General features: G+C 38.6%; 5 protein-coding genes and 1 long non-coding RNA gene across 7 annotated transcripts in view; 2 read left to right on the top strand and 4 right to left on the bottom strand.

Annotated features, from left to right (window-relative positions):
- Positions 1 to 1,428, bottom strand: part of LOC134664032 (transcription factor SOX-14-like) — a 21,275-nt gene extending 19,847 nt beyond the window's left edge. For both annotated transcript variants that reach the window (XM_063520595.1, XM_063520596.1), the window contains exon 1: positions 913 to 1,428. In XM_063520595.1, coding sequence (XP_063376665.1) covers positions 913 to 1,115 — 203 coding nt within the window. In that variant the 5' untranslated portion in view covers positions 1,116 to 1,428. The remainder of the gene's footprint in view (positions 1 to 912) is intronic.
- A 17,902-nt stretch (positions 1,429 to 19,330) lies between these two features.
- Positions 19,331 to 21,101, top strand: LOC134664031 (transcription factor sox-3-like). Its single transcript, XM_063520594.1, has one exon. The coding sequence runs from the start codon at positions 19,644 to 19,646 to the stop codon at positions 20,295 to 20,297; it is 654 nt and encodes a 217-aa protein (XP_063376664.1). The 5' UTR covers positions 19,331 to 19,643; the 3' UTR covers positions 20,298 to 21,101.
- Positions 21,102 to 22,182: 1,081 nt separating this feature from the next.
- On the bottom strand, positions 22,183 to 24,005 carry LOC134664053 (macrophage mannose receptor 1-like). The gene is made up of 4 exons (XM_063520623.1): positions 23,894 to 24,005; positions 23,572 to 23,784; positions 22,894 to 23,148; positions 22,183 to 22,363 (listed from the first exon to the last, which is right to left on the bottom strand). The coding sequence occupies exons 1-4, from the start codon at positions 23,988 to 23,990 to the stop codon at positions 22,191 to 22,193; spliced, it is 738 nt and encodes a 245-aa protein (XP_063376693.1). The 5' UTR covers positions 23,991 to 24,005; the 3' UTR covers positions 22,183 to 22,190.
- A 1,525-nt stretch (positions 24,006 to 25,530) lies between these two features.
- Positions 25,531 to 56,501, bottom strand: LOC134664034 (macrophage mannose receptor 1). Its single transcript, XM_063520597.1, has 19 exons — positions 56,430 to 56,501; positions 53,805 to 53,901; positions 52,546 to 52,689; positions 51,451 to 51,552; positions 48,250 to 48,429; positions 47,686 to 47,946; positions 47,079 to 47,318; positions 45,634 to 45,894; positions 40,671 to 40,802; positions 40,282 to 40,422; positions 36,884 to 37,096; positions 36,216 to 36,479; positions 35,056 to 35,202; positions 29,145 to 29,156; positions 28,463 to 28,594; positions 27,687 to 27,827; positions 27,139 to 27,435; positions 26,394 to 26,642; positions 25,531 to 25,999 (listed from the first exon to the last, which is right to left on the bottom strand). The coding sequence occupies exons 1-19, from the start codon at positions 56,499 to 56,501 to the stop codon at positions 25,803 to 25,805; spliced, it is 3,282 nt and encodes a 1,093-aa protein (XP_063376667.1). The 3' UTR covers positions 25,531 to 25,802.
- Positions 51,135 to 51,895, bottom strand: LOC134664192 (uncharacterized). The gene is made up of 2 exons (XR_010098223.1): positions 51,690 to 51,895; positions 51,135 to 51,552 (listed from the first exon to the last, which is right to left on the bottom strand). It is a non-coding gene; the product is annotated as an uncharacterized LOC134664192 (long non-coding RNA).
- A 2,653-nt stretch (positions 56,502 to 59,154) lies between the features above and the next one.
- On the top strand, positions 59,155 to 65,886 carry LOC134664191 (secretory phospholipase A2 receptor-like). Its single transcript, XM_063520780.1, has 5 exons — positions 59,155 to 59,291; positions 59,881 to 60,021; positions 63,329 to 63,523; positions 64,371 to 64,622; positions 65,721 to 65,886. Exons 1-5 carry the CDS (start codon positions 59,156 to 59,158, stop codon positions 65,876 to 65,878), a joined length of 882 nt encoding a protein of 293 aa, XP_063376850.1. The 5' UTR covers position 59,155; the 3' UTR covers positions 65,879 to 65,886.
- The last annotated feature ends 6,203 nt before the right edge of the window (positions 65,887 to 72,089 follow it).

The raw sequence follows: 72,089 nt of genomic DNA, 5'->3' as shown, positions 1-72,089 counted from the left end.
ATTGGTTTAGGAATATTAGCGTAAAATTAAAAAATAATGTCTATTCTGAGAATGCTCTTCTATTTATAACTATGTAGATAATTTTATTTTAGATAATTTTCTAATGTAGATATGTACTTAAGAAGTAGAGTTAGACCTAGAAAAGTCTGCAGCGATTTTGATAGCTTACGCAGTGCAAGTGTTATTTTAAAAGTCAAACTTCTATGAAACTATGAAGTTTAAATAACATTTGCACTCCGTAAGCTATCAAAATCGCTGCAGACTTATCTTGGACTAACTCTAACATTTTAGTTACTTAATTGCAAAATATTACTTTGATTAAAGACGTTAAACATTTAGCACCCCATTTTCATGTTGTGTACTACTTATAATAGTATCTGTATAAACTTTATAATTTATAACATATACCCATACAGTTACCAATTAGGTTACCGGTATAATACACCTACTGGGTATAGGTAGTATTTTTATTACTTATTAGAAAATAATGAATACTTGATTTATTTTATTCTTTTTTTAAAGAAATATTTTTTTTTGTTTTAGTAACGTAACATAAGTTTGGCAATATTTGTGACATTGTTTCTATAGGTTAAAGTGGTTAAGTATATTTTTTGTTTTTAATTCAAAACCTGTATATCTTGAGCCAACACAATAAGTGCGCAATTAATGCTCAACAATTTTAATAAGCACCACTATTATTACAAAATTTAATACAATACGGAAGACTGTAACGAAAAATAAATAAGTAATTTGATCTTTTTTTACTAAAGTGTTTGGAAATATGATTCCAGAGGAAAAAATGTACGTGAAGTGAACGTAGATGTAGGAATTACTTTAATATATTTTTAGTACTTTTAAAACATTTATTAGAAATGAAAAACCGCCACAAAATAGCCACCGTACTTCGCTTACCTCAACCGCTTCGCTTCATCTATGAACGGCCGTTTCTCCATCTCCGTCAGCAGTTTCCATTCAGCCCCAAGCCGCTTCGAGATCTCCGAGTTATGCATCTTCGGGTTGTCCTGGGCCATCTTTCTCCGCTGTCCTCTCGACCACACCATAAAAGCGTTCATCGGCCGCTTTATATGCTCAGCGGGCTGCTTACCCAACGACATTTTCGAGCGTTAAAATTCAAATTTCGAATCACATACACATTATTTCGAATTTTCGAAACTCATTTGTTTTTCGCGGACGCGTGAAAAGCTCCCGAAAGCTCAATGCGGTGCTTTTCTTGCCAGTGTCATGTTTAAAACGACGAGACCTCGGCCTTGCTTCCCCCCCTGCGTTAGCCCCCTCTAACATTGGACCAATGGGAGGGCAGCATGGGCGGCCGCTGGGCGCTGATTGGTTGAGACGCGGCGCGGCTCGGGCGCTTGCAACAGGTAGCCGGTGCGTTCTTGTTTGCATGTTTATTAGCAGATTAAATTTCTTTTTAAGCCGCAACCCGGCGAGATCGCGCGCTGATTTCATTTGGAAAGGTGGTGTGATGAAATGAATTGAGATGAATTTTCGGGTTTACTTTTGGATTGTCCGTTTGATTTAAGCGAAGCTTGTCGCTTAGTTGCAAAAATATGTTTAACAACTAGCAGTGTGTATGACTAGAGATATAGGTAAATTGTGAGTTTTTGTTTTATAATAATATACCTACATAAAATTCAATAAATGTTACACAATACACATAATTTCATACCTGCAAAATATTTTTTGAACAATTAGGAACATATTCTTTAATCAGTTTTAGTCAATATTTTTTTCTTATGAATTCTGTTTTTTTTTTAATTATTTATTAATTATGATTTTTAATAATTATTTTTTATTTAAGTACAATATACAAGTACCCACAATACATTGCGTAGGTACCTAATATAATAACAATAACTATAAAAAATAAAAATAAACTAAAATTAATAATGCCTGATTTTCTCTTCCTACTGATTTTCATATCATATAGATTCTGGTTGATTTCCACTTCCATAGCGCATTTTTTTAATGAAGCTAATTATTAACTCATTCAACCATTGTAATCAAAACAACCATATTGTAGTTTCGGCGGTGGGTGGATCGCCGTGACATAACGTAGTTTTGTGTAACGCGGTTACCCGCCCCGCTCCCCGCGCCCCGCTCCGGGCGGTGGCGAAAATGCCAATTTTGTTACGTGCCTGATGTGTCACGGTAAAAGCGGTGAAATGGGCAATGTGAAAACGGCTGGCTTTTGTTACAAGCTTTTATTAATTTAGTTTCACCTGACCGTTGTCTGTCTGTCTGTAATCAAATCTTGCAAGTTAAATTTGATCCACTTCCCGATTTCCGATTGAGCTGAAATTTTGCATACATACGTAAGTCGGGTGACAATGTAATATTATGGTGTCATCGAGCTGATCTGATGATGGAGACCGGAGGTGGCCATAGGAACTCTGTGATAAAACAACGAAACCTAATTGTGTTTGGGGTTTTTAGAATTGTCTCGATGAGTATTAGTTGCCTGTGGAAAAAAAAGTACAGTCTGCGACAAATGCTTGTACCAAAAATGAAATGTTTGCCAAAAATTTATTTTTCTTTTCATTAATGCATCAATAATGGAGCCAGCTTCAAATATATCTATTATAGCTGCATAAGTGTTAACTTAATTTGTATGTCGTTACATATTAGATATGCATTGATTGCTGTTGCAGCTTTGTTTAGATTCTCCTAGTAAAATAATTTACACCTTCAATGAGATAAGATTAAGGGATAGAGTGATTCAAGGTGAAAAATAATCTTGAAGACGATATACTTACTTATAGGAAACTATTAGGCATGCGAATTTTCATTGTCCATCATTTAAATTTTCTATATCCAACACTCCTGATGAAAAAGTTTGAATAGACACTTTAGATATTCCATTTATTATGCTTTGTATTACAATTTTTTTGTACGAGTCAGGAAAAACACGAGTTTGTGAATAAAAGCGTCTATTTTAGCATCTAGAGGCGACCAGCCTGCGGCGTCAAAATGGCACATAACGTGATATTGTCTACTGTACCCTCACGTCCACAAGTGTCTGCGATGCGATACAAGTTATACCTATTACCTACCTACAACAGTACGGCTACCATCAGTTTGGCATTGACATAAACGCTATCGTGAACGTAATTTACTTTCTATGCTTCTCGCTCGTACTGACAAATTAGTGCGAAAGAGATATATAGAAGGAAAATTATGTTCACGATAGCGTTTATGTCAATGCCAAACTGATGGTAGCCGTACAGGACGGGAAGCATACCTACCTAAAAAAACATGTTACTTAAAAAATGTTGCTCTTCGTACTTACTTTTCGTACGCATGCCTGAATTATATCTCAATTAAGCATGAAACCTTTCGGATCGTTTATTTCTGAATTCCGTGACATAAATATTTCATCTCGTAACATTCAGTGCTGCCTTAGAGCATTTAATAACTGGAGTCGCCTTTAAGAGCTTACCCCTCTGACGAAAAACTTGCACAATTGTGCAAACTTTTGTAGAAATAGCAATACATTTGACGTCCCTCGCAAAAATCGGCAGACTGTTTCGTACAGAAAATGACAGCCATGACGTCTCCAGTTACTAAATGCTCTAAGAGTGCTGCGCTCGACAGTACCCGTCAATAACCGAATCAGCCGCAGCTATGTTCCAGCCTCTGCCTTCCATCGTCCAGACTGTACTACAGACTAAACGTAAGCCTTATTGCCAACACATAAGGTTCACTGAAGGTCGGTTAAGATTATTTCTGTTAATATGGTCGAGTTCAGTTTAAAATACGGTGTCTTACAGGCCAGAGTTTTTCGATCTCTTAGCGATGTGATACCTGGGCATTTTCATTTAAAAGTGTACCATTTTTTTTCGAAAATCCATCACCTTTTGGGTTATTTCTACTCAGAACACGAGCACTATCGGCTTACAAAAAATGTGTCCCAAAAAAATGACAGTTTTGTAACGCATTTTCATTTACATTTTGTATGGACCGTTACAAAACTGACAACCAAAATTTGTATGAAAAACTGGGGACACTTTTTTTCTTTGTCTCATTCAAATGTGTTTTTAAACTCGTGATTATGAGTTTAAATAAAACAGAAGTTGATGGTTTTTCTAAAAAAAGTAAATGGTACCATTTTTTCTGAAAACCCCCACCTACCTGATCTGTCAGTGTCATATCCGAAACAGATCGAATAACTAAAACTCGAATTGACATATTAGAGGCGTGTAAATAATTAAATATATTCTTGGAACTTTTTGTTGCAATTTTTTAATATAAACTAACTTTGTACAACTATGAAGCTCTCATAGTCCTAAACGGTCAGCTTAAAAAATTTCAACTATACCTACCTAATGTCGCACCAAACTAAGTCTGCAGCGGATTTGATAGCCCACGCAGTGTAAGTGTTATGTATACGTCATAATTGCATAGAAGTTTGACTTTTAAAATGACACTTTCACTGCGCGGGCTATCAAAATCGCTGCAGACTTTTTACGGTCTGACTTTGATAAGCATACACGTAACATTTTATTGATTTGACTGCTATTGTCAACTGACCGATTTTACATAATGCGAGACTAATAGCTATTGACTGTGGTTTTAAATTCATTTAGCCTCATAGATAGTTACCGTAATCAGTATTTAACTTAAGTAAGAATGGTCCAAGATCATTCGTCTACACATCTTGAAATTTGGTTTGTATAGGTCTGTAGCTTAGCACAGCAGCGCGTTTTACGAGATAGACTACCCGTCATTCTCTAATTATACAGTTAGAAAAAGACAAGTATTTACTTATAGACTGCGAGCCAGGAACAGATTTCCATGACAATCACCTCCCGGGTGATGATAACTCTATAGCTAACAGCTAGTTGCCGTTCCGTTGGTGGATTGAGGTATGGCAGCCAACGAAACATGTAAAAAAAATTGTCATCGCCTCCCGTTTGATACTTTGTTAGATGATAGCTTAGATATTATTATAAATTCTTTAAAGTTTTTGCAATATCGTATCTTGTGGGTTACATATCTGATAGTGGAAACCTATCTTTAGTAGCTTTACTTTAGTAGCCTGGAAATCGGCAAATTTCTACCATTGACCACCCATTTTTTTATGCAAGCAACATGCACTGTAATATGCCAGCACCATTACCAGTACCTACGGAAAATAATATATTGTAAGAAATAAATTCTATAGATAATATTTTTTTATAGCTCAGGACCGGGATAAGTGGCGTACTCGAAGAAAGGCCTGTGCTCAGCAGTGAGCGATAAAAAGCTGATATGATGATGATGATGAATCATGTTTTGCCCGTTCTTTTAATTCCAGCTAAACTAAATTATGTACTGAAGTCAATAAATTACTTTTAACTAATTTTTTTTTTTAATTTTTGATTAATTTTTTAACGAATAAATAAAGTTTTCGCCGAACTTGGCCGGCAACTGCCGCGCTAATAATTCCGGGCGTGTGGTCGCATTAGCATGAGACTGGTCGCCGCAAACACCCAGTGTGAATGCTCCTTAATGGGCCTTCTGTGTGCTACTATAGGCGCCAATGGGTTTATAGTGCAGTGTAAGAAAATTGTGCTATAGATTGAGTGTAACAGTGTAATAGTCGAAAATATTTTTACTCTTAAATTTCTACTATTTTATGTCGCACTATAACTTTTATATACGATTAATATAATAATTTTGTTACATATTATTGTTGATTTTTTGGTTATAATACAATTGGCCTACAAAATCAATCACCAGTTCTCCAAACCTACTTTTTGGTTTAATGTAGTGCATGTAATTCGGAGGGATCAAAGTCAGCTACGACGAGACGAATGAATGTCTCGGAGGTACGAGGGAAGAAAAATCGAGAAAAAGTTGGATGGACTGGGTGAGTTCATTTTTTTTATATTAAAGTAATAAAGAAGTTACGGTTATGTGCTTTTCAGAAAAACGGGCAATGGTCACATGACAAAATTGTGACACAACATCACAAACTGTCAAAATCCGTGCATAATTGTGCCCCACAATAATGAGATCACGTGGTCACGGCGTAGCGCGCTACGTGCGTAGCCGCCGGGCGCAATAACGTGCTACGGCCGCCATGTTTGCGTCCGGTGTCTACGAGTCTACGAGCTAATAAAGGGGGATGGTGCTTTTGTTTGCTCGTTGAAAAGTGGATAAAATAGAAAAATGTTTGTGACAATGGAGCAGTAAGGTAAACGTACTAGTGCCCGACATGATAAGGAATGAATGAATGAAAATCTTTATTTCAGGCAACTAGTGGTCCATACATAAATACCTTAAAACTAGCATACATATTACCTATATAAAAATATATTTTAAAACTAAACACTACAAAACACATTATGGCTGCGATGCATTACGCAACCCCGCAGTGTCAGGGAGCCGGCCGCGGAACCGCCGAAACTTGACACCCTTCGGCCAAAATTCCTCCTTGGCGAAGGTTGCTAGATGTTCAGTCGGAACGCTCAGCACAAACGAATTAAAATTCGCACTGTGTCGAGATAATTCCCTTGTTGTCACCTCTATTGACAATGACTTAAGTTTCAAGATGACATGTACTGGGATCGCGTCGAGCAACAGTACGTTTACCTTTCCTAAATATAGGTATACTTTAACACTAACTTTGATATTTTTAAGCAAAGAATATGTAAGAGAAATAATGCGTAGAAATCCCTGCACCTCGAGCCGGTATCTTATAACGTCGTTATTCAGAATTTTCTCCCATACAGCGTGACATTGTACGTACAAAGTTATGTAAATAGTGTTACAAAGCGCTTGTGTTGAGCGGGAAATAAAAATATCGTATCAATAGTCGTATAAAAGACCCGCGCGGCACCGATGCGAACGGAAACGGGGTGGGAGATGTAACTTAAGATATGATGGTTTACCATGGGCCCGATTCGGATTTTGAAATAGACATCTATTAGATATCTTTTAGACATCACCAAGATACGATAACGATATGTTTAAGATCTAACCTGTCAAATTTGACATTTGCGCGATTCTGGAGATACTCTTGAACGATTTCCACAAGATATGACTTAGAGATCCAATTCACATCTAATAGATATCTAACACTATCTGACGTAAAAGTGACACTGGTTGCCCGAATTGAGCTGCAAAAGACAACTAGTTGAAATCTAAACTATAACGTATCTAGAATGGATCTAGTACGTGTCGTCTCTTGTGAATATATTGAAGTTCGAATACGGCAGCATGTATCTTAAGTTACAAATTGAAAAAGATATCAGGGACTTCAGTGTGTTTGTCTGTCCGTTCCGTAAATTTGGATTCTCGTCTCATTCACTCGAAGGTTAGCTGGAAGAGATCCCTTACAAGGATAAGTTCACCTTTGTACCTTTATTTCTGTAAATATTATGTAAATATTATGTGTATTTCTGGGCGAGCTCGCTCCATAGTAGGCCACGTCTACGCCTCGGCTAGTCTGTGGCCATGAGTAAGCCCATTCATAATAAAAAAAAAAAAAACCTGTGTTGTGTGCAATAAAGTAATTACTACTACTACTACATACTACTTTTAAGAAACCTCAACCTCATTAAAACAATCAATAGTGGTGATTCTGGCTGGAATAGAGAACTTGTTGAGCGCCCCTTGCATCATTTCACTAACCCGGGGTTAAGCGGTTAAACCGTTAACCCAGTGTCAAATTGTACGGATAACTATGGAAAACTCCACGTTTAACCGGTTAACCCGGCTTATTGTGGTTAAATTTATGATTAATAAGATTTAAACTTGCTTTAAAATTAATGCTTAGGTTATCTTGAATCTTATCATAAAATTTTAATAAGATTGGTTTAAAACTTCAAAAGAACATACAAATACAAATACAAAATACAAAAAATTTATTTCGTTACCAGGCATAGATAACACATAGGCTTAACAAAACAGTTTCACTTAAAATATTACAATTTGGTTAGCAGTAGCCCTCACACTAGGTCAAGCCTGTGTCGTGAGGACTCTAGGAAATTCCAGTAGATATATCAATAAGATGATGCGAAAACAAATACAGATATAAAGCGAGTTTACAAATATGAATGAGCTAATATAAATTAAACTATTTTTAAAAGCTAACAAACAATCTATCTTAGTTATTAACTTATTATTATAAACTTATGGTATAAGCTGTGCGAGCGTAGTATAGTGTGTGTGTGAGTGTGTTTGTGTTTGTGTGCGTGTGTGTTGTATGTGAAAAAGAGATGTTGTGCTTACTGCAAAGGTTGCAATAAATCTTCTGTTGCCTGGTACGAGAGAGATTAACCACATACGAACAATGGTCTGAAATTCTTTGACTGTCATATTTTGTACATTGAAGAGTTTTGATATATGGTTATAAATAAACGGATGGAGGAATTGTGGGAAGCGTCTTGCATAAGGCGTTCTCGTCTTATTTTGAGGGACACGGAAGATCCTTTTACTCCGGTACGTTGCGAAACCGGGCGAATTTAACATGCTTATAATTATCTTAATAAATTGTATTTTTATGTAAATTTGACAATATGAATAGGTATAGTATGCGCCTATAGGCAGACCGTAAAAAGTCTGCAGCGATTTTGATAGCCCACGCAAAACACTTACACTGCGTGGGCTATCAAATCCGCTGCAGACTTTTATTGGTGCGAGTATATGCATTATTATCGTATCTATCTTCAGATTTGTCTCTATAAAATGTCCCCGCTCTCCCCGCCGTCTCCGAAGACATTCTATTCTACGGCGGGAGTAACATTTTCCTTTCTCCCCGCCGCTTGTTTGTGTGGACGCTATGAAGCTCGTGCATACAGTCTCATACACACTGACACATTCCTGTATGTCTTTTTATCTCAGCTATCTAGTAGCCCCCTTATACATAAAATTAAGCAAATCTCTGTATTTTGTCTCTTTCTAAGAAATAAAAATTACAAAATGACGAAAATTGATAAACAATTATCAAGGGATTGTTACTGCCGTATTCGAACTTCAAGATATTCACAAGAGACGACACGTACTAGACCCATTCTAGATACGTTATAGTTTAGATATTAACTAGTTCTCTTTTGCAGCGCAATTCGGGCAACCAATGTCACTTTTACGTTAGATAGAGTAAGATATCTATTAGATGTGAATTGAATCTCTAAGTCATATCCTGTGGAAATCTTTCAAGGTTATCTCCAGAATCGCGCAAATGTCAAATTTGACAGGTTAGATCTTAAACATATCGTTATCCTATCTTGGTGATGTCTAATAGATGTCTATTTCAAAATCCGAATCGGGCCCAAACACACTGACACATTCCTGGATGTCTTTTTATCTCAGCTATCTAGTCTAGTAGCCCCTTTATACATAAAATTAAGAAAAATTTTTTCTCAGTAAAATTTTATCTCTTTTTGAGAAATAAAAATTACAAAATGGGAGCATTCCATGAAATTGTCTACCGTTGTCCCGTACAAACGCGAAGTTTCTGAAGATTTAAAGGTATAGGAGTTTCCTTTTCTATGACAAATGGTCAAAAATATGCACAGAAAAATAATCGCCTGCTTTAAACACCGATAAAAAAATCGCAACACAGGAAATAAAATGCGTTTGTACGGGACAGCCCGTGGAATGCTCCAATGACGAAAATTGATAAACAATTATCAAGGGATTGTTAGACGTTTAAGATCAACTAAGCACCACTTGCACCATCCCACTAACCCGGGGTTGACCGGTTAAACTTAACTGGAGTTACCATGGTTACCATTACAATTTGACACTGGGTTAACGGTTTAACCGGTTAATCCCGGGTTAGTGGGATGGTACAAGTGGCGCTAAGTACCTATAGATATCGTCAGACGAGTCTCTACATAGTTTCCCCGTTGACTACGCCGTCTCCGAAGACATTCTATTATACGGCGGGAGTAACATTTTCCTTTCTCCCTGCCGCTTGTTTGTGTGGACGCTGTACTCATATAGGGTTCACACTGTCCTTGTCTTCTTTGCTATTCCAGGGGGCCTAGCCAACATGACAATGATAGAATACTCCAATCGAAACTTTAATGTATCGAAATTGTCAGAAGACTTTAGCATCTGTCATCCTACATATTGTTTTCGTTTGGCGATGTACGATATCATATTGGCTAGGCAGGTAATTTTAGGCATCGACGCCACATGTGCGCCAGATATGTCAGTGTCAAAAGTGACATTTTTCTTTGAAGAAACGTCACATTTGACACTGACATATCTAATCCATATCGTATCATCATCATCATCTTCATCTCAGCCATAACACGTCCACTGCTGAACATAGGCCTCCCCCTTTTTTGGGGGGTGAATGCCATAATCGCCACGCTTGGTAGGCGGGTTGGCGATCGCAGTCGAGTACACCGAATTTTAGGGACGCTGCTGCCCGTCCACCGGTGGTCTTGGACGTGGTTTACGGACATACCCGGGTCCAATATCGTATCCCGGGTAATCCATATCGTATCTAGCCGAAATATTTGACGTATCTTAAAGTTCGAATAGGGCCGGTGGTCTCTTTTCCCTAGATATCGGCTAGATTGTGGCTAGAATCTTATGGAATGTTAATTGAACTGTTGGAGTGCAAATTTAAAGTGCATTGCGATGTTGACCAACTGTCGCACGTTTGTAAAGGAGTCCACTGATTAACAGTCCGCCGGACGGTATCGGCCTGTCAGAACAAAATTTTGACAGTTCCGAACAACAGGCCGATACCTTCCGGCGGACTGTTAATCAGTGGGCCCCTTTAGCCGCAGTCCAAAGTTGCACTCGTTTATCTTGGGGCACGGCAGTGCCCCCGATAAGTCGAGCAAAACAAAGACGCACGGCCGCACCATCCTTTTCCCGAAGCGATTCAGGCGATTTTCGACGTCCTGTAATTTTGTGCTGGCTAAAGCTAATAGAACCCTGAATTTTCAGTGACCTATCGGGCTTAACATGCTTTAGATATTGATGGCCAAGTCATTATACGTATTAAAAATTAAAGATATCTTATTGATACGGTTTAACACCCCCAGGCACTGACTAAAATAACCGACTTGGTTTCACATAACATCTCTAAACTTTTTTGTGGTAGAAGAATTGCATTGCGAGACTTGCATCTTTTTACATGTAATGTTTTTGATGGGATAAGATATCTGCTGGGCAAAGGCCTCCCCTCTTTCCCGCCACTTGTCTCTGTCTAATGCACACTCCCGCCACTCCACACAGAATGTATCTAGGTTGTCCCGCCATCTCCGTCCCACCCACTTCCACGTCCACGTCCGAGGGGAGGCCTTTGTCCAGCAGAGGGACACACTAATAGGCAAAAAAAAAAAAAGAAAAAAAAAGAAAAAAAAAGGATTTTATCTTTATATATCAAAACTACACGAACACAACCCTTTGAAAGCTGGTTAAAAGCCATAACGAAGACTTATAGCAGCTAGGCGGCACTAATAGCCCTGGACGACGGCCTAATTGCTATCAGCGCCCGCCGAGCGCCGCGGGGCCTGAGGGCCTACCGCGAACCACGCTCAACGTATTTCTTCTCTGTCTCACTTGTAAATTCGTACGTAAGTGTGACAGAGAGGCAACACGTTGAACGTGGTTCGTGGTAGGCCCTGTGTTTTGTTATAACAACACTTTCGTATCGTGTTTTGTGGTTTCTGTCTATTTATATATCTTTCAGGACATCTGGCGCTCTATTACGACGCCTTGTACAGTCACCTGCAATAATATATTACACAACGAAGGCAGCAAAAATATCTGACCCGAACTTATTTGTAGAGCCATAAGAGCATGTCACATATTTTTGCGGCCGTCGAAGAGTAACATATTATTGCAGGTGACTGTACTATAATAAGCACATTAAGTAACTACGTCGAAAATTTAAAGGGCCTATGCTATATGTACTGTAAAACGTTGTAAGACCTTCGATCGTGTTTTAAAATTCGCCATTGCGAACTTAGCACTTTTATCGTAAATTTTACCAGGTTGGTGGCGAAAAAGCATACAGTCCGCCACGTAGAAATCGAATCTCAGACGTGTCACATGCGTGTTGTCGAGCTTTTAGAGGACCGTCACATTTTTTTTATATACAAACGTTAAAGCAAATACGTACGTTAGGTAGATCTGACCTAAGTCGAATCTGCCCCTAAGAATTTCATAATTATTTTTTTAAAAATTGAGTTTTATAATGGCGCTTCCACTCCCGACAGGTCGTTTCAGACACAGGCGTATTTTGATTTTAATAACAGGTTATAAATTGCGGAAAGAAAAGTACAGTCAGCGATAAAAGCTTGTACTTACCAAAAATGAAATTTTTGTCGAAAACTTATTTCTATTCAAGTCTGTCGGCGCGATTCGGGAAATGATTTAGAGATTCACTAGATATGAAATAGTAAAGATATGTGACATTCCACGGCAAAAGGTACCTTATGACGGCCGGCGCTTACGCTATTATTAACGCCGTTCCAGTATTCAGCCGGGTCAAGGGTACCTTTTGCCGTGGAACGTCACATATCTTTTCTATTTCATATCTAGTGAATTCTCTAATCTAAATCATTTCCCGAATCGCGCCGTATGTAACGTTTAACTAAATGCTATAAACGCCGTATGTAAGGTATAATCTGCCGTATTCGAACTTCAAGATATTCACAAGAGACGACACGTACTAGATTCATTCTAGATACGTTATAGTTTAGATATCAACTAGTTCTCTTTTGCAGCGCAATTCGGGCAACCAATGTCACTTTTACGTTAGATAGCGTAAGATATATATTAGATGTGAATTGGATCAAGTCATATCCTGAGGAAATCGTTCAAGAGTATCACCAGAATCGCGCAAATGTCAAATTTGACAGGTTAGATCTTAAACATATCAGCGGCGTGATGTCTAAAAGATATATATATCTATAATAGATGTCTATTTCAAAATCCGAATCGGGCCCAAAGTGAATAAAGTAAATGAGACTGAAACCTCTCAATAGGAATAAGTGGCTCCTCCATTTGCGAATAATTGTGCGGAGATACACAAACAACGGGCACATAAAACTGAGGCTCGGGAGCGCAATAACAATAAGTTACGGCTTAGGGAGCCCTTTACTACACACGATCTTTAGGGGCCTTACCATGATGTCCATATTGCGATTCTGATTAGGACCTAAACTGAATCGCAATAAGGACAACGTGGCAAGGCCCCAGGAAATATTAAGAACGGCTTTTTTTGACATTTTGCACTGTATGGGCATTGAAAACAATGATTAGCCGAACTCATTGGGTAACTCAAAAAACAACTGATCTTATGTGATAAAGATATCAATTTTGATCAATATGAAACGGATTTCGTTGTTACGAACTGACTTGTTGGCCGTGTAACATATATGTATTTTGAAAGTCCTAATTTTTGTTTAAGTAGTTACAAAATGTTAGTTGTACCACTGTATATATATTGTATGTAAATAAATGATTTACTTAAACTGTTACAAAATTTGTTATGTAAACATTTGTTTCAGCGTGTATGCTGAGAAATTAAGTTTTTCATTCAAAACTTGTTTTTGCTCTATTTCTTTTGTTGTATAAACTGGAGCTATACAGGGTGGAAAGATAAGTCGGGCCCTGGAGGGAAACTACCTTAAATCCTTAAGCTGGCTGATTTTACTTAAATGAGACATTCCTTTATATTTAAAAAGTAACAAAACTGCATTCAAAGTATTTTTCGTTTTTTCTATTTTTCGGCTTGTCTAAAAAAATCTTAAGTACTAAATATTAGATTTTATGGATATTTTGTACGACAGACGAGTGTAAGATCTAATGTATCTTGGAGAAATGTTATCATTAACATTAACTGTATCGACTAGTAGAATAAAACTGCGAGTTTTTATTTTTTGGAATTTTTAGCGAGTTTTAGAAAATCTTTGAATGTAGTTTTGTTTCTTTTCAAAAATAAAGGAATGTAAGTAAAATTTAAGTAAAATGAGCCAGCTTAAGGATTTAAGGTAGTTTCCTTCCAGGGCCCGACTTATCTTTCCACCCTGTATAAACTAATTACAGGACTAAATATACCTCATGTCATTGTATGTGCAAAGTTTCATTACAATCCAAGAGGTAGGTAATTTTAAAATGAGAACGAAACTCCCGTTTGTATGGGAAAGTGAAATTCGGCCGAGCTTTCTGGCTTTCTTAAGACGCGTGAATTGCTTGGAGCGACTTGCACCATCCCGCTAACCCGGTGTTAACCGGTTAAACCAGTAACCCAGTGTCAAATTGTACTCTTAACCATGTTAACTCCTGGTTTAACCGGTTAATCCTGGGTTGGTGATTAAATATGTATTTTGTGGCGATACCAGTTGGTGCCATACGTCGTGTCGTGTAAAGAATCCTTCCGCCCCACGACGGGCGGTTTTGTATTTTCTATTATAGCTTTACGGCGTCTTATTTCCATAAAATTATGGCGGCTAAACACTCGCCCTTTATGTCGGCCGTGATTTACAAAGTGTCCGCCATTGCCGAGCCGATTAGGTGACGCGCTTTACGTGTTTCGGTATTTTTCTTTACTTTTAAGAAAAGATTCATTGTATAAGTAAGTGGTGTCTTATAAGTAAGTCTTTTAAGACCTTGTGCTTTGAATATTTTTACGGTTTAGACTAACTTGTTTTTAGTCACTCGCGCGACATGTTTCGGAGAGCCTAGGTCTCCTTTCTCAAGCACTAACAGTGCGAGCAGCGTTATCGACGGCCGTGTATTGCGTACCTATCGCCTGTAGCCTTTTTTTTTTTTTTTTTTTTACGTGGAGTAATGCATTTAGGCATTCCGCCTAGCCGGGGAACTAGGACGGATATGTCGGACTCGTGGCCAAGGGGCCAAATACCGACTAAACCCTCCACGGTATGCCCGTCTCGCAGCAATAGTGACGGTGAACACGGAATCGCAGAGCATTCTACCGCGAACACCGCCTGCTGCCGACAGCCGAGGCTGTCCCCTCCTTGGACCCGAAGGCCCTGGAGCCGAAGCTCCCCCTCTCGAAGGTAGTATGCAGGGCGACACCACACACTGATCCCTCATGACAACCTCCACGCCGGGAGGAGATGGAAAAACCCCGGGTTCCACCTCCTCAGGTTGTCTTAGCGATTTTTTATAGAGGTGGTCATCCTCGTGGCCACCATGCCGGCGCCGGCCAGCAGTGGCAACCCCCCCGGCCGTCATCATAGGCCCTCTGCCTAGACGGTTACGGGGACCGCAGTTTTATACAGGTCAGCGGCATTCCTGTGCCCTCACGCGCCCAAAGGCGCCCGGCCCGAAGGCCCCATCCGCGACCGTAGCCGCCCGGCCCGAAGGCCCCCTCCAGCACACACTCGGGTGAACTCTCCCTAATTGAGAGGACACCCTGTGCGGAACCCCCTCAACCCCCCCACGACAGGACATTGGCAGCACCGGTAAGGAATCACTTGAAAATCAAGAGATTATTTACCGTTGCCCCCGGGGTGCACCGTCCAAGAACCCTTCCCTTACCCCCGGATCAATTAGATCAAGAGGAATGAGAAGGGACCTGGCGCTCTGGGAGGTTTCCTGTCCGTAGCACCCCATCGCCTGTAGCCTGCCTATCGCGTGTGGGACACCTAGGCTTTCCGAAACATGTCGCGCGAGTTACTAAAAACAAGTGAGTCTATACCGTAAAATTATTCAATGTTAGTAAGTATGTCTCACAACAGTTTAAATTCAACCTTGTGCTTTGTGTTTCGAATGGACAGTTGATGTCGATATTGCTGTACCTATAGATGTAGTAGGGCAAACGAAGCCGAGGACGATCTCTAACAAGATGGAGCGATCAATTAAAAGGGGCCCCATCCTCAACCAACTTTTGCTCGGTTGTCAGAGACGCGATGAACAGGCACCGTCGTTGGAGGCAGATCATAAAGACCAGGTGTGGAGCTTCCACATCCACCGATGACCACGATCCTCAGTCATGAGGGAGCGACCACAGAGAGAGATAGATGTAGTGCATAATTGTTTTCCATCGTATTTTCTCGGAAACGTTCGTATTTGTCATGCTACTTCAGTCAAAGTACTTTTTGTGCCGAGACTGCCTGTCCGATTCGAACTTTAAGATACGTCAATTAATAGGTTTAGAAACGATATGGATTAGATAAGTCAGTGTCAAATGTAATTAGTCTAAATTCATTGATTCCATTGTGTTACCACGGTTAAGCCATTTCTTTTTAAGTTAAGATGCATGAAAGTGTGTTAGCGTATGCTATAAACTTAGGTATAAATGTGTGTACAAATTAAGTACAATGAATACAATACAATACAATTTACATAGTTAGTTTTCGTAACACAAATGAATCAATTAAGTTAAGACTAATCACAGCTTCTTAACTGCGCTTAATTACTTACAATTTCTTTTGAAATTTACTCATACTAGTACATATATGTATTAAAAAGACAACTCAAAGCAATGATTAAATGAATATGAATATAAATAGTTTTATTATTCGTTTATTTCGAGTTGTATTCAAGTAATAATTATATATCCCACCTATAACGCCATCTATCTATTTACGACCTTACTTAGACAACAACGCCATCTAGTGACTAAGCGCGCGTTGAAAGAGCAAGTAAGCTAACCAAACGCTCCTCTCAGTTTTAGGACATGCCCGAAGTAGGGAGTAGGGTGAACAGGAGTTGTGAACTTTTATAGTTCGTGAGTTTGCTGCAAGATGGCAGGGAAAAAAGATACCATTAATGCCTGTAGGTTGTCTGGGGTGTACCACCATATCGTCTTAATTACTGAGCTCATGAGCTGAAATGAACACATTGAGTGTTGAACTAGAACCCTCAGCGGGTTCTCTGTTCGTAGTAGCTTTCGAAACAATACAAATCACAATCTTAAACGTAGAGGTACTTACCTTAATCGGCAGTCTTATCGCTAAAGAGTCATCGCTTCCAGACAATCTATCCATCTAAGGCGCACTTGCACCATTCCACTGATCCGGGGTTAACAGGTTAAACCTGGCGTTACCATGGTTACCAGTACAATTTGACACTGAGTTAACGGTTTAACCACTTAACCCCGGGTTAATGGGATGGTGCAAGAAGATTAGGAAGGGGGGGGGAGGAAAATGAGGACTATGAGTGTGTGTGTGGAGGAGCGGTCCTACAGTATTAAAACGCATTTAAAACCCATGTGACGCTTCCACAACTGCTTACCTACAATTAGGACCACCGCGTTATCGTATTCTTGTTTGCCACCGTATACAGCAAAACTGCCTGTAATACGAGCAAAAAAATTTAACCCTGGGCTGTAATCCTCATCCTGACCAACATTTGTTCAGCAACTTTTAAAAATAACTTGTGGTTTGATTTTTAATACACTTTAAAGTTTATACTAAGACGCAATGTATTGCGAATTTTGTTATGTTTAAGGCGTGACAAGCAACGTCAATCACAATGATAAGTATGGCGTGGCGATGGCGTCCATTGAAGATAATATTTATTTTGTATGAAAAATAGGGACTCTAAATACTTTATAATTTTTAAAAGTTGTTGAACAAAAGTGTCATCGTTTGAGGAGTACAATCTATGATTTAATTATTTGCTCGTATTACAGGCCACACCCGGTATAATCTAAGCCATTGGGCCACGGGGCTATTGTGACAGGCCTCGCCTTTCGGCTAAACTAAAGCCCATAGAATTGACCATTTACAAGTAGGTACGTTAGTACACTCACGTCTAAAAATAGTGATACGGTCAAAGTACCAACATATGTATACACTACCTTAATAACATGGGCTATAAGGTCGTGTATACATATTTCTGTCACTTTGTCCGTATCGATATTTTTAGACGTGACTCTACTAACAGAATTAAGTACCTAACCAATGGTAGTCCTTATGTGGTTGCAGTAAGGTTGAGGAATGATCTGTTAAACTGTGTCTATGGGACTAGGTGGCCGCTCCTTCGATTCTAATCCGTGCAATACAATGCACATACATCGAGGATGAATGGATTTAGCGAATGTGTACAGTCAAATAATTTTACGATTTTTATGTTTTTTTTGGGTTATACACGGTGTAACATGAGGAAACCGAATAATTTTAACCACGCATTTCTGAGGTCAAAAGAAGGAAAAAATGTAATATGAGTTTAGGTCAATTTCGCCAAAAAAAAAAATTTTTTTTTTGTTTTGTTTTTTCAATTTGTTGAATGTATTTGTAAATAATCTTAATTATCATAAAAAAATAATCTTATTAGTAAACTTGTTACTTAAAATTGATTTTTACATTATTTTTTCATAAAACCTTCTTTTTGCAAAGTGTTACTTGTCACTTTTTGACATCTCTCAATAAGGATATTTAGACTACGTCCCATAGCAGCAACATTACCATCAAAAAGGCCTTTTACATTATGTAACAACAAAAACTTGTTTATTTTTAAATTAATATTATCTCTGAAACTAGGCGTTTTTAAAAAAAAGTTTATAGGACATTTTTGTCTCTAAATATGATCAGGAATACGCTGTTAAAATTATTCGGTTTACTCATGTTACACCGTATATTTAGGTTAAGGTTAGGAAATATACATGAATTGGTACAAATACATAAATGACAAAAAAACAGGCTAATGGCTCAAATGCATTGTGGTATAAATTTTGAAGAGATTTTGTTTAAGTTTTGTATAAGTCTTACCTTTAAGTTTTATTTGGATACTTTAGACTTACATGACCTGAATATAATTACAGGGTGGCTAAAAAATAAGAGCATTCCCGTTGCCAGGGAGGTTTGGGGATTACCTATACTGAGCAACCTTTACTATAGGACCAACCAACTCGAGTTCGCGAAAAAAAAATTGGCACTTTCATACATTTTGGCTGGTCTATTTTCTATGGAAGGGTAATTTTTTTTCGGGATTTCGGGGTTGGCGCCATAGTAAAAGTTGTTCAGTATAATCCCGAAACCTCCCTGGCAACGAGCATGCACTTATTTTTTTGCCCCCTGTATATTTATTCCTAAAATGAGGCGAAACGGTAACTGACGTTAGGGCCAAATTGATTATAGTTAACATTTACCTACACTACCAAGTGTAGATTCCATCAAGTCGAGATTCATATAATGTTGCATAATGAAGCGTGTGAAATACATGACGTATTCTTATGGCTGTACAAAAAAGACTGTGACAGTTATTTTTGCGCACTGCCTTGTACAATATAAAATAGTGAATAGAATCAGGCGTTACTTTGCGGAAATCCATATTAATCAAAACCAAAATATTACTTTGCTAATCCGCGTAAACGATAACGTGCTAGTCAATCAGTGCTAACCCGCACAAGTGTTGGGTTGTACAGTATATTTTGCAGGTGAGTGTACAGGTCCATCTTTTAATAAACCATCCCGCCGGCGCGCCTCGCACAAAACATACACCAGTATCATTTGACAATTTGTGAGCAATCAGTGCATTGTCGCCGCTCTTTATTCAGCGGCAAATAATACATGGAAAATTGTCATTCCTATTGTATGGCCGCCATTGTTGGTCTAATGACAGCGTTCAGCTCACAGTACGGGCCTGGCCGGCTGAGCGGCGGCAATTTCGGACAACTTAAAATACCAATTTAGTGTAACCCAAATTAGAGCGCGAAATGCCTCAAGCCTCATCAAAATAGCGTAATCACTATGGCGTACCCGATAGAAACGTCCGCTTTAACCAAACCAGTGCAAAAACTTTCGCGAAATCCTAACCCTTATCACATCAAACGGCCTATGAACGCCTTCATGGTCTGGTCCAGGCTTCAGAGAAAGAAGATATCATTGTTAAACCCAAAGCTTCACAACTCTGAGATCTCCAAACGGCTTGGTTTGGAATGGAAGAGCTTGAACGAGACAGAGAAGAGACCATTCATTGATGAAGCGAAGCGACTCCGAATAAAGCATATGCAGGATTATCCGGACTACAAGTATCGCCCACGAAGGAAAAACCGTCCAGACATTACTGTCTTCAACCCTATGTACAGAGAACCCATCCCTGAAGAACCGCGTCCAGAACAGACTTACCAAATCCCATTAAGCTACTCTGATCAGATAATGTACAACAATATGATAAGCTACACGGTCCCGAGTGTGCCGCAAGCTTCGTACGTCCCAGCGAGGCCTAAGGAAGAAGCGCTGCCGAGTTTGGACTTGCGGCCTCTGCCTTCGATCGAGAGTATATCACCGAGGCCGTTCGCCCTCGTCAACCAGCAAATGATGGTGAAGGCATATCAGGATCTGCACTACGTGTCCGACGATATTACGAGGATATCCTACCACTATCCTTTCGGCGTCCAGTAGGGTGGAAAAGATGGAAGGTGTTTTGGATTAGTTACCATTTTTCTTGACAAGATTCTTCTTAGAAGCAACAGTTGTGAAATGTTATTGCGATGCAAACTGATGCAGTAGACGCAATGCAAACATAGAGAGAAGGCAAGTGCGAATATTTACCCAGGAATGAATACTAACATAATTATACAAGATCCAATGCCTGTTAGAGCCGATATTTTATGATTAGCTGAACCTGGATAAGCACGATACACGTTCTCTTTTGAATTGCTACATAGAATCACTAGAGTGCCAAGTGTATTGGAACAAACAAATATCCCAATAGCTGAGTATACTCGAGTAGACCCGATTCTTCAAGTGACACCCTAATGACCACCAAGTAGCATAATATATGACAGCAGTTGATACTGTATAAAGGTGGTTTTACTATAGAAATTGACAATAACACCGACGCGTTCAGTATCAGTAGTTACCATAAAGGTGATGTTCGGATGGCAACTGCAGCTGCATTACTGCTGGGACTTCATTGCTGTAGCCTTGACGCGGGCGCTGTCATCTGCCAATTTCCTTGATACCATTAGCGACAGTGTCTTATCTGCTGCCTGTGACAGTATTTGGGAATTCATTTTCTAATACGTGCTAATTGTCAGCCGCATGGACAATTGAACTACATTGAATTTGGAGTTACCGCTACCACTGTTTTAAATATTGTTTCCTTGTCATTATTGTAATATTAGCTTTAACTGTTTGTGGCGTTAACAATTACCTACTAATAATAATTATTAAATCTGAATGAAAACGGTCCTTGAAAGTTAAAGTTTTACTCATATTAAAATATTCATTAAAACACAAGTTGCTCTTTCTCTTACTAAAATTATATTAGGTAACTATTTCTTCATATAGGTACACGTGTCGTTTGAATACAAAGGTAACATTTCCTAAAGTTTTATACCCATCATAACGCATTAAGCAATTTTTGTATTTAATTCGATAAGAGTTCAATACAAGGTTTTGTGCACTACCATGCCCGCAGACCAGGCCGCGTGGCCAAGATACCAATCGCTTACGCTCCGTAGCGATCGAAACGCAACTGTCACTGTCACACTAATATGGAAGAGTGATAGAGAGACATAATGCTTTTCGTTGTCGAAGCGATAGCGATTGTAACTTTGGCTAGGCCGGCAGTGCCGATTTTAGGATTAAGTTTATTTTGAGCTATGACTTTTAGCGCAGGTTATCTATCACCAAACAAACAAGTTCACGACACAGGACACAGATAAAGCTATAATAAGTCACAGATTTATCAACTTTCTCGTACTTATTTATGTAAACTGAGTGAATCAATTAACTTTATTTTGGTTTTGTTAAAAATACGACAATTAAAACTTTTTAAGTAAATATCTATATGAAGTAAATTAAAAAGTTTTTGATAAATTATCTACTATTAAAGTTGATTGCCGATCAAACACAAAATTCCTTTAGCATTAAATCAATTTTTGATGACAGTTCGATATAAAATAAATATCTTGTATATTACTTTATTCTGAACGGATTTCATAATTTTTAACATCCAATATATCTTTTTTTTAAACAAAGTAAGAAATATTGTTTTCCATCCTACTTCAAAATGAATACAATGCAAGCTAAGAAAAATCCTATATAAAAAGAAAACGAACTAGAACTTACATAGTATTCAATAAGTAAAAAAAAACTATGTCCAAAAAATCTATGTCCGCGGCGCAGGCTTTCCGAAACATGTCACGTATGCGGCAAGTGACTAAAATTACGTGAATTAGAGTCTATATACTCTATATTACCATAAAATTAGCTTAATTTCCTGTAATGTTTCAAAAACGGACAAAGAAGTTATTTTAGTTTTAAAACAAGAAAGTAAACAAGAAAGAATCAAAACTTAGAAGGGGTAATTTCGCAAATAAACGGCGACTTCCGAGAGCAGGAAGCGTCGTTGAGTAGCCCGTTAAGGTGCATGGAGCCGCAGTATTCGTTCACTGCTCCACTGCCGTTGCTTGGCTCGCCTACGTCCCAGTTCGCGAATCCAGCCTCGGTGAGCGTCTCGCCTGGCGAAAAGAAAATAATCAAATATTGTTTATTTTCATACATCGTATATAAATATGTAGATAAGATAGATAAGGCATGTACCTTATAGACTAACATACGTACAATAATAATCATATATTTGATGTCTACTACACAAACATAAAAACTAATCATTTTAGCGACACAGCAGATTTCTGATGCAGATTCCCACAGAACCGCCGAAATATCATACCCTCCGGCCATATAAATATAAAGAGATAAATGTAAGGATAGTTTATTTTACAAGTAGGCATATTACAATGCGCTTCTGAACGTCAAATAAAGCAGTCAGAAGTCCGCGCCTGCGATGGATTCAAGCAGCGGCCACAGCACGCGCACCAACATTCAATTCGCACTGGGCTAATAACGTAAAGAAAGGATCTGGTACACCGCGGCTATCTACATAGATAGAAAATGAAGTGTCGAACCCAAACCGTCCTAGAGGGAGTCATCTTTAACTGTGCCCAGCAGTAAAACGTATCAAAAATAGATATTACCTATCCTCACTCACCGAATATAGTTGCCCACGCGCCATCATCATATTTACTGAAGCCAATTAATGCATGTCTTGGTTGATCTGCTCCAGTGACTGTGTGTGTGTTGTTCTTGTAAAGGTTCTTGAGAACAGCGGACTCGGTCTCGCTGTTGATGACGGCCAGATGTCCGCCCTCGGCGTGGCACATGGCCAGGGCGAGGCGCCAGGGTTTCGATACGCCGTGGAACTTGTAGCAGCTTCCTGTGATGGTCTCCCATTTGTAGTCAGACCCTGAAAAATTGAAATATATTTTTAAAGTGATAAGTGTTTTGGGGCTACGGCCCTACGCGGTGATGGGCCTTCGGCCTTTTCATTTAGATACGAGCCTCTCTCTGACCTCCTGCTCCTGGATCCTTAGACTTTGGCCTCCGCATAAAAATCCTTGTGTTATTTTTCTCTTTATATGCACTGATCTCCCTTGAACCTCATACCACCTAATTTGTGGATTTTGCAGGAAGCATGCTGAGGGGTCAGATGGCATTTTCTTTCGTAAAACTATAGTGCCTATGTCCATTCTTGGAATTAGTTGCCAAGCGGGTCCCAGGTTTCCATTAGCCGGGACAACTTTAGTCAACGTTGACATACTCGGTTAGGTAAATACTTATGACGGCAGAAGGTACTATCCACAGCACACAGTCAGGGTATATATCTTACGATTGTTGCATGTTCGCAGCCCAGGTGTGGGACTTGTGATTTCATTGTCGGAGGAGCAGTTGTGGACGGTCTTGCGGCAAAAGTAGGGCAGCACTCTAGTGCAGCTGACGTCAGCCAGCGTGCCCGCGCCGGTCAGCGCCAGGCAGTCCTCGGCGTCAAAGGCGTTGTCCGGCTCGCCCGAAGCCCACTCCAAGCTGTCAGCGAGATTCTCTCCTGTCAAAAGATATTCCTTTTTGAAAAGCAAAGAGTATAACAACAAATAAGAGAATTAATGTTACCTACTGAAGAAAGGAGTTCAAAATCAGCTATTTAATCCATTTACCGTCCAACGATTTAAAGTTTCCTTTAGAGAAACGGCTCGTTGCTCCGATGAACACGCTGTTCAAAGCCAGTTTGTGCTTGTTCATCACGTCGAGCATCTTCCGTGCAATTGCGCTGGACGTGGGAGACGCCAACACACCATCTGTAAAACGCAGTTTAAGGTCATTGTGGAGAAGACCTCGTATCAGGTATTTCGTCTTGATAATTTTGTTATTTCCTAATTATTACAATGTATAGTGCCGGCTAGGGAAAGTACGCTCGCCAAATGCCATACATTTGAGGCATCAGCGTCGTGCGTGCACGTTCCTTGGTTGTACAAGCTTTTGCAAGCGTGAAGCTTGAATCAAAAATGGAAACTTGTTACAAAAAACGTACCTTCGAGTTGGCAGTGCACGGCGGCGTCTGACCAGGCAGCGGGCACGATGTGCAAGCGCAGCCACGCGTCCGCTTCGAGTACGTACTCGTACTTTGTAACGCTCACCGGACTGCCGGCTGCGTACTGACACCCTGTAGGTAAACACGAGTACAATTTAATTCCAGGCAACAGGGGACTCTCGCGCAGGCAACTTTCTCGCGCAAAGGATTGCCATTGAGGTAATGCTGCCTGCGCGATGGGCACCGGATGGATGTAACGCGATTAATTTCTATTATTTTAGCTTTTATTCGACAGCTAGTGAAACGTAACCTGGCTGAAACGTCGGATAAAATAGGTAAAATGATTAAATTTAATCGCGTTAGACCCGTTAATTCATTCACTAAATAAATATAGGTATGTAACTTAATTTAGGAGTGTCTTTTTTAAAGATTGTTTAAGTAATTCGTCATTTAGGATGACATCGCCACACTTTGTTACTTATTCCACTTGTATACATTGCAGAGTTAGCTTGGTCCAACTTACCCGTGAATAAAATAAGACACAACAACCTAAAACGGGACATTTTATATAGTGATGTAAAGATTGTAAAGTAATTAATCTTGTACAATTCGTGGACTGTCTTGTCACTATAGAAGCTTTATAAATGAGCTGCTCTCGCGCATCCGTTATATAGGTACCTGCTCACTAATCTCACTATCACCGCGGGCTTACGTGGCAGAGGTTATCTTTCTTTCGTACAATCTTTGTAATACCCAAGTTCGTCAGTATGGATAAAACCCGGTCAAGTTCGATTCAGATTTTCGTTTCAAGGTTTCCGTACAATGCACAATTCATAACAAAGTTAGGGTAGGAGGAGTGGGGATGGGAGGAGTCATTTAAAAACCAAATTAATAATTTATTGTCTTATTTATTGAGTTTCAAATCAAATTTTAATTATTGTCAATTTAAATAAATAAAAATACTGTATTTTTTTCCAAGCCGTTACACCAATTACTTATACATACTTATTCAACCAATCTTTCTTTTCACATATTACGATTAGTGAAAAATATATTATAGGTATAGGTAATAATATTTAGGGTAGGGGTATAGGCCTATAATATTTAATAGTGGGTACGTACTAAATTTGAACGGATTATATCACGTACAATGAATTTCAAATAAATATTTAAAATTAAAATACATCTCGATGTACTTATAAAAGTTATAATGCCCTCTACGGCGCTTGTGGTCGGAAGACAGTCAAAAATATCCACCACTGTCAAAATTACAATGTGTAATAATAATTATTTTTAATTTACCTATTTGAGGTTATACATTCAAAATACGAGTAGTAACGTATCATAAGCTAAATTCATTATACGCAGTAAGTATACCGTTCAAATATAATTTTGATTCATGAATAATTATCGCGGGAACCGAATACAATATCGCAGTAGGTTAGTAATATCAGACCGAATAGAATGACCTGCGCTGTCGACTGTATACTTGAAGCGAGAATGCAAAGCGGTCAGATTTGGTGTCAATCTAGCTTTCACTGTTGGTTTGTGTAAGGTATGAAGTCAAAATCATTAATTTTCGGGGTTTTCTCGCAGATGTATGGGAACAGCGAGCCGCACGGGGCGTCGTTGAGGAGTCCATCCCAGTACATGGTTCCGCAGTTCTCTTCTCCTAGGGCGTTGGGTTCGCCGGGGGACCATTCTTCGAAACCAGCCTCGGCGAGCGTTTCTCCTGCAAAATAAAATAAAAACTTTAATAAAACTTAATATTTAGTATAAATGCCTATGGACTAATCGCAAAAAAAAATTAACGATAAGCTTGATTTTAATTTAATACCTAAACAGATATTCTTGCTGACACTGTGAGAGTCACTTTTAAGATCTTTTGAAATCTAAATTCATATAGCACACATTTTTTCATAACCCCAGTTCGGAAAGGCTCTCTTTATTTTTCAAAAACTCAAAAACTGACGAGAAAATTGCTTTTTATCCTCAAGAGTAGCAAAGAGATTTGATGCAACTTTTGAGTTGTTTCCTCATGTTGGCTGGTGATAATTTTGAATGATACCTAAGTTAAACAACAACTTTGCACCCTTGTACAACAAATAACTATTGACAATCCTCACCTAGTACAGTCACCCACTCGCCACCCCTCTTCCTGAACCCAATCGAGGCATAATAAGGATTCCGTGTCCCAGTAATCACAGTGTGGTTGTTCTGTTCGTACAGTTCCTTGAGAACTGTAGATTCGGTGGCGCTGTTGATGATGGCTAGATGTCCTCCCTCGGCGTGGCAGGTGGACAGGGCGGAGCGCCAGGGCCTCGCGGCCCGGTGGAACTTGTAGCAGCTGCCGGTGCGGGGCTCACATTCGTATCCTGAAGGATTAACCAATGAAAAACTTAGAGGCGGTAAATACTGACATGGAGAGATTGATTGAGTGGAAAAGCGAACACGAATAGCAAAAGCAAATACGCTGAGTCTCTAGCCCTTCAGTAGTCGGGCAACGCTAAATTTTCATGCCAAGAGCTAAGTCAAATATGGTGCTCCTATGCGATATAGTATGTACTGTCACTGCCAAGTCGGTGTAAATTTAGCGTGGCTGGACTCCAGTACTTTACGCATGCAAGTGGGGTATTGCATCTGTACTCCATAGACACTTTAGACAGTTCTTTTTTCTGGTAATTGGATTAGGTATTGTTTATAAATTATCTTGATTCTGTGTAATAGTGTTTATAACGAAATTATCTATTTCTGATATCTTCAGACGGCGTTAATTTCCTCTACAAAAAAGAGGACGACTGAAGTATACAAATTAATCAACTGAAATTAAAACAAGCATCAGTTTAACACAGTATAAGGGTCAAGTCTTACCATTGCTATCGCACTCCTGCGCCGATGATGATGTAGGAATTTCATACTGATAATTTTTAATATCGTCAGCGTCAGCATCAGCATCATCGTCAGGATAATAGCTGTAGTTGTCGGCATAACCTTCGGTGGAAGGACTGGAGGGGCAGTTGTGGGTACTCTTCCGGCAGAAGTAAGGCAGTTCTCGCGAGCAGCTGGTGAAAGTCAGCTTGCCCGTGTCGGTCAGCTCCAGGCAGTAAGTGGTTTCGAACTCGTACGAATCTCCCGCAACCCATTCTAGGTCAACGGGTAGATCCTCTCCTGTAATAAAATGAAATAGCGAACCATGTACTTTTCTTATAATTATATACTTTAGCGAAATTGAAAATGTTTAGAATGTTTCAACACAATATTTTTTACGAAAAGGTTTTTTTATGTACTTACTTAGGTGGACATTACAATAAAAACAAAATATAGGTAAATTGTGAGATTATCCCTTTAGGGGACCTCTCACAGGGTAAATGTTATGTAAGTACCTAATACAAGTAATACAACAATCTCATTGAACTTACCATCCAAAAACTCATACTTTCCACTGGATCGAATGTCTGTTATTCCAATAAAGACCCTGTTTGAGGCAAGTTTGTGTTTTTTCATCGCGTCCAGCATTGCTGCAGTCATGGCGTTGGTCGTAGGAGACGCTAACATTCCACCTGAAAACACATACATGTTCGTTAAATTAAGCTTTTAGGTCTGGAAAGATATTGACTAGCTTATTTACCCGACTTAAAGAAAAGGAGGAGGTTATCATTTATCAATTCGACCGTCTTTTTATTTTCTGTGTAAAGAATTTGTCACACCGAAATATAAAATAATGGTTGGCAAATTACACGTAATTTGTTGAATTTGCGGTTTCCATTACAATATCTGTGACTGTCATTGGACTAGACTAGATAGCAGAAGGTAGCTTCAGATCTTGTGGCTATGCTGTATTGGCAAGACCAAAGCGCATCGCCTAAGATCTTAAGAATGGGAAAGGATTGGAGCGCTCAAATGGCATATATCATGCCGAGGCGATGTTGTTGAATGGCTCCCCGGTCTCCAAGTTACTGCCTTACAAGCACAAACTGATAGGAGATTGCACAGTATATGTATTGAGATTGAAAGTGCCATTAAGTTAAGGCCCATTTAGACGATGCAAGAACTCGAATGCGAGTTTCTTATATTGCGGGTTTAGATCGGTCGGTTGAATTGGACGTGACCGACATTCCGCAATGTAACTAAAATCGCATGCGAGTTCACTCGCCACCAGCCTTTAGTTTCAGTCATTACATTGATCTATGCTTACCTTCGAGTTGGCAGCGCACGGCGGCGTCTGACCAGGCAGCAGGTACGCTGTGCAGGCGCAGCCACGCGTCCGCCTCGCGCACATACTCGTAATCCGGGACGCTCACCGGACTGCCCGCTGCGTGCTGACACCCTGCAATGCGAAGCAATTGTCCTTGAGATAAAAAGCTGGCTTGTGAGGGTACTGGATGTCAGGTCAGGTCCATTTTTAGGGTTCCGTACCCTAAGGGTAAAAACGAACCCTATTACTAAGACTGCTCTGTCCGTCTGTCTGTCTGACACCAGGTTGTATCTCATGAACCGTGATAGTTAAAATTAGCTGATATTAACTAGACGGTTGAAATTTTCACAAATGATGTATTTCTGCTGCTGCTATAACAACAAATAATAAAAAGTACGGAACCCTCGGTGGGCGAGTCTGCACCTAGCTCGCACTTGTCCGGTTTTTACTATCATTAGCATGGAAGGGTAATACAATCTTAGAAAAATTATGTTTTGAATTCTACAACGAATGAAGATCATGCTGTAGTACAGCTTTGTTACATTATGTAGTCAAAATTAGCGTATGTCTAATTGTCTACGTCGTAGTAGTTAAGTCTGCAATTTGTACTTTTTTTTTGTATTTGCGCAATAAAGATTAAATAAATAATTAAATAAAAAACCGAATTTCAAACACAACTTACCCATAAATAAAACTAGACACAAATAGGCGAAACGGAACATTCTTAAACTTTACTGAATTAAAATAAATATATTAATTCCAAACGAACCTGTGCGCCGTCAAGTAATCAGTGAAGCTGTATAGCGAACTGCGCCGGAGTGCATCTTATATATACGGGACTGAGAAAGCTTTATCAGATACTGAGAAATTCCTGCATTCATGTTATTTTACACGCGTCATAAGAAATTACAACACACGGAATATCCACTTTTAGTAATAAACAAATATTCATTGTGTTAAAAAAAAAACAAAGCAACGAATAGTCAGACGAATACGAATAGCACTTTCGTATTTTACAAATATGAATACGAATAGTGAGATACCACCTTAACTTTGCCGTTGTCTCCATACGATGACATATATTCATACTTATTATTTATTCATTAACGTAGTTATAAAAAATTGTGGGGTATGCTCCATAATTAATAATGTAACGTTCTTGGAGTAACAATAAGAAAGTATACCTATTTATTACTTACATCAATGCCCATTAGGTATCCTTAGCGATCTGAGGAACAATGGGTCAAGTCTCTAATAGGTAAGGCTAGGCTAATAATAGTAATAATCCTAAAAATATAAGGCTATTTCATTTCATCCATCACTAAAAACTTACAAATTGTCTTTTAAAAACTACTTTATTAACATACTAAACATAAACAAACATACGAAACTTGTACGAAAGATTTTTTACGTTTTTGTGAATCAAACATGCAATAGGTAGCTATTAATCGCTGTATTAAGCCGACCACTGACTAACAGGCCACCGGACGGTATCTAGTGTAGTAAATTTAGGTCGTGGACCCCGCAGTAATTCCTCAGCCAGAAAAAACTTTACAGTATGATAAAGTATCAATAAATAATAAGTATTGTATAAATATCCAAAGAATAATAATAATAGAATCTGGAGGGGGCTTTAGAACAAAAATTTGACAGTTCCGAACAACTGACCGACCGATATCGTCCGGCGGACTGTTAGTCAGTGGTCGACTTTATTACTTACTTAATTTCACAGTACATTGTGCAATAAATATCAAATACGAAATTCCCAAAGATTCTGAGAAACCTATTTATGCAGAAAGGCGTAAAATACGCCCGTTCTGGACTTTTCTTTATCTTGTGAGTTGTGACGTGCGAAGAATAATTCCTATAGGTCGCTGATAAAGTGATACAGCTGTGAATCGCGTGTTGTATATGTTACGGGTAATGTTAAAAGATTATTAAATACTGAAGTTTACCCTGGTATATGTAACTATAACCTAATGCAACACCTAACATTACCCAGCCAGTGTTGTATAAAAAGACCGGCCAAGTGGGAGTCGGACTCGCGTTCCAAGGGTTTCGTACATTACCCAATTTTTAACAATGTGTTTTTTATATGTGAAACGCGAGTGAATCCCCTTTAAAAACCCGTAGGGGTCGGATCAAACACTACTTAAGTAATTAGTCCGACTTATGCTTGACTGCATATTTCTAATAGGATTTCTTGTCATCTATAGATACTTACCTAAAGAACTATTTTCCCAAAAATGTTGACCCAGTAGTTTCGGAGATAAAGGGGGGAATAACCTTATTTGGCTATTTTTTTTTAAATGACTTCTAAACTATTTATTTTAAAATTACAAAAACATATAAGTATTTGAAATTCTCAAAATGGGCTCTTTTATTTGATATGTAACAAAATATAGTTTAAAAAACATTATTTTTTAATTTTCTCATTTACCCCCCAAAAGGATGGAGGTCATGTTTAAAATTCATTTGTTTACGTAAGATGTCGTCTTTGGGTCACTTTACATATGTGTACCAAATTCAACTTAAGTAAATATCTATGTAGGTAAAGTAAATTAAAAAGTTTTTGATAAATAATTTACCGAGATATAATTTTACTCTTCAAAAAACTTGATTGCCGATAAAACACAAAACTCCTTTTGCTTCAAATCAATTTTAGTATGACAGATCGATATGAAATGAAAATAAAATATATTCTCGTATATTACTTTATTCTGTACGGATTTCATAATTTTTAACATCCAATATATATCTTTTTTTTATTAAAAAAACAATACAATGCAAGCTTATACAAGCTTGCATTATATAGTCAAGTTTAGTATCATTTTCAACGAAATCAAAGATGTATGTAGACATAGATTTCATCGAAATCGGTTCAGCGTTTATTAATTTCCCATACAATCCTACACCTTACCTTTCATTTTCAAGATTTTTTTTTGGAATAAAAACTATTCTATGTTCTACCCCGGCACTCAAACTATCTCTATACCAAATTTTATCTAAATCGGTTCAGCGGTTATTGAATCCCCATACAAATTTCCTCCTCCCTTTTCACACCCTTAAGGGATAATTATTGAGATTAAAAGTATGCTATGTTATTCCCTGGGACTCAAACTATCTCTGTACCAAATTTTAACTAAATTGGTTCAGCAGTTTAAGCGTGAAGAAGTAAAAGTATTTCATATATTATGTGTTTTTACTTCAGAATGGTGTCATTATGATATCAGAAATGAATTCGGCACCCCCTATTTATACGGAAACGATACTAAACTTGACCTAGTAGCTTAAGTGATACAGATATCAAGATCAAGTTGAGAGCCCCCCTCCCCCCTAAAAATTAACATCAAAAATCTCGGTGGCTCCACTTCTTGAATCCATCCCTGGGTCCTAAGGACCAATTAGTGTAGTAAATAAAGGTAGTGGACCCCGCAGTAATTCCTCAGCCAGAAAAAGCTTTACGGTATGATAAAGTATCAATAAATAAAAAGTATTGTATAAATTTCCAAAGAATAATAATAATAGTATTTAAGTAAATACCTAAAGTCTTAAATCGTTAATATCTTTTTACGGAAAATTGCTCCGTTTAAACTTTCTTCTCCGGACATGTTCATGTAACGTATTGCAACAATATATGAAATATCAAAAAAAAAATCCCCGCAGAAATACCAATATTAACAAAATATATTTTTTTGGCGTGGCTTGGACCGGAAAATTTCTCAGTCTAATTTTTTCACTGGAATGCCATTTTATTGACGATTTATCCATACAAATTGAAAATCTAAAAAAAATTACCATGTACTTACACTTACACTTTTACTTATACTTTTTTCCAGAAATTGCCTTTTTACTCGCTGTGGAAAATTTCTCTATCCATTTTATTTATTGAATTAAGTTCACAGTTTTCTTTCCATTCAACTATAAAAACATCCAAAAAAATAACGAGCGTATTCAAAACTAAACATATCGAGAGCAGTGTATAGGGAGCGGGGTGTACAAGGGATGACAGTTCTTTTGGATATTTTGGATTTAAGTATATACGTGACTACTTGGTATATATTTAAAAAGAAATCAGGCTGAGAAATTTTCCACTCTCAGTTTTTTATAGTTCTAAAATACATAAACTTGGGTATGCATTTTTTTTGGATTTTCTTACCCACTACGCCTAATTATATTCTAAGATCATATAAGAAGGAAAAAAGGCAGTAGCGGAAGCAGTTATAAAGTTGACCCAAAAAATTTTTATTAAGCTATGAGCTTCATCACATATGTTCCTTGAGTAATTCTAAGCATTTCAAGCCTGGGAAGCAATAAGAAATGTGTGTCTACTCGGATTTGTAATGGATTCAAACTTTCAACCCCTTTTTAACCCTGTTAGGGGATGAATTTTACAAAACGCTGAAATTACTTTTCCTGTCTTTTAATAATATTCCTAAATACAAAGATTCAAGTCCCGCGTTCGAAAATTTTTTTGATATCCATACAGACTTTCAGTCCCTTTTTCACCACCTAAGGGGATGAATTTTCAAAAACGCTGAAATTAGTTTTCTTGTATTTTAATAATATATCGTTTCACGAAGTTTCAAATTCCTAGCTTAAAATAAAACTTGAACCCCATACAAACTTTCATCCCCTTTTTAACCCCCTTAGGGGTTAAATTTCTCAAAATCGCTTCTTATCTCTTGTACACTTTATAAATGTAATCTAGTCTGCAAATTTCAACTTTCTAGCTTTTGTAGTTTCGGCTCCGCGTAGCAAAAGTCTCCAACCAAATTTTTCACCTTTTTACGTTTTTCTTGTAAAATTACTATGAAACTGAAAAAAAAACAAATATCAGCAATGAATTCTACGTCTTTGGTTTATACGAAAATGATACCAAACTTGCCCTAGTACCCACCAGGATCAGAATAGATTTTTTTAAAGATGACGGGTGGCGGCCGTCTTTGTACCCCACCCTCCCCCCCCCCCCCCACCCCAGGCTAGAAATACTTAGAATTACTCAAATATCAGATGTGATGAAGCTCATAGCTTAATAAAAAATTTTTGGGTCATGTATGGCAGCGTTACATAACTGATTCCAGTACAGAGCAATTTTCCGATGAAAATGAGCGCCAAAAAAGAAATCGTAAAAAAAATATTCTCGTGTTTGACAAAAGTTTTAGATTTTTTTCTAGTATCACATACTGATACAAATAACTTATTTGGTAAAATAATTTTGGACGGAGGAATTACTCGGTTCAATATATAAACAGATTTGTATTTTTACGTATAAATACCTCACTTAGGAGTGGTTTTTTTTTGGATATTTATATGTTAGTTTCGGCTCATACTATACAATAACCAAGCAAAATTTCATCGACTGAGAAATTAATGCATGGGTCTCCATACAACAACTTGCTTCGTTAATACACTAAATCCTGCCAAAGGAAATCTCTTGTTCATGCAACGTCGTATATTAGCTCCAGCGCCATCCGCTATTTCCAAAACAAGTCGCGCGACGATAGTGACTAAAGTTGACAGTCCATTTCCAACGACAGCTGCATTACTGTTAATTTTACTATGGAAATTGACAATTACACCGACGCGTTCAGTACCAGTAGTGCAGCTGCGGTCAGAAATGGAATGTTATCATAAAAATACGTAATGTGTCCAAAACGGTCAAAGAAGTTTGTGAAATCCAGGAACATAGGAATGAGGAAGTCTAGGTATCAGCAGTACAAACACTAGATTTAGATGCGATTCGTAGGACGTTTAATTAAAGACTGAAAAACTACAACTACCCTATACCCAAGTTATAAGCATAATCTAGGTCTAGGTGTACCCAGATCACTTCCTATAATATGGGTATTCTGAATCCCTAACAACGTTTGTCCTAAAGTCACTTGCCCTAACTGGTTTGTCCTAATGGGCACATGCCCTAACGATCAATTGTCATAACGATTATTTTCCATAATGTAAGGTTCTGAAAAATGGTTAGTTTTTAGAACTTACTGATAGGTTAGGGTTAAGAACTGCGGCCCTCGCAAAAAAGGAAATAAGCTTAAGAACATTAGGATAAGTACCTAATCAATCATTAGGGAAAACAAAATTAGGGTTTTTAGCGTTAGGACAACTGATCATTATGACAAACAATATTAGGGAATGCAAAGATAGGAGAAAAGACTATAGGGATTTATATATAGATCCATCGTATATATACATATATCACAAAATTACTTAAGTTGTTAGAGAAATATAGTAGGTACAAGAAAGGCTTTGTCGGCGCGGCTGGTCTACTCCACACAGGGGACCGTAGGGCTGGCGCGTACCTCTCTCAGCGTATCGCCCTAGCGGTACAGAAAGGTAACGCCGCCAGTGTAATTGGGTCCATGCTGCAGGCCGAACTTTTAGACGGGGCATTTCTTTTATGATTGGGTCCTTTATAGATTTTTTATACTGTATTTATAGGTAGTTTAAATTAGCACTAATTTATTTAATAATTTTGTTTCTAGTAATATTTAGTTATTACGTATTGGATTCTACCTATTTCGTGAATAAATTTAAATTCAACTGTACAAGAAATAATCAAAACTTTGAAGGGGTAATTTCGCAAATGAACGGCGAGTTCTTGGAGCAGGAAGCGTCGTTGAGCAGCCCGTTAAGGTGCATGGAGCCGCAGTATTCGTTCCCTGCTCCATTGCCGTTGCTTGGCTCGCCTTCGTCCCAGTCCGCGAATCCGGCCTCGGTGACCGTCTCGCCTGGCGAAAAGAAAAAAAAATTCATACAGCTAATATCTACATACCTTATAGAAACAACACACATACAGTAATAATAATATATGTTTTGTCTACACAAATATAAAAAACAGTTTTCTGATGCATTAATTGTTCCGATATAGGGTTCGGGAAATTCCCACAGCACCGCCTAAGCGCAGAAGTATCACAAATTATCATAAAGATTTTAAAGTTAAATATTTAAGCAGTCAGATGTTCGCGCTTGCAATGGTTTCAAGCAGCGGCAGGCGTAGCTCACTCCGCGATTTCGTCGCGTCGCAACAAGTATATCCGTCCCACTCCAATATTGGTGGCTAGCCGTAGCCATTGGCCGCGCGTGGCTCTGCGCCATCTAGCGGTCATATCTGTCTTAATCGTATCAGGGCTATAACCGCGAAAAATCGAAGTTCGAAAATTTATTTATTCATTGCCATGCAGATGACAGCACTGGCGATAGCTGTTATACAGGTCGTGCAAACGCCCACCCTGAGCAGGTGTCGGAGTGTATATAGGATGCGACTTTGTGTCTGAGATCGAGACGTCCCTTGAACAGGTTTCCGAGTGGGGTAGTTACGTCTACTCGTCCAGTTCAACCCCAGTAAGACACAAGTCTGCGCGTTTTCCGCTAAAAAAGCCCCATTTGTCACGGCGCCAAAGTTTCAGGGCATTCCCCTTACCATGGTTAAAAGTATTGGGATACTTGGTGTCGACACTACGAACGAAGTCCAGTTTCGTAGTCATTTGGAACATAAAGCCAAACTGGCCTCCAAAAAGCTTGGGGTGCTTAACAGAGCAAAAGTGCTTCACACCTAGTCACCGGCTTTTGTTATACGTAAAAGCGCAGACATCCGCATCCGCATTAAACTCCGCATCGATTTTATGCGGATGCGGATTTTGAAAATAATGCGGAAGTTCCGCGGTTGCGGATGCGGATACGGATAGTCACAACATCCCTGAGTAAAACGTATTAACAATAGGGATTACCTATTCTCACTCACCAAATACCGTTGCCCACGCGCCATCATCATATTTGCTGAAGCCAATTAATGCATGTTTTGGTTGATCCGCTCCAGTGATTGTGTCTGTGTCGGAATACTTGTAATTGTAAAGGTTCTTGAGAACACCGGACTCGGTGTCGCTGTTTATGACGGCCAGATGTCCGCCCTCGGCGTGGCACGTGGCCAGGGCGAGGCGCCATTGTTTCGATACGCCGTGGAACTTGTAGCAGCTGCCGGTGCTTGTCTCCCATTTGTAGTCAGACCCTGACATATTAAAATATATTTTTAAAGTGATAAGTGTTTTGGGGCTACGGCCCTACGCGGTGATGGGCCTTCGGCCTTTTCATTTAGATACAAGCCTCTCCCGGACTTCCTGCTCCCGGATCCTCGGCCTTTGGCCTTCGCATAACAATAATTGTATTTTTCTCTGTTTATGCACTGACCTCCCTTGAATTACCACGTCACTTGTGGATTTTGCAGGAAGCATGCTCAGGGTTGGGGGGTCAGATGGCATTTGCTTTCGTAAAACTACTGCCTACGTAAATTCTTAGGATTAGTTGCTAGGCGAACCCCAGGCTTCCATTAGCCGGGACAACTTTAGTCAACGTTGACATACTCGGTCAGGTGAATACTGATGACGGCAGCAGCACAGTCAGGGTATATCTTACGATCGTTGCATGTTCCCAGCCTAGGTGTGGGACTTGTGATTTCATTGTCGGAGGAGCAGTTGTGGACAGTCTTGCGGCAAAAGTAGGGCAGCACTCTAGCGCAGTTGACGTCGGCCAGCGTGCCCGCGCCGGTCAGCGACAAGCAGTCCTCGGCGTCGTCGGCGTTGTCCGGCTCGCCCCAGGCCCAATCCAAGCTGTCAGCAAGATTCTCTCCTGGCAAAAGAATTTCCTTTTTGAAAAGAAAATCGTTGATAAGTAATTAACATTTCGTTCACTCCCATCTTTAATATCTGCTCCCGCTAGATACATTTGTCTATACAGGGTGTAATCGTTAAGTGTGGCCAGGCCATAATTCCGTAAATATAACAGATATCAGAAAACTTCCAACTGATATCGAAAGTGCGTTACCCAATGAGTAAAATTACATTAATAACTTTTTTTAAATAAAAGCAGAAATATCCCAAACATTAACTTCAAACCCTCCCATACATTTAGTACGACGACTCACCCCTCAAAGAACATCGGTGTGGTAAGGGATAAAACTGCTTGAGATTAATTATTTGTGATAATAAACTGTAATAAAATATGAAAACTACCGTTTATGAAATAATAAATCTATATTTGTGATAATAAACTGTAATAAAATATTAAAACTACCGTTTATGAAATAATAAATCATTTATTTTTTAAGAATTTAATTTTTTATTACAGTAGTTGCTCGAAGTGACACCTTTCTTGTGCGTTACATTGACGGGCTCTCTTAAATGTTTCTAAATGAACTATCCTTAAAATTTGCGGTGTAATGAAAAAATAAATGTCAGATTTATTATTTCATAAACAGTAGTTTTAATATTTTATTACAGTTTATTATCACAAATAATTAATCTCAAGCAGTTTTATCTTTTACGACACCGACGTTCTTTGAGGGGTGAGTCGTCGTACTAAATGTATGGGAGGGTTTGAAGTTAATGTTTGGGATATTTCTGCTTTTATTAAAAAAAGTTATTTTATTAATGTAATTTTACTCATTGGGTATCATTTGGAAGTTTTCTGATATCTGTTATATTTACGGAATTATGGCCTGGCCACACTTAACGATTACACCCTGTATAGATATAACAACATTTTAATTTTTTAACAAATATTAATATTTATATTTAAATAATTTTTTTCCGGAGGTCGTGGGTTCAAATCCTGGCTCGTACCAATGACTTTTTCGGAACTTATGTACGGAATGTCATTTGATATTTGCCACTAGATTTTCAGTGAAGGAAAACATCGCGAGGAAACCTGCATAAGTGCATACATCCCTGCGTGTGAAATTCAAAGGTACATATAAGTTCCCTAACCCGCAACGGGCCAGCGTGGGGACTATAGCCCAAACCGCCTCGTGCTTGAGGGGAGGCCTGTGCCCAGCAGTGGGACGTATAAGTATATAGGCTAAATAATTTATTTTTTATTTAATTTATAATTCAATCATACAACAAATATTTTACCAAGCAATTCATGTTACGATCGTACGGCAAGCAACATCTGTGGTTGATGTCAGCAGTTGACCACGACACTCTGCAAATGTAGTATAACAACAAAGAAGAGAATTGGCCTGATGACAGTAACAAAGAATCATGGAAATAATGGTTTCAAAGAAACGTATATGTTAATATGATTCTAAAACATGGCCCAATCTCAGTATAAACTGAAGGATTATTAATATATTCAATAAAATAAAAGTGCGAAATTCTCCACTCGGCCATTTTGACTGAAACACCAATCAGAGGCGACGTAAGAGTTGACGTCATCAATGCATGACATATTTCTTAGAGCAACATAGACAACCTCATTGACTGTAATCCATTACGTACTCGCCAAAGAGTTTGGAGGTTCAAAAAAAATATTGTTAGAGTCTGGCTAGCCAAAAATTGTTGACAGATATTTCGTTGTTGTATCACCAATTGTCTATGATTTAAAAAAAAGCTAAAAGTGAGTTGTCAATTTATGTCATTCATTCAAATTGTTTGCGGTTTATAAGGGGTTTATTGTTAATAATATTAATAATTTCCATACTGAGTGATGTTCGCAAACTATTATTTAAGCTCGTAAATAATTACGACAATGTGCGAAGTCGACGTGTAGCGTTGTATAACGAAAAACTGCAATGTTTACAACTCCTAACCAAATGTAAACAAATTAGGAGGTTGGTGCTCTATAAATATTTTGATACTTTAAGTACTAGTTCTAACATTTGCCTATTACTTTGATTAAGTACGTGAATTTATTAATGCCTGAATCTCATAAATAGGACAAGTGTATAAAAAAACGGATAAACTAAAAGTTCTGAAAAATATCTATAAAATCTAAATATTGGAACGTAAACATATGTGTTTGTTGTTGACTGTACTTTAAATAGTGGTAGAAATTATGTAAGCTGACTTTGAGTGCACGTAAACTTTTATTTAGCTTATTTCCATAGGTACCTTACTTGTGCACAGAATACCAAAAATATTATCTAGTATCAAAACTATAATTCCTACTAAGCAAAGTGTGACCAGCCCAAGATTTTTTGAATTTCCCGCCAATAATTTAGGTAAAATTTCAGTAGCCAGACTCTACCTACGCCACTAAACATTTATTACGTCCAAAAAATATTATTACACGATATGGAGTAAATATTTATTTGTTATTATATAAATAAAATGCTAAATAATACGATATTTAACCAAAAAACTTTTTAATTATTTGGCTGAATGGAACTATCATTGCCATGTTGGCTGTCGTAACTAGAAAAAATTAAAAATTAAAAGTAAAACCGGGCTCGGTGATTTTCACTCAAAATTTACATGTATCTAAATAATTCATCTTAAATTGCAACCGTGTGAGAGTCTTTGTATAAAATGACTTATTGTGAACAATTTTTGTAATGTATTATCTTATCATCCCTAATCGTAATATAAGGTGCTGAATTAACAATATCATTCGGATTCAAGGGAAATTCGTAAGGCCCACTTGCACCATTCCGCTAACCCGGGATTAATCAGTTAAACCGTTAACCTAATGTCAAATTGTACTGGTAACCATGGTAACGCCAGGTTAAACCGGTTAACCCCGGGTTAGTGGAATGGTGCAAGTGGGCCTAACTGTAAGTATGAAAACAATGTCTACCACCATAATTTATGACGTCACAAATGGCGTGCGAGGCGTTTTCGCGCGAGGTTTTAACTAGCTATAATAAAATGCAATTACTTATGTTAAATCTTATGAGTATAGCTGAAATATTGTGTTTTTCGGAACCAATACAAGTGTACCGACAATATTAAAAGGGATTTCAAAATTTGTCATCAGGCCAATTCATGTTACCTACTTAAGAGAGGAGTTCAAAATCGGCTATTTAATCCATTTACCGTCCAACGACTTGAAGTCTCCTTTGGATAACAGGCTCGTTGCTCCGATGAACACGCTGTTTGAAACCAGTCTGTGCTTGTCCATCACGTCCAGCATCGTCCGCGCAATTGCGCTGGACGTGGGAGATGCCAACACACCATCTGTAAAACGCAGTTTACGGTCATTTCCTAATTATTACAATGTGTAGTGCCGGCCAGGGAAAGTCATGGAATGTCAGTCAGTCAGTCAGTCATGGAACGACAGTCAGGGAATGTCAGAGGAAGGCCATATGCCATACATTTGAGGCATCAGCGTTGAGGGTGCACGCTCCTGTAAGGCTATTCTACAAGCTTTTGCTACAGTTATAAAAGCTTGAATAAAAAATGAAAATTTATTACAAAAAACTTACCTTCGAGTTGGCAGCGGACGGCGGCGTCTGACCAGGCAGCGGGCACGATGTGCAAGCGCAGCCACGCGTCCGCCTCGCGTACGTACTCGTACTCCGCGACGCTCACCGGACTGCCGGCTGCGTACTGACATCCTGTAGGTAAAATAAGTTTTGTCGGTGGTTCTTGTACTTCTTATTCGTATTATATAAAAAAAAACAAAAAACGGAGCATAATTTTGTAAATTATGATAAGTTCTTTGTTTTAAACTTTAACGTCGTTTTTCTCGAAATGACCATTTCAAAGATACGTGAGTTTGGCTTGCCACGGCAATTATGCAGGAGCGTTATTCTCAGTTATCGGAGCGCTTAATTGTTGCTTGTAAGATACATTATAATATTCTATGTAGGTCGTCTCGTATCGTCGGTCATATCGGTCGTGCACGTGCGCGAGATGACCTTGATGACGCCTTTGATAGGAACTGGTGGGAGACAGCTCAAAGCCGGGATACGTGGAAGGGAGGAGGGAGGCCTTTGCCCAGCATCCCACCAGTGGGACACTCTAGGCTCATATAAATGAAATCGCTTTAGACCCGTTATACTGTCACTAAATATAAGTAATATAATATAACTCAATTTCGAAGTGTCGCTTTAAAAAAAAAAGTAATTAATTCGACATTTAGGATGACGTTTCCACACTTTGTTACTTATTCCAAATATACAATGCGGAGTTAGCTTGGTCCAACTTACCCGTGAACAAAATAAAATTAACACATTAACCTAAAACGGGACAATTTAAATATTGACGTAAAGTACGAAATTAATCTTGTACCTACAATTCGTGGGCCGTCTTATCACTATAAATAGAAGCTGTAGGTACAAATGAACTGCCCTCGCGTACCCGTTATACCTACTCACTATCAACACCGGGTTTAAGGGGCAGAGGTTATCTTTTTAATAGCAAATTCACACAATCTTTGGAATACCCAAGTTCGTCAGTATGGATAAATCCCGGTCAAGTTCGAGTCAGACTCGCGTTCCAAGGTTTCCGTACATTACACAATTCATAACTAGTAGGTGATCCTTAAATAAATAAAATAAATAAATAACAAAGTTACCTAGCTCTTAAATAACTTTTGAGGGCCATTTGCACCATCCCACTAACCCGGGGTTAAGCGGTAAAACCGTGACGTTACGTTATGGATAAAACCCGGGTAAGTGGGATAGTGAAAGTGTCGCTTAGAACATCGCGGGTAGTCACCCGCAATAATATGTTACAGTTACATAACATTACAGTTACATAACAAAGTGCGCAAAAATATCTAACACGATCTTATTTGTAGAGCCATAAGAGCTTGTCACATATTTTTGCGGCCTCCGAAGAGTAACATATTATTGCATGTGACTGCACTTATCAAGCCCTTTACGGCGCTCGTGGTCAAGGGGAGACAGTCAAAAATATCCACCACTATCAAAATTACAATGTGTAATAATATGTGTAGGGGAGAGCGGGGTTAAACGTGCCGATTTTCATAAAATACAAATTTGATCTATGAAAACAGTGTGAATAAGGTATGTGGGTTGCGCTATATTAAATAATGATTATTTGCGTTTCTGAGTAGCGATATTATTTTGTGCATCGTTAAACAGTTTTTTTACCAGAATATTTTTTATGAGATAGGTCGGAACGGAACAACTAACCCCGCTGATGGGGCGGGTTGTTCCGTTGCTAAAATTTATAACTTATCCGTCAAATAATTAAATCTCAGTTCACACACGCTAAAAGAGTATTTTGCAGTTCGTCGAAATATATGATAATTTGTTGTGTACTATCAACAGATAGTAAAAAAAAATCCAAAGCAAAAATGTGATTATCCGTGGGGTTCGTTGTGCCCTCGTTTTTGATTTATTTTCCATAACTACTATTCTACTATAATAGAAGCAACAAAAACGGCTCCTGCAACCGCATAGTGGTCTGACTTTTCGCGACAAACATCATACGAATCGCTCCATGGTTTACTTGCGTTCCTATTCCCATCGGATCAACTTACCTCCGGCACGTTTAACCCCGCTCTCCCCTACCTAATGTACCTATATGAATCTGATTTATTAAGGGTGACCGGAAGGCTGGAGCTTACCTCGCCCAACGCATCGGCGTTGCCGTACAGCGCGGTAACGCCGCCAGCCTTCTGGGCACCTTACGGAGGGCACGGACCTGGGGCCAATTTCTTATTTGTAGGTTTTTTACTTTTTAGGTAGTTTTAGTTAATTAGTTTAATTCTTTTTTGCTTATATTTATATTTAAGTTTAGTTTTTAATTAGTTTTATGTTTAGATTATGTAGTGTATTTTTAACTGTTTGCCTAATAAATGAATTTTATTATTATTGCGGGTTCTGAATAAAATATCGCTGTAGGTTAGTAATATCCAGACCCCGTTATTAGTGATTAAATTATATTGAAAGTGCAGGGGTTGGCACTGCACATAGGTATTTAACATGTATAGAGTAATTGGGGGTAAGAGTATGCTGTGGATAAGATCGCGGTGTGCCGTCCACCGGCAAAGGTGATGGGCCGAAGTGCGTATAAGCAGGATTTGTACGACTACCACCAGTTTTGACATTGACTGATACGCTCGCGTCTACGTAAATTACTTTCTATACATAACATCTCGCTTGAACTAATATGCGAGGACGAGCGAGATGCATAGAAAGTAAATTACTTAGACGCGAGCGTATCTGTCAATGTCAAAACTGATGGTAGTGGTTCTGATGTCCTTTGTGTCGATATTTTGGAACCACGTGAGATGCGGACGCAAAGTGAAAGCAGTTCGACACACGTCGCATTATTGATGCATAATTATGACCTCTATAGTTCCTTTGAGTCAAGTTTTGATGTAATAATCAAGCACTATTGAATATCTTAAGTAAAGTATTGATAGTTATTTAATATTCTTAAATTAGCACGTGGATATTGATTAGACAATTCCATAAATATTCGTTAAACTTTATTTTTTCTCTCGGTGGGCCAGCCCGACTCGCACTTGTCCGGTTTTTACTATCATTAGAATGGAAAGGTAATAGAATCTTAGAAAAATTATGTTTTGAATTATACAACTAATGAAGATCATGGTGTACAACTTTGATACATAATGTACCTAGTCAAAAATTAACGTATGTCTACATAGTACGTAGGTCATATTAAGTCTGCTATTTGTATGTTTTTTTTTTTGTATTTGTGCGATAAAGATTACTTAAATAAATAATTAAATAAAAAAGCGAGAAAAACACAACTTACCCGTGAATAAAACTAGACACAAATAGGCGAAATGGAACATTCTTACTTCAGCTTTACTCAATTAAAATAAATATATTAATCAACCCTAAATAAAAATCAAAAATTAATAAAAATCAAACGAATCTGTGCGCCGTCAAGTACTTACTCAGCTGTGTATAGCGTACTGCTCCGGAGTGCATTATATATACCTATACGGGGCTGAGACAGCTTCATCAGAATAGATACTGGGAAATTACTGCAATTATGTTATTTTACACGCGTCATAAGAAGTCACAAAACATGGAATATCCACTTTTAGCAATAAACAAATATTCACTGTGTTTAAAAAAAAAACAAAAGCAGTGATGCAACGAATATCACTTTCGTATTTTACAAATATATACGAATAGTGAGATACAAACTTAACTTTGCCGTTGTCTCCATAGGATGACATATATTCATACTAAAATCATTATTAAATTTATTTATTATACAAAAGGTTAATGGTATATAAAAAATCATACAAAAATAACTTAAATTTATCTAAATATTAAAATATTTTAATCTAAGAACCTTCGCGAGTTGTACCGGGTGCAAAGGTGCCCATGTAAAATTCAAATACTTAAATTAATAAAAACCGTATCGGCGCGATTCGGCAAATGAATTAGAGATTCACTAAGAGTAGTCATAATGATGAAATAGTAAAGATATGTGACGTTCCACGGCAAAAGGTACCTTATGGCGGCTGGCGTTTACGCTATTATATGCGCTATGAGACATATACTTACATAGGTACATTGCAAGTTAAATAAAAGCTTGTAACAATACCGAAGTGTTCCGTGAATAAAATTTTGTGCAGAACACTAATAATTACTTATAGTTGTTGCAAGGGGGTTACAGTTTAAAAGGTACCTAAGTATAAGAAATTAAAAAACTAAAGAATGAGGGAGCAGTTTTTTATAATGCCTACAGTTTACTACATTTTTAGGGTTCCGTAACTCAAAAGGTAAAAACGTAACCCTTATAGGATCACTCGTGCGTCTGGCTGTCTGTATGTTACATTACAGGCCTATTTGCTACGGGACCAATTAAGTTGAAATTTGGTTCACATATGCAAATCTGTGACACAAAGACGGACATGTAACGTAAATAAATGAATTTGAAAAATAGGTAGGGAGGGAAAAATAGGGAGGGGAAATAGTGGGTAAATTAGAAAATTAAAAAACAAAGTTTTGCATACTATATCGTGTTATATATTATGTTATATATCAATTATCAAATGAAAGAACTAATTGTGAGAATCTCTAATTTTTTTTAATATTTCAAAATAAACGGTTGCGAAGTTATAAGAAAATCGACAATAAATGACCATTTATGGCAGTAATGTAGTTGGCAGCATTACTGCACTGAATTGCAGCGCAACATTACTGCACTGAATTGCAGCGCAACATTACTGCACTGAATTGCAGCGCAACATTACTGCCAACTACTTTTGCTGTCACTATAAAAATAGATGTCGGTGTCCGGATTTTTACACGTGCGAAAAGTTAATTCACGAATTTCCTACTTTTCGCACTTGTATCGTACTGTACTATTTAAGCTCTCCGAATTTTGGTTTAAATTTCCTTGCGTATGTCTAGGTATGATATGATATTATTTTAAAGAATAATTTCAGCAGATTTGAATAAAAGTTTGTCCAAATATTATCCTCACCATTTATAGTGACCCATTCCTCGCCGTTCCATTCAAAACCAAGAAGGGCGAAATCTTCTGCACCAGCCAACGAATCTGTCCCAGTAATCGTGTTACTAGGGTTCTTCGCAAAAATCTCTTTGAGCACCGTGGATTCAATGTCGCTGTTGATGACGGCCAGATGTCCGCCCTCGGCTTGGCACGTGCTCCTGGCGTCATTCCAGGTCTTCGCGATGCGATGAAACTTGTAGCAGCTGCCGGTACGAGGCTCCCACGCAAACCCTGAAATTAAAGGTTATTAAAGTCCAACAATAATAGGTACATTCCCTTTTAACATGTCTTTACACTCAAGCGGAAGTGTAAAATGTAAATTTAACATAAAGGATGACTCACGTTAGACTGGGCCTTGTCCGGGCCGGAGCTTCAGTGCTTCGTTTTCTATGTCATCTGTCATAGAAAAGTAAACAAAGTTTTGCATACTATATCGTGTTATATATTATGTTATATATCAATTATCAAATGAAAGAACTAATTGTGAGAATCTCTAATTTTTTTTTTAATATTTCAAAATAAACGGTTGCGAAGTTATAAGAAAATCGACAATAAATGACCATTTATGGCAGTAATGTAGTCGGCAGCATTACTGCACTGAATTGCAGCGCAACATTACTGCACTGAATTGCAGCGCAACATTACTGCACTGAATTGCAGCGCAACATTACTGCCAACTACTTTTGCTGTCACTATAAAAATAGATGTCGGTGTCCGGATTTTAGAAATTTGTTGCAGCAATGCAGTCGGCAGTAATGTCGCTGGAATATTTCAACAGTAATGCTGGTGAAGTCTGTATCCGAACGGTACTCTTTTACTCCTAAGCGTACCTGTGCTTGAACTGGGCCAAGCTATGTAGCTGTGCTAAATCTGTAAGTGTGGCAATGTCATCATTAAACGTCTATGAAAATATGACGTTTATAATACACTTCGTTTTATACAGTACAAAGTTACCTTAAACCGATTATATGGATATGGATAATTGGATAAATAAGATGTCGATAAGTATTAGGTTTGTTTATACATGTACTCATTAAGGTGGGTCTACGCTACACGAACCGAGCACGAGCGAAGCACGAGCGGAGCCGTTCTCGGCTTCGTCGTTCGCGGCGTTAAGTGAGGACGTACAACGAACACGTCCACGAGCGCACTGCGAGCGCGAAGCAAATTATCCCTTTGTGTTCGTCAAAAAACCGACAACTGGCGGAACGCAGCCGAGCACGAACGAAACGCTCGCAGCGCGTTCGTTCGTGGCTTGTAAGTTCGTCCACATTAGACGAATTGTGTTCGGCTCGTGCTCGGCTCGCCTAGCGTAGACGCACCTTTAAAAAACCTCTATTACTGTAAAGGGATTCGAGGTTGATGGTAACATCGATATAATATTTTGTACTAAAGCTAATTTTGTGTTTTTGTACCAAAGTGTACTTTAGTATTCGTGTCCTGAGTTTGCGCCGGCGTATCATCAATAGTTTTTAAAATAGGTGTCAATTCGCAGATGAACGCGAATTTCCTCTTGCAACCAATGTCATTCAACCCTCCGTCTCGATAAAAGGAACCACATTGTTCAGAACCACGATGATGATGAAGAACTTGTACTGCCCTGTTGGGCTCTCCTTTCTTCCACGTCGCGAATCCAGCCTCAGTAAGGGTTTTACCTGCAGATAAAATTGAATGACTAATGGCAACAGCCAATCCGGTAGTTATTTAATTTACAGTATGATGGTGCTACTTTACCTCCCTAGGGCGGGATTAAAGACTATAATTGTCCTTAATCCCGCCGCCGTGTCTATGTCAAAAATATAAAGGGCCATATGTACTGTAAAACGACTGTACAACGTTGGTACACGTGCGAAAAGTTAATTCACGAATTTCCTACTTTTCGCACTTGTATCGTACTGTACTATTTAAGCTCTCCGAATTTTGGTTTAAATTTCCTTGCGTATGTCTAGGTACGATATGATATTGTTTTAAAGAATAATTTCAGTAGATTTGAATAAAAGTTTGTCCATATATTATCCTCACCATTTATAGTGACCCATTCCTCGCCGTTCCATTCAAAACCAAGAAGGGCGAAATCTTCTGCACCAGCCAACGAATCTGTCCCAATAATCGTGTTACTAGGGTTCTTCGAAAAAATCTCGTTGAGCACCGTGGATTCAATGTCGCTGTTGATGACGGCCAGATGTCCGCCCTCGGCTTGGCACGTGCTCCTGGCGTCATTCCAGGTCTTCGCGATGCGATGAAACTTGTAGCAGCTGCCGGTACGAGGCTTCCACGCAAACCCTGAAATTAAAGGTTATTAAAGTCCAACAATAATACATTCCCTTTTAACATGTCTTTCTTTACACTCAAGCGCAAGCTTAAAATGTAAATTTAAATAACACAAACGATGACTCACGTTAGACTGGGCCTTGTCCGGGCCGGAGCTTCAGTGCTTCGTTTTCTATGTCATCTGTCATAGAAAAGTAAGCGCCGGAACCTCCGGCCCGGACACGGAGCGGACACGGAGACCAACCAACTGATCAACAGAGTATCAGTTTAATGTTATTGAAATTATAATAATCATTTTATACAGGGAATTAGTACCTTTGGCCTGGGTGCCACACATTTGAGCGTTATCCTTGCGGCAGAAGTATGGCAGCTTACTCTGACATCTGATGTCGGCCAGCTTGCCCGCGCTCGTCAGCAACACGCAGTCCTCGTCTAAGTCCACGTTGTCCGGCTGACCGGGGGCCCAGCTCACCGGGATCGAGGATAGCGGCACTCCTGTTGATTTAACTAAGTTAGCAAAACTTTTTACCGCGGGCCAGGAGCAAATATCGTCAGTCATCGCCTCCCGCTTGATACTTTGTCAAGATGATATGTGGCTGCCATTCCTCAACCCACCAACGGAGTGCCAGCTGACGTCCATGAGGGATCATCATACATAGCCGTTAACCAATACACGAGTTATCGCCCGGGAGGCGATTGGTCATGGAAATCTGGGGGCCTAGCCAAAACGCATTTCGAAAAAAGATATCGCTAACGAATCGATAAAAAATGTATGGGAATGACAGGTACCGTAGATGAGTTTGTCGAAAAATATTAACGAATACAAAAATGTTAGCCAAGTTGCAATGTTGTAACGAAACGCAAAACTTTCGTTACTGGAATTCGATATCTGTCATACATTGCCTAGCCGAGTGACACTTTTGACATGCGAAATCGAATCGTTATCGCCTCCTAGGTGTCGATAAGTAGCGAGAGCTATCCCCTTGCAGATAACTTATCGAAGCACAAGAAAATGCCGTATAATAGTGTTTGTAAATTAGAATTTGTAGTAAAAAGCATACTTTAACATTATTGTGGGCGGCGAACAACGCGGAAGTCTCGCTTAGACGCAGGCGCCGTCTGAAAAATCGCCTATTGAAACTGCTTAGGAAAGGACTGCCCTTAGCTGGTGGCTGGTGGCTTTATGCTACGGGGTCAGATCAAAGGATAGTGGGCCGTACGCAGCATTTCACCCAAAGGATCCAATGTGACCGAGGCGCTGAATATCTACCTACCTATATTGACAGTGTCATGGAAAAATGGATTATGCACCCACAAATGCAACACGAAACAACGTCCCTACAAAGGTAAGAGTGAGCCAATAACTTATCCCCACATACCTAATAAGTATATAAAATATGTAATTGATGCTAAAATAACTTCTTATGTGTTCCTGTTACGTCTTCAAATATAAACCGATGAACGGTGTAGATTAAATTTGGTACCCATATGCACACAGGCAAGCACTTGTTTCTCAATAGGAAAGTGAATTGAATGTGTAAAGGCAAAGGTATATAGGTAAAGGCTTTACAATTATAGATAAAGACTCGGGAACAAATGTTCTTCACACAAATAAATGCCCTTCCCGGGAAACAAAACCATAACCTTCATAGGCAAGGTCACTAACGACTAGCAATATTGTAGTGTCATCCCATTTTCTTAAATTGATTTGAAAGAGACGAGACTACAGTGTTGCTACTTTTTGATTTCTACAATTTCTTGTCGAACTGTACAGTAAGCTCAAGAAGACTTGTGTTGTGGGTACTTAGGGTACTTAGATAACTATATATAGATGGTCAAACCAATTTGTCACTCAGTAAGAACCAGGAAAACTATACTCATACTTTTGGGTGCTAGTACTAGTATATGACAAAGCTAGTATGATTCTCTCTGTCTTTGTTTGAAATGAGACAGTCCTTTGACAAACTATACTTAAATACATAGACAACACCCATGACTCAGGTACAAAATATCTGTGCTCATTACACAAACAAATTTCCTTACCGGGGATTCAAACTCAGGATTAATATCAGATTAACCGGCAGGGTCACTAGTCACTACCCACTAGGCCAGACCGGCTGTTTGTTATGCATATAAATTATCAACCATATTAATGAAACTTTTTCATATTATGAAACATATTGTATATGACTTCTTTTGGCAGGCGCAGGTACAGTCAGCTGCAGAGAAATGGTACCACTCCTGCATACAAACTTCTATGTAGCGGTGGTACCTTTTCTGTGCAGCTGACTGTACCTACACACTATATAAAAATATATGTACTTACACAAAACATTTAGTTTTTTTTGTCATATGACTGGTAGAGAATAGATAAATATTATAACCAAATGTTACAGACTTTTTTGAAAAACTAAGCATTCGTTTTGTTTCAGGTGACTTGGATATTCATTGCAGCCTTGACATATTTATGGTGCTCCAAAGCCAGGGTCAAGGGAAGAAACTATGACACATGTACAACCACAAAAATATATTGAGTGTTGTTTTACTATTTTAAAACACTACATAATATATGTACAAACAAGAAAAGAATGCTTGGCTACTGATTTCATGCTGCCGGCAAAAAATACCTGCTGTATCTTTCATTAATAGATTTCCAATAAAATAAATTAACTTTTTAACCCAATCATTGTTTCATTTATTTATGGTGGTTACCACCTTAACCTTTGGTATGCTTAGGAGCAGATCTGCTCCCATGTACTTACCTATATTCAACTTTAAAAAATGCATTAATTTTGACGACCGGTCTGACCTAGTGGGTAGTGACCCTGCTTGCTAAGCCGATGGTCCTGGGTTCGAATCCCAGTAAGGGCATTTATTTGTGTGGTGAACACTAATATTTGTTCCTGAGTCATGGGTGTTTTCTATGTATATAAGTATGTATTTATCTATATAAGTATGTGTCGTTGCCTAGCACCCATAGTACAAGCTTTGCTTAGTTTGGGGCTAGGTTGATCTGTGTAAGATGTCCCCAATATTTATTTATTTATTTTATTTTATTTAATTATGATTGATATATAAATTACAAATTGTTGACAGGAGCATACAAAAGGTTAAATATGAATAGCCAGTAGCTTAGCGGGTGAGATTTCCTTCCCAAATTTCCATTCAAAGCAAAGATGGTAGGTAATTAAAAAATAATATTAAGTAATAATATGATTTATTAGTTTTGGTTTCACAGGCAGCTTTTATCTTATCTAATGCATAACATCTATGTATTCAATGTTCGCTTGACTTTTGTTAATTTCGAAAATGTTTGAAGTCTATGAAGTAAATGAGTTCACTGAGGTTACACTGATTCGGGCAAACCTGTTCACAATCTCACTTCACGGTTTGAATCATTACTAACACTTAAAGTATTGTCTCTTCTGGTCAAGTAAGCCAGCAGTGCACGTCCTTAGCACTGGTAACTGCCATGAAGGCGTCATTGCAGCGGCAGCTTTGACTGTTCGTGCCAACTTGGCGAGGACTTCTCAGCGTGGAAGAAGAGCCCGCGGAGCCCGCTCTTGCCCGCTCTGGCTGCGCCGCCGCCTTGATTGGGGCTGCGGTGACGACGGCTGTCTGAAATTGTTAAACTTAGGTCAAAATTATATGCAATTAACAACGCACTCTTCAAATATTACACTATATAGAGTTATTTTATCACGAAATTGTAATTAACTAAGTTAAACAAATGCCAAAATATTTCATTTGCTTACCGATAAAACAATTATTTTCTCCAAAATTAGATTCGCTGTTCACTTGACACTCTTGACAGCTGACAGATGACGTTTCTTGACGGTTTTGAACGAGAACCACAGACTAAAATTAATTTTTATCGACTTGGCCCGTCGAATATGCGATAACTAAAAAGATTGCCTCTTGGCTAGGTTATTATAAACATTATCGACCAGTCGCTCGCGAACGTAGAGATCGAATCGATACGGAGCGAATGTAATTTGGCTACGGGCCCTGTTCGTGGCTCGCGGTCCATTTCTGTTTAATCAGCATTTAGAGGGGACATAATGCCAGGAAATTAGAAAGGACCAAAAGATATGGCGCACCGCATGAAACCAGCGACGAAAAACTTGGCGATCGTTCGGGCTTTAACGTTTTACCTCAATATCTCTCAAAGTATACTTTTGTTAAAAAAATTGCTAGTCACATCGCTTTATAAAATAAATATCTTTAGCTATTTTATCCTAAAATTATAATGCTATGGATTATTTTTCTTTTCTTTTATGGTACCTATGCAGGGTAATAAAATACAACTGAAAATAAATGAAAATTTGACATGTTAATTATGTTGTTGAGGCTTTTTCCTAATATTAACCTTTTAAGGTTTTTCTTACGGTCTGGCCAATCAAAAATAGTTCATTACCCATTATTTATTTATTTTATTTTTTTATTTTGCGTTAACCTTCTCTTAACTTAAATATATACATTTGACACTCGTCCAGTCCATACGTTCTTGGGTTCTACGTCTTTGAATTATACCTATACATAGTTCAATTACAGGATAATGCCTAGTCTCGTGCTAGGCATATCGTATAATTTCATTAGAACTTCACTTACCATCAAGGGAAGTAAAGTCTCCCCTATGTGAAACTGAGTTTATTCCGGTAAACACTGCGTACGCCATCTGCTGGTCTTGCTCGGCCATCATGGAAACCATCTTTTGGGCCAAGGTGCTGGTCGTCGGAGAAGCCAGGACCCCACCTGCAAAATACTTTAATCAGGCTAGGCTGAATGTGTAAGGAATAAACGTTTTTTCGTTACAACATTATTTTAATACCTTCAAGCGGGACTCTCTAGTTCAGGGGTCTCCAAACTTTTTACCCGAGGGCCATATTGCGCCTCAGAAACTCGCGCGGGCCAACGTCGCGGGGAGGGTGCGTGTCTGGTTGCTGCTGTTAGGGCTGAACCCCTGGAGCCTGGCTCCCGCGGGGCGGACAGTTTCGGTGTCGCTGTCGGCGGGCCGGATTGGAACGCGTCGCGGGCCGGATTTGGCCCGCAGGCCGGGGCTTGGAGACCCTGCTCTAGTTCATCTTTGCTAGTATGCAGAGTAAAATTTTATAATGTTGTCGAAAAAAAAGTTTAGTGATGGTTGTATATAGGCTATGGCGTCCCGTAGCTCATTGGGTAGACGACATTCAAAAGATCACGAGGCACTTCTGGAGAAGATTAGTTCTTCTTCTTTGTCGCATCGTCATGGCTGAGAGACGTGATGAATGTGGACTCTTCACCAGTGCTCTCCAGGCCGGTCTGCCTTGGGCCCAATGCATGCAGTCTGCGCTTGCAGTGTGGCGTTTGTCAATCCATACTATAATAACATAAATGCGAAAGTGTGTCTGTCTGTCTGCCTGTCTGTCTGTCTGTCTGTTACCTCTTCACGCTTAAATCGCTGAACGGATTTAGTTTAAATTTGGCATAGAGATAATTTAAGTCCCGGGGAAGGACATAGGTAGTTTTTATGTCAGAAGTCATCCCTGAAGAGGGTGAAAAGGGGAGTGGAAATGAGAAAATTAATGAAGTGCCTGTTAATTGGTGTAAACAATTCAGCATATTATGCTCGAATTGCTATTAGATTTTATCCAGGCGCTGAATTACTCTAGCTGCTGGTACTTATTCCACGCAGACGAAGGCGCGATCAAAAGCTAGTAGTAGTATCTATAAGATTAGCTCAGGACCGGAATAAGTGGGGTAGATACACGTAGACGCGCCTATGGCCAACAGTGCTTCAAGAGGAAGAGTGATGACGATGATAATGATGATTCCTTACAGTTTTGTTTTCATACTGACTGGCACATGACAAGGGTAGAGTGTAGGCTTACCTTCTATGGTACAGCGCATTCCTGCTTCGTACCAGGTAGCAGTCTCCAAGTGCAGGCGTAGCCACACCCCAGCGACTTGGCTGTAGACGTAGCGCTTCTGCAAAGTAAAGATAATCTGTTTTTGACACTTGCAAACTCATTAACTGGCTTTTTAAATAATTTTAATGCCCCGATTAATCATCATCTTCCTTCCGTTTTTCCGACATTTATTACCGTGGCTCACCTGAGGGACCTGAGATCTGCTCAGCCACCTAAATATAAGAATTGACATAGATCCTAGTTTTACAAAAGCAACTTCCTTCTGACCTTCCAACTCAGAAGAGAAACTAGGCCTTATTGGGACTAGTCTGGGCTATAACCGCGAAAATCGAAGTTCGCAAATTGCGGGGATTTTTCTCTGTCACTCTAATTACGCCTTCATTGGAGTAAAAGAAAAAGATCCCCGCAATTTGCGAATTTCGGTTTTCGCGGTAGCCGCTCTGGTTTCCTCAAGATGTTTCCTTACACAAGCGATTGGTAAATAATATTAAGTAAATTAAAAGATATATTGTGCATAATAAACAAAAAGACAAAATAAACTTACCGGTGATTAAAATGAGACACGGTATGATAAATCGCATCAGTTTTCAATGGGTGTTTTTTGGAATATCTTATTAGTTAAATGTTCCACTAATGAGTACGTGAACCAAGCCAATAGCGAAGAAGTATGAACGACTGTTTTTGGTGCTCTCTTTATATACGCAAGCTTATCAACAGAACAAATTGGTTTCGTGCGAGTGCGATGTATGATCGAAGAGCTATGTGACGTGGTGAAATTGTCGGTATCGTCTTGGGTCGTCCCATTCGTTTTTCGTCAAGTTCTTAAATTAGTCCTATTCTGCTTTCGTCACCCATTCCACATCCGTTACAATCGACGGTGGGTTTCAATGTAGAATGCGTGACGAAAGCAGAATAAGACTAATTTAAGAACTTGACGAAAAACGAATGCGACGACCCAAGACGATACGAGTACCAAATTGTCAATTTTGTGTTTGAAAGAAAGTAAATTAAATACATTTATTTAACATCATAATTTGGAATCATATTATCAGTTAGCTGTCATTTGCACGTTCATTTTGCTCTGACTTGTCCGTACATGTATTAGTGCGAGCGAGACGCCCTATTTCAAATATGATTCAAATATTGGTTTGATTTTATTATTATTTAAATACATTTACACGGCATCACAGCATATGCCAATACACCGCATAATTAGACGTATAAAAATACAATAAATATATATAAATTAAAATACAGATAATCATTAAAAGTCAAATGCAAGTGCTGTGGAAAGCCTTTCATCCATCATCTCACAAAACCTCAGAGACTTGATGTCAGATTACACAGGGTTGCACATTGTAATTTTGGCAGTGGTGAATAAACAGAGTGTCCGGTAATTAATGGACAACCTATTCTAACCACCATGAGGGCAGCTTAGGCTGGTGAAGAAAAACAGACTGGTCGCCATGACGACCAAGCCATGATGACCAATCAACATGAGAGAAGAAAGAACTAGAAACAACATATGTAGTTGGCAACAACAGACCAGACAGGGCATAGCCCTGATATGGCCTCCTTACGCCCCCCTGAAAGGGGGGGCCAGAAGACCTTAGTATTTAGTAATTTTTCTCAGCCTTCCCTGTTAACCACGAACGCTGTAAAGCGAAACGTTAGAATGTATTTAAATTAAGTAAGTAAGTAAATATTCTTTATTGCACCAATAATTAGGTATACATTTTACATACATGTAAAACTACAAAGAAATTTTAACGGAAAAATAGAACCAGGTAACAACAGGTGGTCTAATTAATAATTAATTATTAACTATATATTTATTACGTTTAAATTATTGTAATTCTACCTAGTACCTAGATAATTAAATAGGTGTCGCGCATTCTTATCTTATTAATATATTATTATACCAATGTCAAGTGTCCAACATTGATACCGCCTGACTTCTGTGACATGCCAATTTCCCAAAATAATTTCAAATTATGAGGAAAAAGATTTAGTCAATAATTAACTTTTCATCATAAATTGACATCGTTTTGGGAAATTATACATATATTATATACATTGCTTGGTTACGAGTATTGATTAACTAGCAGTTTATGCGGTTAAAAGGTATCTAAGTAAGTATAAAAAATCAAGGAAGAGGTAGACATCAGTCGCTATTTATATATTGCGTATAGTTTGCTATGCTGATGCTGGCGCCATCTATGCAAGCCCATTATAGCACAGAAGAAATAATAGTACTACCGTACAGAAAGGACACTTCCCACAAACCCGAAATTTGACAGCGGTTCAGGGTCCAATCATGCTATCCTTTTCTAATATATGGCACTATCCCTTTCGGCTATTTAGGGTTGTCAAAATTCAAGTGATTATCTTATCCGTGGTCGTGCACGCAATAAGGAAGTCAAGTGGTGCCAACCCTAAGAATTGCTCGGAGCAATGCTGAGCCGAACGGAGCCGAGTTCGACCGAAGTCATTAATTGCCCGTCCTAGCGATGCTCGTAACCAATCAAATCGTTCCTAATTTGAACTTATGCCTTCAACTGGTCACAGTCAACTTGACTTTCTAACCATAGGTAAGTACATATAGTCCTCCTCGCCGTGTCCGACGATGGCGACTTCTCCGTTTTTAATCAGGAACATGGAACGCTCTAATGGCTCCTCCACACGATGGGCCAACGTCGACCACTCCAAGGGACGCAGCCATGGGGTAGAATAAGATAGCAATATCACTTGCTCCCTCTAACGCATAAATGCGTCCCTTGGAGTGGCCGGCGTTGGCCCATCGTGTAGAGGAGCCATAATATGACTTGCAAAGCCAAACATGATTTTGAAAATGCGATTGCATGGTGCGGAATGAAGCTGGCCGGCTGAATTGTAGGTATAGTTAAGTATATGAGGGCTTCGGTCTCGTCTTACGGTGATGGCGCTTAGCATCCAGGTCTTGTAAACGCCGCTGCTCGTATTGTTCTACTCTTTTATGAACAGCTCGGGCGCTATTCCATTCTACGCATCGCAATTTTCTTCTGATTAGTTCCAGGTGTGGCTAGGCAATGATGAACTATACAGTGTGTGTCTGACCATGGGGCTTTAAATCCAGGGCTCGATTCTACTCGCTAAACTGAGCTACTTTATCTATGGCACCAACCCCGAAATCCCGAAAAAACATTTTTACTTTTTTATACATTTTGGCTGATCAGATGTCGACGTTTTCTATGGAAAAGCCAAAATTTTTTCCCCGATTTTAGGGTTGGTCCCATAGTAAAAGTAGCTCAGTTTAGCGAGTAAAATCAAGCCCTGGATTTAAAGCCCCATGGTCAGACACACCATGTATTGGGGCTGCATAGATCGCGCCACCATAGGTTTTCCTGTCAATACCTGGATTTGTATCAAATTCTCGTTTTGTTTTGTCCACAAAGGGGACCTTTTGATAATATGTATTTGACTCGCCTATAAAAAAATACCTTCTTACAATTAAAATATTATACTTATGCAAAGTAGTTAAGCAAATTTAAGTTGAAAATTGTTATCATTTGTGGGAATCCCTTGATACAAATATAAATGACGACAGCCATCATTTATATTATCGTTACCCCATCCTGTGTTCATGTTATCACTCAATACTAATGTACCTATGTTATTTCATGTATTAAAAAATACAAAAATATGAGCCAAGTTATAATAAAAGTAGTTTTTTTACCCAACTTAAGTTTTTAAGGCATTTTATAGGTTTAATTACCAAAAATACACGTTTATAATGCTTATGCTTATGCATAATATCTACAATTCTAAGCAACTCCCATTACTCCCATAGCGCATTTGAGCCGTTGAAATTGTGATCTTTCTTATTTTATACTTACTCCAAAAGTATACAATAAAGGCCGAGCCACACCAGCTTGCGTGTGCGTGACGTGCGCGTGTGCGTGCGCTAAAATGTTGGACCCGCACACGCACACGTCACGCAAGCGGTGTGCCATCTCTCATAAGGATCTGTATACTACAACGCCGCACGCGCACGTGCACGTCACGCACACGCAGCCGCTGTGCACAGGCCTTAATAGTACCAAATTAAGATCATAGTTTTAAAAGCACGTCTTGGTAGCGCTTATTAAGATCGCATCGGTTACTCAAAATTTAATTAGCTATCTTGAGGTCTTTCTCTGGTAACTTCGTCGATTCGGATTTAGATTTTTAGACTTTCGCTCGATAAAAAAAAAACGAACATTATGCATCTTATTTTTTTTTTAGATTTATTGCACAAAAGCTCATTGCTAATTAAAAGGAAATGCGCAAGTGTATTTTTTGATTGAATTCATCGATTACAGTTTTAACAAAAAAAGTTGTTTTTATTAAGAAATAAAAAAAAATGTTAAAACTTCCAAACCATAAAACCCAAAAAAAAAAGTTTTTTTTTATTAAAAAATATATTTTTTTTATTAAAACTTGCAAAAAATAAAATTCAAAAACATTATAATATCTCGCTCAGCTAACGCTCAGTGAGAGTGAGAGTGAGAGACGAATCGGAACCCACGGGGTTTTAAACAAACTTGGTTATGCTTTTGCACGCACGTACCTACTGATAAAACATCACACAATTTAGCGATATTTTTATTTGTTAGCTACATAACTTATATGAGAAGTGCATAGTAGAACGTGTTTATTTTTTTTATGCCATATTTAGTGTTCAAAATTATTTGTCGCATTTTCTTAAATAACTACTTAGTCAAAATTTTTGTAAAACATGTTTAAAGTGTATTGGTTTTTATTATTAAGTGTAATTTTGTTGCAAGGTAAGATTTATACATATGCAGGTATTTTTTTTATATAGTATGGCTTTCCCCTCTTGTGGTATTGGGGTCAGGAATTTGCCAATGACGACGATTCACGACATACCTAGGTACTGACGATTAGAATGTTTGGTGTATAAGAAATTTTTATTTTGTGAAAGGTTGGGTACCTAAAACAAAAAAAAGATTTTAACCTCAGCAGCTCGAATAAGGGTACTTTGCTACTTAAAAACAGTGAGCAAAATAGCATCTTGCAATCAGCAATAAAAGCATGTAGGTATCAAAAATAATTTAAAATATAAATGTATTTAGTTTTGTCAAATCAATACCTCATTGAATGATAGTGTGATGTGATTTTTTTTTTTTATTTATTCAGAAACAAACAGTCATACATAGATTATGAACGTATTTTAGAGACAATAAGAATAGACCTATAGTTTCATAACAATAACAAAAAAACATAAAAATGTGATGTTGATTACATGTTTTTTTTTCTTTAATTAATCGCCTATGTCTTTAGGCAAGTATGCTACCGGAAGTCCTGTTAGAATGGGCTACGAGTACGTGCCAGAAGTGGACGCGTGGCTGCGCCTGCACATCGAGCCCGCCATCTGGCCCGACGCGCGCCTGCGCTGCCATCTCGAAGGTACAACTATTTCATATCAGTATCACTGTCTTGCGCGTATCCTCAGATAGTTCGGACATGTGACGCGACGGGGAGAGCAGGCCATGGAGACACTTGTTGTCCAGGGACGGGTCAATGGCTGTAGGTCAAGAGGACGTTCCCCAGGGCCTTGGACGGATCAGATAAAAGCCCTTACCAACACCCCACTTAACACATATGCCAGAGAAGCATCTGCCAGGGAGAACTGGCGTAGAATCGTTCGTCGTTCAACGTGACCATGACTGCTCTGCCAAGAGTAATTCAACGGAGAAGAAGATGATCACTGTCTTATCATAAGCCTTCAGATGGCTAAAAGCTGGGAGCAGGCCGCTAGAAGCCGCAGCATATACTAGGTGCGTCTGTGCAATTATTTGTTATAATTCTTCTGCTTCATCGTTTCCTCGAGACTCAAGAGTCACGATCACTTAAGCTCTCCATTATTGTATGATTTTTCGCTTTCTAGGCAAATATCTGTCGTCTTTAAAGGCGTAAAATGATCCGTCTAAGTTCCAACTTGCACTTAAGAAAAACAGCACTATTCGATAGTCTGGTTAAAATCCTCCTATTGCAGGTGGCGCCCTGGCCTCCCCGACCACCAGCGCTATGTCCAATGCGATGCTAGCAATGTTGGCCGCCAATAAGCTGACCATGCGCCACGCGTACATAGGAGTACATGCCTTGATATCCAAGGGAGATTTCATGAGCATGGATGGTGAGAACTGTTTAGAATCTAAATTTTAGATTATATCTGGCGGTGTTTAGACATATAGATCAACCTCATCGTGTTAGTTTTTTTAACACCCGTCATTATTATTTTAAATTATTGCACTGCAGAATTGCTGATGACTGCATTGCTTGTTGTAGGTACAATCGCCTGCGCTTGCGTTCCTGCAGTTAAGAAAAAAATGTCTTAATCCTTGCAACCGAGCGGCTACCTGGCTACCTGCAAGGCGTTCAAATGCGTTCAAACGAGTATCGCCCTAAGGGTGGAACACCGCGAGCGCAGGCCATTGTACAGTCGCCATCAGATATATCGGAACGGCCAAGGTGCTCACAATATCTGAACACACACTCTAAAGCCCTGACAATAGAAGCGTGTTCAGATATTTGTGAGCACCTTGGCCGCTCCGATATATCTGATGGCGACTTTACAGTATTGCTTGGTGTACAGCTGTACAGCAATGCTGTCAGCAGCAAAGCTTTATGATCTAATTATTGCCTTAATAAAGTTTAAGTGGGAAGGGAACGTCAATGCTTGAATGAGTAGTTTTTGCAAAGGCTAGACTTAGGGCGGGTTGCACCAAACCACCTGCTAACGTAAGCACGGTTCGCTAAATTTTAACGCTAACGTGGGGGTCTTAACGATTGCTAAATAAAATGCGTTGCACCACCTATAAAATAACAGGACGTTAAAATTACTAATTGCTAATCGTATTGCCGCATTATGAACGCATTCCTACCAAAAAATTTATGGTAGAATGTTTATTTTATATAGCAACCCAGTCACAAAATGCCAAACTGAATTAACAAAATTCTCAACGAGAATAGTTTTGTAGGCGCGAACTAAACTTTCTTTGCAGATTTCATATCTAAATATTCAACAATATAAGCCATTCCTGAATATTATCATCACGGGCTTCACGCTTCGAGCAACACTGGCTTCCGACAAGGCACTTTAAAGTGAAATTTCTGACGATTATTAAAAGTCCAAGTGCTTTCCAAGCTATAGCCACACTGAAGGAGGCAGTTATCAACCTGAAGACCTTGCTAGGTTTCGTGAAGGAGCTGGAGTGGTTAAAGTAGGGCTACCTCGTTTCTCGCAAAATAGGCACAGTGTTTGTCGATTTGCGGAAAATGTCCAGCAAATTAAAACTAACTAAGCTCTAGCCGAAATCAGACAACGAGCTACATGGCATGGTAAGTTATCTTATTAGTACTTATCCCTTACTACTTTTAGAACCGTATGCACAAGGCTTTACCTTTACTGTGCCAGTATGCCTTTACCTTTAAGCTGTGAACTGGCTCTGAAGCAGTTCATACCTTTCTTTTCAGGCTCAATTGGCAATAACATATTTGACATAATTATGCATACCTAACTGCTAATTAGTAGTATAACATTCAAGTTACTTTTGTGCATTAATTTAAAGCCGCTTGTTCTAAGCATATTCTTTTTACTGGTAGTCAAAGAGAAATACAAAATATTTTTACATATAATAACATGATGTTGTTTTCTTTTCAGGATTGATTTTAATACAAGATGAAAGGAATGTACAAGTGAATCAACTCAAGAAACGTGATGTTGTTTATTTTTCAGGATTGATTTTAATACATGATGAAAGGAATGTACAAGTGAATCAATTCAACAATATGAATGTCAAATACATAAGCACAACGAAATTTTTGTGGTTTAAAATAACTGGAAGAAACTTGTTGTGTAATTAAAAATAAAGTATTATAAATATTCTTATTTCCATTATTATCTAACACATTATAAAAAACCTAACCTATGGTGCCGCCGGCAGCAGAACAAGGCCCAAGCTGCCGGCGGTCAGGGCCGCAGAGAGGAACCGGCGGACTATCCGCGCCGTGTCCAAGATCACCGCCTTCTGCATTTGGCCCTTGCTGCTATGCTACTTTATTATTATATGATATCCTTTTTGATAACAAATTGACTAATAGAAGTAAAAGGTTATCCGGAGAGGGTTGACAGTAGATCAACAAATTGCACTTATTTTGCAATCATAAGGACTTATTTTTTCAGTCATACTGGTAACATGAATTGGTTATTTCCATCTATAAATATCTTTTTTCTTGAGGTGTAGATAAATAATATATGTAAACATGCATGGCCTATAGCAAAGTTTCTGACATGAGGATGATAAACTAAATAAAATAAATATGTATAACATAAAGGGACTTTTCTTGTGACTGAACTCAGAGCTTAAGAGCTATTGAGGTAGGTTAGGTATTTTGTGTTTAAATTTAGGGAATTGTATAGCCAAGTGAAAAATATTGGTGCATACATCCCACCCAAAAATATGTCCCTATAGCTCTACTATTAGCAAATCAAGAACTTTGGAACATTACTAAGCAAGACACCTACAGTGACCTACCTGATGTAACTACAGAGACACCCATATTCTTACACTGGACTGTAGTACCTATATCAACATAGCCTGGAATACATAGATACATTTGTTACAGTGTATTATATTCATTTGATTTATATGTAACTTACAAAAGTCATACATGCAAGCAAGTCATATTCTATTTAATTTGTAAGTAAGTAGACATGCTTGTAGTGTGTAGATAGAGAAGTTGTTTGCCTAGGTCAAACCTAACAACCTACTCAACTTATCTCATGTGAGTATATTCCATGTTTCTAGAATAATTTAAGATAAGAAATAAGACTGATACCTGCCTCTGCACTTCCGCAGTCAAACTATATAGTTTTGTGGAGCTTAATTGCTCCATCTACCTAACCGTTACTTGTTATTCTTAGAAATAAAATCATGACTATGTAGCTATTGTAAGATCTTAGCGCTCTGGTATATTTTGCAATAGACTACAACCATTGTACACTGTAGATATCTTTCATCTAAAAGCAGCACACATGATCAAAATCACATTGCTTTTGTAATTAAATGATTTATTAGGTAGTAATAATAAATATTGGGTAAAGTCATAGAATGAAACAAGTTGTTTTAAAAAACCCGGGTCCGGGTCCGCTCTTATTGCGTGGACATAAAGCTTTTTCCTATCGGCTTTTGCCGAATGCGCGTCGATATATTTGGGGAGACCCTTAGCCATGATCAGCACATCAAATGGGCATGGTGCAACCCGCCCTTAAATTTATACGCTAATTTCTGTTTTTGAAGTCGGTCAAGCCGGTTCTTTAACTTTATGGTTAAAACAATAGGATAGGAACGATACCATTTTGTATAAATGCTCTTGCAAAAAAAAAATAATGCCATTGTTCCATCTTTACAAATTGTATAAGTTAAAAAAAATCTTTCTAGGAATTCCCATGGCCAACCTCTCCGTCCGATGGCGCGAAGGTGAGCCCAACAATGTGAAAAACGAGGAAGACTGTGTGGTGTTGGACGGTGTAGGCGAGGCCATCGACGTCGGCTGCAACACCCCTCGACCTTACTTCTGCCACAAGAAGAGCGAAAAGATGATTGTCAACACGCACTGTGGCACTACAGCTGAAGGTCAGTATCTTCTAATGATCAAAATAGCCACAACATGTTCATAAAAATCCACATAACAGTCGCACTATCTCTATTTGCCAAAGTACAAAGCTGATACGTCTCTGATAATGTGTTTTATTTTTCTGCATGGCGCACCACAATTTTTGGCTGGGAGTTTGTGGTTGTAAGAGAGAGAAGCAAACTCTATTCTTCCCAAGTCATCGTAAAGGATAGATCTAGTGTAAAAGTATGAGAATGTTCCAGTCTAGTAAACTTTTCAAGGAATGCAGGCGGCTGCTTGATTTTTTCCACTAAATTTTTTACCACGTACTACTGTACTGGTCTTACCTATTGCAGACAAAATCAGCTCCTAACATACTGCAAGTCTTTTTTATTTAAGGATAAAATTCGGATGGTGACTGCAGCATTATTAGTAGGCCAGGAAATAGTAGTCATGTCGCTAAGACGCAAAGTTTCAAAGATATAAGTGAAAAACCGAAAAATGAGACCTTCTTTCCCCCTCTACCTCCCAGCACCGGGGCTACAGCCGGGGACTTTTGATATGTTCACCTCCTAACTAGTCCAAACAAAGTTACGGAATCAAAAATTGTGTTCCTAACTTTTCCCTCTATACCTTCTTATTGCTTGGCCTATAGGTACTGTTATAACGTTAGGCCTACAGGGTCCTTGATAAAATTAAAGACCGATTGAGCGTTCTAACCGCGCAATGCGGCATCAACAACTACGCTACCAAGGGAATTGGTAATGAAATCGCCAGCATCAACGCTGCTGCATTAACGCAACCGTAATATCGCTGGTCACCATCCAAATGTAACATTTTACAAAGATTTTAATGTTTTGCTGTCAGGTTACAAATTTGAGCCTCGCACGGGCAGCTGCTACAAGTTCCACCGCGTTTCGAGAACCTGGCACCGAGCCGCCATGGCGTGCCAAGCAGAGGGGGGGCACCTGGCAGTCATTAACAGCAACGAGGAAGCGCAAGTGCTGAAGGATATTTTTGGGAGGAATCCCAGTACTACTATAAAAAGGGGTGACTCGAGGTGGGCCAGTGTGGGCATTTGGGATTGGAATGAATATGGGGAATTCCTGACAATTTTTGGTAAACAAACATTCGTTGTACATTGAGCTGCAAAATTGCATGGAGAAATTTAATTATGAATGAATTCATTGATAAAGTTGCCATGCAATATTAACAGCTGATGGTACATTTTAGTCCTTTGCTTTTGCCAGTTTGTGTCTTAAAAGTGATAAGTACCAACACGTTCCTACGCAGAAAATACAAACAAATAAAGATAAAAAATTACGACTTTTTATATAAGGGGTCATCCATTAATTACGTCACACGAATTTCTAGGTTTTTTGACCCCTCCCCCCCTCCTTGTCACACTTGGTCACATTTGGCAAACCCCTCCCCCCTAGTGTGACGTCACATTTTTTCTACGAAATCGCCAAATTAATATATTATCAAAATATTTTTGACGATATAAATATTTGTAATTTTATAACCCAAAACTGCTTAGGAAAGAAAATTAAACGAATAAAAACGATTATCGTTTTAAAAACTTGCTATTTAAATGTACAGCGAATAAAATAATTTAAATAAATTTTCGGTTACTGATGAAGTTAAAATGACGTCACAAAGTTTGTGTCTCCTTCTCCCCCATGTCACAATATGTCACATTTTCTTGACCCCCTCCCTCCCCCTAAACGCGTGATGTAATTAATGGATGACCCCTAAACTCGTTATGTAATAAATGAAGCTGAATCTAATCCGTTGTAAATAGGTTTACGATCAGTCAAGTACCTATATCGACAATATATTTCAACTTTGCGTTTGAGCATGTACTGTGGTACATCGTACACATAAGAATTACAGGGGGCTTACCATGTCCTAATTGCGATTCTGTTTATGATCTAAACTGAATTGCTAAAGGACGGAGCTATAAGTCGCATAACTCCGTCCCTTAGCAATTCAGTTTAGGCCCTAAAGGGTGACTCACGTTAGACCGGGCCGTGTCCGGGCCGGAGCTTCCGGCGCTTTCTTTTCTATGACATGACAGGCGATCACGTGATGATTTCCATAGGAAACGATGCGCCGGAAGCTCCGGCCCGGACACGGCCCGGTCTAACGTGAGTCATCCTTAAACAGAATCTCAATAGGACATCATGGTAAGGCCCCAGGATATGTTTTTTACAGGTGAGACGCTGTCCGAGGCCGGATACGAAGGCTGGCACCAGAACGAGCCCAACAACGCCGGAGGGAAGGAGTTCTGCGGCACCATCGACCGCAGTGGCAGCCTAAACGACTACCCTTGCAACTTACTTGTCCCGTTCATATGTGAAATCACATTATAGTTGGATCGCAACGTTCGCAACGTAAATCCAAGGGCGACATGAAAAACGATGGCACAGCTAATTCATAATTTTTATTTTTATTTATATATGTAATTAAAACCTACATACCACTCGTATTTTACCTGTGTGAAACCTAAACAAGTGCCTGCTTAAATTTATGATTGTATTGGGCAAATCACCCCAACACTTCATCCCGACCGTACCAAAAATCAAGGTGGCTCTCCTTCCTAAAATGATCTAAGGGTTCTAAGGACTTCCTATGTAAAAAGGGATCTCATCATCATCAAAAGCCGTAAATCGCTCAGCTGTAGCTCACATCGTTGTATCTGTTAAATGAGTGGTCGAAATTAGGTCCAGATTTTTCTTTGTTAACATTTTGTAAAATAAATATGCCATATCAATAACTAAGAATAGGAAGTAGGGCTTTTTCATTTTACATTCAGCAAATTTACATTCTCAATTACACAAATGGTCAAGTCCTATAACAATAACTATGTAAGTACCGATTGTGGAATCATCAAATAAAGTTTGGTATGGAATTCTCGTTAATTTTTCAGTGTTAGCCATACAAACAGCAACGCTTTAACCTGTGCATCGGTGAACCTTTTGTAATAAGGTTTACCGATGGACAGTTAACAGTGTGGGTGATGGTACCAAAAAGGAATTGGAAACTTATCCTGCTTCAACCAAATATCAATGTTTGAAAGAAAGAAAGAAAGAAAATACATTTATTTACGTCATCATAGTTAAATTGTGACCTAAGTAGGTAGGTACTAAAGGACGCATAGACAAATAAATGCGACTGCGAAGCGCTGGTGGCCTAGCGGTGAGAGCGTGCGACTTGCAATCTGGAGGTCGCGGGTTCAAACCCCGGCTCGTACCAATGAGTTTTTCGGAACTTATGTACGAAATATCATTTGATATTTACCAGTCGCTTTTCGGTGAAGGAAAACATCGTGAGGAAACCGGACTAGTCCCAATAAGGCCTAGTTTACCCTCTGGGTTGGAAGGTCAGATGGCAGTCGCTTTCGTAAAAACTAGTTGCCTACGTCAAATCATGGGATTAGTTGACAAGCGGACCCCAGGCTCTCATGAGCCGTGGCGAAATGCCGGGATAACGCGAGGAAGAAGAAGAAGAAGAAGAGACAAATAAATGCGACTAACAAAACTAAGAGAAATTCGTTATACTTTAAATATTTATAATAATAATTTGTATGATGTAAATATATGTAAATTAATTGCACTTGACTACTTCTTTCGACTTTACTTAGATACATATATATGCCAAATCAGATGGGTCTCAATGGCCCTCGAAACTGGTTAAAACGGTGAGTGACCATGGGCAAGTTTTCAATCTTCCAACGTTACTTAAAGTCTATCAAAACACTGAATGACAAATGGGAACAAAATATTTTCCATCCAAAATGGACTTGTAGAGACACAGACACACATATGAATTGACTACGCACCGTGGCCTCGCACCGGATAATTTTCTATATATTTACATATAAATAGGTAATAATTTTAGAAACTAAGTAGGTATATTATGACATTTATGATGTTTCATTAGGAGAATAATAAAATTAAATATTTTGCGAATAGGTCACAAAAAACTTGGGAAACGTTTTTATTTGTTAAACGAAAGCTAACAAATGGGCAATTATTACCTATTATACCTACACATGAGTCCAAAAACCCGTTGTTAAGAGTAGACCGAAAGAATAGAGTACCTAATGGAGATACCTAAGTATATAATGTTTTAATAGCTGAATTTTTCCCTTCTTACTTATTTTGCATATTTTCTATAAGTCTGATTAGGTACCTGTTAACAATCTAGTTCGAAAAATTAAGAAAGTCTGTTTACAATATTAATAACAAACTTAGAATAAAAAGTAACCTAAAATTAAAACTACCTACAAAACTAAAACTAATACCTAAAAAAAACGAAAAACTAAATAGATTACTAATAGTTATATACTGATAAAAATTAAGCTTCTATTAGGGTATGTATATATTTTACTCTTCTAAGTTACTTCGCTGAAGCCTCCATAGGCACACCCCATTCAGTACATGCGGGCATCAAAGAAAATATAATTTTTATTTATTTAAAATTTAAGTCAGGCAACAAGGCCCATATTACAAATACCTTACAGACTAACATACATATATATTTTATAAACTTAAAAGCTAAACACTATTTATGCGACAAAACGGCGTGGCTCCGTTGAATCGGCTGTTCTTGTGTCGGATTCGGCAGTTTGCCCCGGAACCTCCGAAACACGACACCACGACACGATTATGTCTCTATACAGCCAAAAGACAACGATCGCTCGATGACGCGGTGATGCTTCGAGATGACGCTAAATGACGCGAGCGAGGCGTGACGCGACGATTCGCAGATTGATGACGTCAGTGGTAATTGATTTGGATGTTTTTCTTAGGGGCGTCATGTTTTTTCAAGGAGTGACTCTGCAATTGTGACCTTGCATAAGAAAAGTGCCAACTAGTGTTGACAGTTGTTATACATGGTGTGTCAGACCATGGGGCTTTCAATCCAGGGCTTGATTTTACTCGCTAAACTGAGCTACTTTTACTATGGGACCAACCCTAAAATCGGGGAAATCTTTTTGGCTTTTCCATGGAAACGTCGACACCAGAGTCCTGATCAGCCAAAATATATGAAAAAGTAAAAAAAAATTTTCGGGATTTCGGGGTTGGTGCCATAATAAAAGTAGCTCAGTTTAGCGAGTAGAATCGAGCCCTGGATTTAAAGCCCCATGGTCAGACACACACTGTATGTATGTAGATTTATATTACCTACTTAGGGGCTGTCCATTACCAAATTACGTCATCGATTTTTGACGATTTTTGACCCCCCCCCCTATAATCATCCAAAAATCATGCTTCAAATGACCCCATTTCCTTCAACTTCATGCTACCGTCATCCGATGTCCAGACCCCCCCCCCCCTAATTTGAAATGACGTAATTTATGAATAGCCCCTTATATGAGATAATATGTGTAGGTAAGGGAAGGACGGTAAGCACAGAACAAGGTACAGTGATCTGCGAAATTGCATGGAAAAATATGAATGAAATCATTCATAAATTCGCCATCCACTTTTGCGGCTGATGGTACAATCGAACAAACTGATTTGTGACCCACCGCAGAACGTTTTCACAGTCACAACCAACTAAAACGGACTTGAAAGGAACATCTTAGGGACCATCATGCGACGCGAGAAGTGTTGAAAAAACCAGACAAGTGCGAGTCGGACTCGCCTACCGAGGGTTCCGTACTTTTTAGTAGGTATTTGTTGTTATAGCAGCAACAGAAATACATCATTTGTGAAAATTTTAACTGTCTAGCTATCACGATTCGTTAGATACAGCCTGGTGACAGACGGACGGACGGACGGACGGACAGCGGAGTCTAGAAATAGGGTCCCGTTTTACCCTTTGGGTACGAAACCCTAAAAACAGACACACTATCGTTATACTTTGTAATTTTTTTTTGTACGAGAAATCATGAAAAGGCGTCAGCAATGCCATCGTTTAGCAAGATATAGAAGTTAGGCTACACCGACCGTTCCCTAGAGTTCGTGCTGTAATGATACTACTAGCGCCATCTGTGTTCAAAGTTTGACTTTATACGGCCGTGTCAAGTTTCGTAGGGCTGCTACGAGAGGACGCGCGACGTCACATTTTATGCTTGGTGAAGCTATTTTCTTTATTGTAACAGACAATTTTTTAACAGTGGTGGTAAAGTTATTTAAAAATATTTTGTATGATAGTTTTCAAGATGTGCAGATTAAGAGCAAATAACGGCATGTCACATTACCTATGTACCTACCTACTTTTCTTTTTGTGTTTGGTCTGATTGCTCACACTTATTAATCTTAATATTATTCAACACTATAGCAAACTCTGAAAGAAGTTATTGTTGTTGCTGTCAAAAGTGTGCAGAAAGTGATACGTTTCTGCAATAGAGTATTTAAATTTCCTTCCAAGTGCGATATTTTAATTTTTTTGCGATACGCAATGGAAATTTGGTTTTAAATAGATTTATTATACAATTTCCATTCTAATATTTAACTGCCCATTCCATAAATAAAGATACTAGATAGTTTAGGTATATAAGTACTTATATACCTAAACTGTTCATAAAATCGGGGTTGTACACAAAAAGTACGAGATTACGAAGAAATGAGGGTACATTGATTTTTATACATTATTTTCCTTTGCTATTGAACTTAAATAGATACATTGTAGATTTTCGATTTAAACCCACTAGTCCCACTACACCAATACGCCCACTATTCCAATCCGTCGTTAACCTTTAAACGCTTAATTGAAGAAACCTCTGGAACAAACAGTCAACCCTCCCCTGACACGTGATGCTCTATTATAGAAATAACTCGGCTCGTGACAAGCAGCCGTATTCGAACAATGAGATACATCAAATACTAGATATTGAAACGATATGGATTAGATATATCAGTGTCAAACAAGTGTCAAAAGTGACGTTTTTGTTTGAAGAAATGTAAATTTTGACACTTGTTTGACACTGACATATCTAATCCATATCGTTTCAATATCTAGTATTTGACGTAGCTCATTATTCGAATACGGCTGAAGGTTTTCTAAATGACGAATAGTAGCTCTACTATGAGTTCCGTGAATGACAGTCGATAGTGAGAAAGTTAAGGAAAATGTATGGAGTAATTGTACAGTGCCTCTACCGGTCACGTAAAGAACTAAAAATTTCAATTCGTACCATGAGTTACAAACGTTTTTACGCGAGTTTTCCATACGTGCCTAACTTCACACCTAAAACACTCTCTTTCTTATTATATCATGAAAACTGAGCCAGAATTATTCCACGTAAATACTTTACGCGAATAAACGTGACAGTTGTCATCGAAAAATACGTGCGTTTTCGACGTGACATTTCTGTCAACTTGTAAACACAGAAATACACAAAACTATCCATTCAGTTTTCAACGTAATGTGTATTAATTTATAACAGTATGTGAACTTCAAGCATAAAACAATAATAGCTCGAAAAAAGACTGATTTAGTACAAAGGTAATGAGTTTATACTTGACATCATGTTTTACAATTTCTACTGTTTAGTTAAGTACATTTGCGAAGATCACTTTGTTTACGAATAGTTTTTGCTTTTACGCAAGAACCTACGATTGGCATCCAGCGCTACATGTATGCAAGAAGATCATTCATCGTTCGTATGCATGTAGAAGTTACATTATAAGAATTAAGGCTCAATACAAGGAGCGGCATATAGACATATTGCTGTTCTTGTTGCTGGGTGCACATAACACATAGCAACAACATACCGCCCTATTATACCTATGTACACGAGACTTCCTACGTATTTTTATTAAGTTTTATTATCTAGAATAAAATAAAACATACAAATGTTCTGTGAGTTTATTTATTTTTCTTTCCTAAGTATAGATTATTTTCCGATGTTCTAGTTATGGTGGTTAGTAATCAATCATTTTTCATGTCTCAGTTTGGCAACAGGAAATATTATAAACTTTCTTCAAAAACTTTTGCTGGTGGTTCAGAATCTGAAAATTTAAATAAGCTTTAAACGCATTCACGGCTAAAAACCCGCTGTATGTGAAATGGGGCGATTGGCACTAAAAGTGTACTTGAGATCATTTACTATAAAATTAATATCGCTATTGATCATACGTAGGGTCAGAGCGCGGCGCGCTCATTCTTTCTTCCGTGGGACTTAGGGTCTGTCTGTCTGCCATCCTCCACGGAATCAGTGACATACCATCCGGTCTCTTGCCATCTTCCCGGGTTGTACCGGCCGGCTCGAGTACCTATCGCTGGCCCGTTGACACTTGACGGTGACGATGGTGTTCAGGTAATTAATTATCATATTTTGCAATTTTTTTCTTGAATACAATTTTTATATTTTATTCATTTTATAAATACATTGTTTACTAACATTGATGTGTTTATTATTTTTGTAACTATGGCAACGTCAAATCTTTCAAAACTGTAGAATGAAGGTTGAGTCCATAACACAAAGTGACAAAATACCTCGCACAAATTATTGAAGGTCTTAGAGCATTTAATAACTGGAGTGGCCATTGAGAGCTTACCCCTCTGCCGAAAAACTTGCACCATTGTGCAAACTTTTGTATGGACTGACATGGCAATTTGTACGTTACG

This window comes from Cydia fagiglandana, chromosome 4, assembly GCF_963556715.1.
Source record: "Cydia fagiglandana chromosome 4, ilCydFagi1.1, whole genome shotgun sequence".
NCBI lineage: Eukaryota > Metazoa > Arthropoda > Insecta > Lepidoptera > Tortricidae > Cydia > Cydia fagiglandana.
This window is presented reverse-complemented; position numbering and strand designations above follow the sequence as displayed.

Coding starts and splice junctions, on each gene's coding strand:
- LOC134664034 (XM_063520597.1), bottom strand. CDS start 56,501: ATGTTCCTGATTAAAAACGGAGAAGTCGCCATCGTCGGACACGGCGAG. Junction 53,902..56,429: donor ACTATATGTACTTACCTATG/GTTAGAAAGTCA, acceptor TTTACTTTGCAG/AAGCGCTACGTCTACAGCCA. Junction 36,480..36,883: donor GCTGGGAACATGCAACGATC/GTAAGATATACC, acceptor TTAATATGTCAG/GGTCTGACTACAAATGGGAG.
- LOC134664053 (XM_063520623.1), bottom strand. CDS start 23,990: ATGCTCGACGTGATGAACAAGCACAAACTGGCTTTGAACAGCGTGTTC. Junction 23,785..23,893: donor AAACTTTAAATCGTTGGACG/GTAAATGGATTA, acceptor ATCTTTTGACAG/GAGAGAATCTCGCTGACAGC. Junction 22,364..22,893: donor CGCGTGGGCAACTATATTCG/GTGAGTGAGGAT, acceptor TCTTTTCGCCAG/GCGAGACGCTCACCGAGGCT.
- LOC134664031 (XM_063520594.1), top strand. CDS start 19,644: ATGGCGTACCCGATAGAAACGTCCGCTTTAACCAAACCAGTGCAAAAA.
- LOC134664191 (XM_063520780.1), top strand. CDS start 59,156: ATGTCTTTAGGCAAGTATGCTACCGGAAGTCCTGTTAGAATGGGCTAC. Junction 60,022..63,328: donor AGATTTCATGAGCATGGATG/GTGAGAACTGTT, acceptor AAATCTTTCTAG/GAATTCCCATGGCCAACCTC. Junction 63,524..64,370: donor CTGTGGCACTACAGCTGAAG/GTCAGTATCTTC, acceptor TTTTGCTGTCAG/GTTACAAATTTGAGCCTCGC.